Raw genomic sequence first — 72,089 nt, forward strand, 5'->3', positions numbered from 1 at the left:
CTGAGGTCATAGGCTGCCCAGGCCCTTGTGCGCGCCGCGCAAGGGTAAGGGTGCACGTCGCGCACTTGCACTGTTGGCAGATTCCAGCTTTTAAATAAAAGTTTAATGAGGGGCATTATGGTCCTTTCACATGGGGCCGATTTTAGGGCACTTATAGCCAGATTTGTGGTGGTTGAATGATGTGCGTAGAGGTATATACGAAATAGTTATATTTTTATTGCGAAATATTATTAAATACGATACAATTTTACACAAGTTATTTATTTATTTATAGAGTGGATATACTTAAACCTTGCTACAACACTTATAGGCAATGTACCTAATCGTACAGTAGTGTAGTTTTTAGTAAGTCCAGTTCGTTCCACAGGGAGCTAGCCAAATTTAACGCTATATTTTTAAAAGGGGGGTTTACCGTTTAATGACCGGCTTGTCGATTTTAAATAAAGCGTAAAGATAAATGACGATTGTGACAACCCGGAAATTTCCAACCAAATTTAAACTTTAATCTTTATATGTTTCCGACACGATAAGCAATATTTGTTAAGTTAAATTTCAAGAATTTTAAACTATGTTCATACATTCATTCAACCTCGACCAAGTTCCAACGATTCACGAACCATTAAACAAATATGATTATATATGTATATGTGTATATATATTATAACTTGAAACGTAAACAAAATATTAGATTAAATACTTTACATGATTGTATCTGTTTCAAAATGTTTATCAATGGAATTAGAAGATAAGATCAAATGATTGAATTATCAGATATATTAAATTATGATTACAAGTCTCTGTTGAAAGGCCCACATTGATTTGAGAAATCTTTCCATTTTAACAATAAATGGTAAAGTGATTTATAAATAAGAATAAATTGTCAATCATTGAGAACTAGACAAATGATAGTGGAAGATTGAATCTCATAAAGACTCGATTGATCTATTTAGTTTCAAACGTACAAAAACATTTTCAATTTAAAAAGAACTTTATTATTAAAATGTATATAACTTTTATAAATATCTAGAACCACTTTTGACAATTCATTACTTAACTAGAATGATAAAGATAACGATATTTATATTTTATTATATTATATATATATAACGATTTAAATTAATATTATATATATTTATACGCGTATTATACGTACATAGTTTTATACTTTTACTATACTTAAACTTTACCTTTACTTTATTTTTACTTTACTTTAACTTTAATAATTCACTTTAATAATCCATACTTTAATAATTCACTTTAATAATCCATACTTTAATAATTCACTTTAATAATTCATACTTTAATAATTCACTTTAATAATTCAAGAATCTATTATAAATAGAATTCAATAGGTTTCATTATTTCATAGAAACTTGAAAATATTTTTCTCTAAACTCTCTCAATCGATTTACATATATATATTTACTCCGTATTATTTCAAGATATTATTAGTATACATAAAATATTACGACGGAGTGCTGTCCGAGTGATTTCGAAATTGTTTTTCGAGTAAGATAGGATTAAGGAAATTATGGGTTATAGCTATGGAGGTGATTGAGTATGGTTCATGGGTATGGTCGTGAGGTCAATATAGTGTTTATCATTTCCGTTGCGTCTACATACCTTTCCTGCAATATTGAATCTCAATATTGATACGTGAGTACTCATAATTTAACTTTTACATACTAATAGTATATCCCTGACTAGTGCTCGAGTATTTAGGATTATGCATGCTTGTACTTTTGATATTGCTCTTAGACAGGTTAGGTTGAATCTTGAATTAGTTACTCTTGCGGTTGAGATAAGGTATAAGATATGCATGTCCTTGGAAAGCTAGCGAAAAATTAAGAACTTTTCCTTTAGATATCGAATGGTTTCGATGAACGGATTAGAAGTTATAATCAATTGAATTTTCGATATTTTTATTAAAAATGATTATTATTATCGTCGTTTTTATCGTCGTTCCAGTTTTATCTTATTATTATCTTTATTATTATCTTTATCAATAAAAGGGATTTATCATTAAAAATTGTTATTTTTTTATTATTACTATCGTTATTATCGTTAAAGTTATAATTAGTATTATTATTATTATCCAATTATTATTATTATTATTATTATTATTAGTATTATTATTATTATTATTATTATTATTATTATTATCATTATTAATATATATATATCATTATTTAAAAATGGTTATTGTTATTGTTATTATTATTATTACTATATTATCATTAAGATAATTATTAGTATTATCGTTAGTAATGTTATAGTAACTATCATTATTAATATTAGTGTAACTAAAACAAATATTTGTAACACCTAATTATTTTGATTACTATTATTATCATTATTATGAACACGATATAAAAGACGATTAAAAGCTATTAAACGAAACGATTAGGAAATAATGAGTAAGAGTATCATGATGAAATTAAAATATTATAAGATATTGATTTAGATAAAATTATCGTTCTTATTATTTTTTATCATTACTATTATTATTAAAAGTATCGTTAGTATTAAAACTATCATTTTAACAAAAATTATCATTTTAATAGAAATGTCATTGTTACTATAAAATATTATTATTGTTATTATTTTAAATAGAATTATTATTTTAAAGATAATATTAAAAATTATCGTAAATATTAAAGTTATCATAATTAGAATTATCGTTTTATCATAATGTCATCTTAGTAATTATAAATATTGATATTTTTATAATAATAATAATTATTACAAAATAATACAACTTTTACTTACTATCATTATAGATATTATTTTATCAAATAAATATGTGATACCAACATATTTTACTACGTGTAATAACTTACTTTAATAATACCTATCATATTATCTTTATGATATTAAATGAACCCTATAAATTTTATTACTTAATATATATAAAAGTATATTTTATTATATAAATTTAATATAAAATTTTATTTATTAATAAATAAATTATATTATTTACTCTAATAAATCTTTTAAAAATATTTAAAAATATAAAACGACGATATTTAAACTATATATTAATCATGTATAGATTTTTAGAAATTATTTTGAGTCAAATTTACTTTTGTTGACTTTTGCATATTAGTCTCGAGCATTAGGATTGTGGTACACTATGACTTGACCTAATTTGTTAGACAAATATTGACCAACACATAAATATATATAATTAATTTAGGTTCGTGAATCCGAGGCCAACCTTGCACTTGTTCAATGACGTTATATGTATTTTTACTACGAAATACAGTATGGTGAGTTTCATTTGCCTTTTTACCCTTTATATTTTTGGGCTGAGAATACATGCGCAACTTTTATAAATGTTTTACGAAATAGACACAAGTACGTGTAACTACATTCTATGGTTGAATTATCGAAATCGAATATGCCCCTTTTTATTAAGTCTGGTAATCTAAGAATTAGGGAACAGACACCCTAATTGACGCGAATCCTAAAGATAGATCTATTGGGCCTAACAAACCCCATCCAAAGTACCGGATGCTTTAGTACTTCAAAATTTATATCATGTCCGAAGGAGGATCCCAGAATGATAGGGGATATTCTTATATGTATCTAGTTAATGTCGGTTACCAGGTGTTCACCATATGAATGATTATTTTTGTCTCTATACATGGGACGTATATTTATGAGAACTGTAAATGAAATTCTTGTGGTCTATTAAAATGATGGAAATAAATGATTATGATAAACTAATGAACTCACCAACCTTTTGGTTGACACTTTAAAGCATGTTTATTCTCAGGTGTTAAAGAAATCTTCCGCTGTGCATTTGCTCATTTTAAAGATATTACTTGGAGTCTTTCATAGCATATTTCGAAGAACGTTGCATTCGAGTCATTGAGTTCATCAAAGATTATTATTAAATCAATTTATAGTTGGATAGTGGATATTATGAAATGGTATGCATGCCTGTCAATTTTCGATGTAAAGAAAGTTTGTCTTTTAAAAACGAATGCAATGTTTGTAAAATGTATCATATAGAGGTCAAATACCTTGCAATGTAATCAACTATTGTGAATCGTTTATAATGTATATGAACGGGTCCTTTCAACGATAATATAAATGAAGGAATTTAAATTGCGATAAAGTAAATTGCAGTAATTAAAATGACAGTAAATAAAGGTACGATGAAATATGAAATAAAAGTATTATGCTTATTTAAACTTCCGTAATCATGATGTTTGACGTTTTGATTTTAATTTATTACCCTGGGTTAATTGTCTTTTGTCCTGGATTATTTGATACCTATTTGGTTTTTGTCCATAATAGTCCATCGATCATAATTATAAAATGCTCGTCAAATTAACCTTATTCCCGAAGTCAAATATTCCAACTAATTAGGGATTCGAACTGTAACAAGGTTTTAATACTTTGTTTAATGATTACACTAGGTTATCGACTGCGTGTAATCCAAGGTTTTATTACTTTGTTAAAAATTACACCAATTATCCTTGTATGTAATCCACCCCTGTTTTAATGAGATATGAATATTAATTTACCCACTTGATCAGAATGAATAATCAATTACCCAACCCAAATAATTAATTAAATGATCGTAAAAGATGTCGTATAAACGTCACTAAATAGGACATACATAATCATTTTAATAATTATTAGATTAAATAATTTAAAGATAGGTTCAACAGGTTCCAATGAGTTGTCATTCGATTAGACAATACCCCCTATCTATTAATAGTCAATAGTCCAATGTCAACAAGTGTTGGTCTTTTGTCCAAACCTTAATTATGGTACAAAATCTAATAACCCAATCTTAATTTTTAGTCTAACATCACGATTACTTTAGCTCAAATAAGCGTAATAATAACTTAGTTATGAGACATTAATTTAAAAAGGAAGAACATAGCTTACAGTGGTGATTAATCGCGTAGCGTTGCACGGACAGAATTGCGATCGCATGGATTTTGTGCCTTCTGGCCATGCGATCGCATGGCCGCCTGGGACAGCTCACATATTTTTGTTTTCTTATTTGCCGATGTTATTTAATATAATATATAATATATAAATAATTTATATAATTATTTAAATATTATATTATATTCTTGTGCATAGTTGACTTGTAATTTTAGCTCCGTTGCGTCGCGCGTTGAGAGTTGACTCTGGTCCCGGTTTCGGATTTTCGAACGTCCTTGCGTACTATTTAATATCTTGTACTTTACGTTTTGCGGCTTGTACTCTTATCATTTTTGGACGTTTCTCATCAATAATTTGAACCACTTGAATTATATCTTGTACATTTGAGCTTTTTGGTCATTTGCGTCTTCAAATCGTCGTTTTCTTCTTTTGTCTTCGCACTTATTTATTTAAACGAATATTACATAAAAATAGAACAATTACAACTAAAAGCTTTACATATTGGAAAAATATTGTGCCTAAATATATGTTCATTTGGAGCACTATCAAATATCCCCACACTTGAGCGTTGCTTGTCCTCAAGCAATACAGAACTTAAAATAAAATCACACTTCACTCGAATCACTTTTTTTATTCTCACACTTTATACATCAGTGATTTTGATACAACGGTATAAACAATGATAGTAACGATGTGGTTTACAGTCCCACATGACTATGAAAATTTAGATCCTTTAAAGAAATTCGATCTTTATGAAAACATTTGATCTTTTGAAAATTTCAAGCTAGATTTTACCCTAGACAGGTTTTCCGGAATAACCCTTCACCGGTGTTTGCAAATTGTTTTTGTGGGTTTTGTGGGTTTCAGATTTGAAAATTTTAGCTCAAAACTTGCGGTTTTGTGTCACCCACTTGCTAACCTTGTATTGGGAAAGCAACACGTCCAGTTTACTTGCTTCGTATGTTACCTTTCGGTAAACTACCGTCCGGTTGTAAAGGAAAGCGTTGAACAAGCAACTGTTAAGGCAATGTCCCATGACATGCTTTTGATTATGGTCTATATCGTGTCGGATGCAATTACTATCCTTTGTAGGAGCAATAGTAAAGATCACCCTATAGTTTTTCGGTCTGGCACAAGGTCCTGTCTTCGACCATGCTATGCAACCACCGTTCTTACGGTTGACACCCGATTTGGTTCAGGTGACCTAATGAATTCCAGGTGAATTCCTAGGATTTTACGTTCAATGGTAATGAACGCATTGAAAATGGGGTTTTAGAAAACAAATCGGTTTTAATATTGATCAAAATATTTTCTCGTTCAAGCTCGAGTTTAGATATCATTGAATTTCATGAGTTTGTAATTCTCAATCTTTAAAGTCAATCTCAAGGATTGAGTAATATTAGACTTAATAGCTGATTTTTAATCTTTAAGGAGATTATCCTTTCTGGGGGTCTGATTCATTAGTCTTATCAAGCTAATTTGCACGGTGCCCTCCCCATTTTACGAGACAGATCCTCTCATGGATAGGATAAGTCTGACCACTTGGCGACCCTGTTTGATGTTGAGGTCCAAGGATTTCCTGCTGATTTTAGAGATGACTTTTCTAGATTTTTTGTCAACCTACAGCTGGTCTGGACGACAACTTCCTGACCTAAATCAAGAAGCGGGTGTCTTTTTCGAAAGACTTTACTTCCTTTTAATGATGGAATTGATTCATCGTGTAGATCCATCTTTCTTTCAAATATATTACAGTAAATCGGGTAAAACTGATTATTATCATCCAAAACAAAAGTACCTGCAATAATCTTGTACAAATATGTGATATATGCTTTAAAGAACTTGGTAAATTCTTCCCACACTTAGCTTTTATTTATTTTTTTCTTTGCCTTTTTATTCTCCTCTATTCCATTTTAAATGAATTCTAACGTTTTGGGTTGTTTCTCCATTTATGTTCTTTCCGAGGTAACAATAATTTCGGTATTATAACCTTGTTTTATCGTTCATAAATATGTATAAACATGATTTTGAATTCATTTAGTTGAAATTTTTTCAAATTTTCACAAAATTTGTGGCAATTAAACTAAGTGTAAACCCGAGAGAATTTATAACCCTTCCCCACACTTGAGATCATGCAATGCCCTCATTTGCATGAAATCAGACTATAATTATAAATTCATGAGGGTGATTAGTGTAGAAAAGTGATTAAAAATATCGAGTTTGCAAACATATTTTATATCACATTTGATATTTTGCGTCTTGTCGTCAAAATTAGTAGCTTTTGCTGAACTTTAATGCCAGTCTTTGAAAGTGCGTTGTTTTATTGTTTTGTACATAAGATAAACTACAAACATATATATACATACTTTTACATATATATATATATATATATATATATATATATATATATATATATATATATATATATATATATATATATATATATATATTTTTATAAAAACATTTATTTATTAAAACAATTTAAATGAATAATTTTTTAAAATTTTTGTTTCCTTTTACTTTAGGTAGTTTCGGTATGTTTACCTAGTCCGTCCCTCGACAAAATTTAAAATTTGTCGTTTTTAAAGCGATTGTTTTAAAAGCAAAGATTTTTGGGTTTTTTAATATTTTTGGTATACTTTAGATCAATAAAATTAAAAATAATGATAACAAAATTTGTCGCCCCGTCCTCGGGTAAAGCAATTTCGGTTCCATGACCTAGTCTTTAACTTACGACGAACTTTAGAAATCATTTTTTTAAACTTAATTAAATAAAGTAAATTTTTGTTTTTAAATTCATACAAAAAAAATTAATTTTTAAAAGGCGTATTAATTTCATACAAAACCTACAAAACAAAAAAATTCAGAATGGGGGGAGAAAACCAGTTCTTTAGTGTCTGCTAGTTTAAAAGACCAATCGAATTCCATTCTCGGAACTACACGAGAACAGAACAACTAACCCTAGACATCATTATTTCTTAGAACATTTGAATCTCCCCACACTTAGGTAGCTGTGGTGTCGAAATTGTGGTTAACTTCATTGTCAATTTCTCTTGGACCATAATCAACTTGCATATCTGTGACTTTTGCTTTAAGCCATTGGTCGGATTCCTGTGTAATATCCACAAATTCAACTAGTTTCGCCTTTTCTTTAGGCGATAGATTGGATACTAACCGGTTACATAACTTAAAGTTCCCCTTAGTTCTAGCATCGCGAATCCGTTTAATAAGTTTCTTCATTGAACTGTTAATAACGGGATCATTTAATTTCGTACCAACAACGGGGTTCTTTGTTATCAGGTCATCATTAGGTGTTACTTCATTTTCCCCACACTTAGGCGTTTTATTATTGTTAAGCACTACCGTTGGAGTTGGTAAAACAATATGGTTCTTACCAATCGTTTTTGTTGGTTCAACGGTTTTGGTTGGTGGAGATTTAGACTTTCGACTTACAAAGGTGATCGATTTTTCATCATTACTAAGTGTCATTCTACCCTCTCTTACATCAAATAACGCCCCGGTGGACGCTAAGAATGGTCGACCTAAAATTAGAGGAATGTTTGGGTCCTCTTCTATGTCAATGACAATGAATTCGACTAGAAAGGTTAAATTACCCACTTGAACGGGTAGGTTGTCAGCAATTCCAACTGGGTTCCTAATGGTTTGATCAAAGAGTCGAACACTCATTTCACCTACTCCTAATCTCTTATATAATGAGAGAGGCATAACACTTATACTTGCACCTAAATCTGCTAGTGCATCATACATGACACAATCACTAAGTAGACAAGGAACAATAAATTCACCCGGATCACCCAACCTGGGTGGAGGTTTTGGTGAAACTGTCTTCACCTGGTTTACTTTTACGGTTTTTGTTTCTTGTACTTTCTTATTCTTCTTCTTCTTCTTTCCAGAGGTATCACAAACTTTATTACCTATTACTTTCTCATACTCAACTCCTTTTCTTGGAAATGGGATATGTGGTCTGTATGGTGCCACCACTGGCTTTACATACTCGGGTGGTGGTGGTGTTGTAACTTCTTTATTGTTACTTACATCAAAAACCTTCCCATCTTCTGATGCTGATTTTTCAGAATTTGTTGAAACTATATTAACATTCTCATTCCGAGGATTTACTTGAGTATTACTCGGTAGCTTTCCTTGTTCCCTCTCACTCATCATGCTAGCAAGAGTACCTACGAGTTTTTCTAGATTCAAAATGGAAGCTTTTTGAGTTCTTAATGACTGATCAAACCTCTCATTTGTTTGGGTTTGAGATGAAATAAATTGTGTTTGAGATTCCATTAACTTTGCCATCATTTCTTCTAGATTTGACTTTTTCTCTTCGGTTTGTTGTGGTGGTTTATACAAGCCAGGTCTTTGTTGATTGAAAGTGTTGTTTTGAGTTGGTTGGTTATTCGGACCTTGTTAGTTGTACGAGTTATTGTTAGGTCCATTTGGATTGTAAAAAATGTTTTGATTTCGATTGAAGTTTGGCCTTGGCTTTTGATAATTATTTTGATAATTATTTCCCGGCCTTTGGTTCATGTAGGAAACATTCTCACGTTGTTCCATCGTTTGTTCAATGTGACAATCTTTAGTTAAGTGTGGTCCACCGCATTGCTCACAACTGATTCGTATTGCGTGAATATCTTTATTCATCTTTTCCATTCGTCTCTCGAAAGCATCTATTTTTGCGAAAACGGAATCAAAGTCATGGCTAGAATCGGCTCTAGCCACTTTAGATGAACGAAAGATATCTTTTTCTTGGTGCCACTCATGTGAGTGGGAAGCAGTGTTATCAATAATTTTGTAAGCTTCAATTGCGGTTTTCTTCATAATGGAACCACCAGCTGCTATGTCGATGTCTTTTCGTGTAGTGATATCGCATCCTTGGTAGAATATTTGTACTATTTAATAAGTATCTAAACCATGTTGCGAACATCCTCTTAACAACTTTCCAAATCTTGTCCATGCCTCATATAGAGTTTCATTTGGCTTTTGCGTGAACGTAACAATTTCTCCTTGAAGTCTCACGGCTTTAGATGCCGGAAAGAATTGTTTAATAAATTTTTCAACTAAAACATCCCATGTGTCAATCGCCCCTTCAGGTAACGATTCTAACCAATCTTTGGCTTCTCCCTTTAAAGTCCAGGGAAATAACATGAGATAGATCTGTTCATCTCTCAACTTCTCTGATTTTGAATAGAGTACAAATCCTATTAAAGGTTCGAAGATGTTCAGTTGGATCTCCTTTTGGCGTACCACTATATTGGCATTGATTAGTTACCATGTGTAGGATTTATCCTTTGATTTCATAATCTGGTGCATTAATGTCTGGCTTAATAATGGCGTGACATTGGCCCGTGCGTGTGGCTCTCATTCGGTCTTCCATACTTAGAGGTTCTGTTACTTCCATAATTGAATTTGTTGAATACGAATCACTAGAGAATTCTGATTTAACGGTTTGTTCCTCGACAATCTCTGGATGAGTAATTTGTGATTCCGGAGGAATGATTAGTGATTCAGGATCTCTTAATTGTCCTTGAATATCCTCCGGGTTCTCAATTATGAGGTCGTGTTCAAAAAATGGATTATCGGAAATTCGAATTGGAGTACTTGGTCGACTAGATGATGATTCTAAAGAAAAATCAACGGCGACAATGTTGGCTAGATGTCTTGATCGAGTTACAGGTGGTGAACGTATGAAAGGTGGTGAACGTTTTGCTCGGTGCATTCACTGAATATCCTATTAGTTATAAAAATAAAAATTATATAAGTTATCAAATTAATAGACTTTTCTGATTTTGCCTACGTTTCGAATAGCCAATAGATGCAGCAGGTAGCCAGGACCCTTTAAATCAGAAGTCCACAACTCGCCACTAACAAATCCAACTATTACTACGAACCAGAAAATTTTGGATGTCTATCAATTTAACCGCTTAAAATAATTTTTCGTTTTGAAATTTTAGAGAAGAAATAGAAAATTCTATGTCCTAAAAACTAGAGCGTAGAAATGAGAAAGAAAAAGAGTGCATCGAAAAATGTCGAAAAATAAAAATCGAAAAACAAATGTCGAAAAACAAACAGTTGAAAAATAAAAATAAGAAAATAAAGCGTCGAAACTTAGAATTCTAAAAATTAAAACTTACGTCTAAAGGTATTAAAGCTTAAAAGAAATTCTATATCCAAAACGGCAATAACTTAAAAAGTACTAAAATCTTAAAACGGCGTCGCAAAATTCTAAAGTACCTAAATCTTAGTCTAAAGAAAAAGCACTTAAGGGATTTTACGGCAAAGCCTAAAAATCTAGAGCTATTATGGCAAAATACTAAGTATAAAACTAGTTACAAACGATAAATATATACAAATTACGAAATAAACGATTAAAATATACAATTTATAAAAAGATATGAAAAATAATAAAATTACTTATTTTTATAAAAATATTATTTTTATATTATTATTTTATAAAAGTATTAATTTATAATTTAATAAAACTAATAAAACTTAAAATTAAAATTATATTATAAATATATATATATATATATATATATATATATATATATATATATATATATATATATATATATATATATATATATATATATATATATATATATACGTTACATATGAAGGAAAAGAAAAAGGTGTGTTTACTCGTCGAAAAATGCTGAATTTATAGGACCTGGCCAGATTCTGATGCTCATGCGATCGCATGGATTTTGTGCCTTCTGGCCATGCGATCGCATGGCCGCCTGAGACAGCTCACATATTTTTGTTTTCTTATTTGCCGATGTTATTTAATATAATATATAATATATAAATAATTTATATAATTATTTAAATATTATATTATATTCTTGTGCATAGTTGACTTGTAATTTTAGCTCCGTTGCGTCGCGCGTTGAGAGTTGACTCTGGTCCCGATTCCGGATTTTCGAACGTCCTTGCGTACTATTTAATATCTTGTACTTTATGTTTTGCGGCTTGTACTCTTATCATTTTTGGACGTTTCTCATCAATAATTTGAACCACTTGAATTATATCTTGTACATTTGAGCTTTTTGGTCATTTGCGTTTTCAAATCGTGGTTTTCTTCTTTTGTCTTCACACTTATTTATTTAAACGAATATTACATAAAAATAGAACAATTACAACTAAAAGCTTTACATATTTGAAGGATATTGTGCCTAAATATATGTTCATTTGGAGCACTATCATTGAAGCACATTCAACACAACCACCAACTTCATCTTCAATTCCACTTTAATATTAGAGAGAGAAACCCTTTAAGTACCATAGCATGTATATGACGAGTGTCATGATGTGAACCACGAGCCGGTAGCATCAAGTGTGAACCACGAGCCGGTAGCACTACAAAATGAGGCATGGTGTAGTGACCCAAACTTTTCCATGTTTATATATATTAATTGAGATTGATATTTACATGATTAAATGTTTCCAACATGTTAAGCAATCAAACTTGTTAAGACTTGATTAACTGAAATATGTTTCATATAGACAATTGACCACCCAAGTTGACCGGTGATTCACGAACGTTAAAACTTGTAAAAACTATATGATGACATATATATGGATATATATATAGTTAACATGATACTATGATAAGTAAACATATCATTAAGTATATTAACAATGAACTACATATGTAAAAACAAGACTACTAACTTAATGATTTTTAAACAAGACATATATGTAACGATTATCGTTGTAAAGACATTTAATGTAAATATATCATATTAAGAGATATTCATACATAATAATATCATGATAATATAATAATTTAAAATCTCATTTGATATTATAAACATTGGGTTAACAACATTTAACAAGATCGTTAACCTAAAGGTTTCAAAACAACACTTACATGTAACGACTAACGATGACTTAACGACTCAGTTAAAATGTATATACATGTAGTGTTTTAATATGTATTTATACACTTTTGAAAGACTTCAATACACTTATCAAAATACTTCTACTTAACAAAAATGCTTACAATTACATCCTCGTTCAGTTTCATCAACAATTCTACTCGTATGCACCCGTATTCGTACTCGTACAATACACAGCTTTTAGATGTATGTACTATTGGTATATACACTCCAATGATCAGCTCTTAGCAGCCCATGAAACTATGACAAACTTTGACAAACTTTGATTTAATTAAAAACTATGACAAACTTTGATTTAAAATTTGTTATTCTGAGAAAATGATTTTTATTATGAACATGAAACTATATCCAAAAATTATGGTTAAACTCAAAGTGGAAGTATGTTTTCTAAAATGGTCATCTAGACGTCGTTCTTTCGACTGAAATGACTACCTTTACAAAACCGACTTGTAACTTATTTTTCTGACTATAAACCTATACTTTTTATGTTTAGATTCATAAAATAGAGTTCAATAAGAAACCATAGCAATTTGATTCACTCAAAACGGATTTAAAATGAAGAAGTTATGGGTAAAACAAGATTGGATAATTTTTCTCATTTTAGCTACGTGAAAATTGGTAACAAATCTATTCCAACCATAACTTAATCAACTTGTATTGTATATTATGTAATCTTGAGATACCATAGACACGTATACAATGTTTCGACCTATCATGTCGACACATCTATATATATTTCGGAACAACCATAGACACTCTATATGTGAATGTTGGAGTTAGCTATACAGGGTTGAGGTTGATTCCAAAATATATATAGTTTGAGTTGTGATCAATACTGAGATACGTATACACTGGGTCGTGGATTGATTCAAGATAATATTTATCGATTTATTTCTGTACATCTAACTGTGGACAACTAGTTGTAGGTTACTAACGAGGACAGCTGACTTAATAAACTTAAAACATCAAAATATATTAAAAGTGTTGTAAATATATTTTGAATATACTTTGATATATATGTATATATTGTTATAGGTTCGTGAATCAACCAGTGGCCAAGTCTTACTTCCCGACGAAGTAAAAATCTGTGAAAGTGAGTTATAGTCCCACTTTTAAAATCTAATATTTTTGGGATGAGAATACATGCAGGTTTTATAAATGATTTACAAAATAGACATAAGTACGTGAAACTACATTCTATGGTTGAATTATCGAAATCGAATATGCCCCTTTTTATTAAGTCTGGTAATCTAAGAATTAGGGAACAGACACCCTAATTGACGCGAATCCTAAAGATAGATCTATTGGGCCTAACAAGCCCCATCCAAAGTACCGGATGCTTTAGTACTTCGAAATTTATATCATATCCGAAGGGTGTCCCGGAATGATGGGGATATTCTTATATATGCATCTTGTTAATGTCGGTTACCAGGTGTTCACCATATGAATGATTTTTATCTCTATGTATGGGATGTGTATTGAAATATGAAATCTTGTGGTCTATTATTATGATTTGATATATATAGGTTAAACCTATAACTCACCAACATTTTTGTTGACGTTTTAAGCATGTTTATTCTCAGGTGATTATTAAGAGCTTCCGCTGTCGCATACTTAAATAAGGACGAGATTTGGAGTCCATGCTTGTATGATATTGTGTAAAAACTGCATTCAAGAAACTTATTTTGTTGTAACATATTTGTATTGTAAACCATTATGTAATGGTCGTGTGTAAACAGGATATTTTAGATTATCATTATTTGATAATCTACGTAAAGCTTTTTAAACCTTTATTGATGAAATAAAGGTTATGGTTTGTTTTAAAATGAATGCAGTCTTTGAAAAACGTCTCATATAGAGGTCAAAACCTCGCAACGAAATCAATTAATATGGAACGTTTTTAATCAATAAGAACGGGACATTTCAGTTGGTATCCGAGCGTTGGTCTTAGAGAACCAGAATTTTGCATTAGTGTGTCTTATCGAGTTTGTTAGGATGCATTAGTGAGTCTGGACTTCGACCGTGTTTACTTGAAAAATGATTGCTTAACAAATTTTGTTAGAAACTATATATTTTTAACATGTGAATATTATGTGATATATTAATCTCTTAACGCGTTTGATATTATGTGATAGATGTCTACCTCTAGAACAAGTTCCATTGACTCACCTAATAATAATGAAGAGTCAAATGTAAATTGGAATGATTCGTGGACTGATTCACAAGTTCCCGAAGAGGAACCGGAAGAAGAGTCGGAACAGGAAGAAGAATCGGAACCGGAAGAAGAATCAGAACCGGATGAAGAAATAGAACCGGTGGGGGAAATAATAAAACGGTTAAGTAAAAGAAAATCCTCAACCAACCGACCAAGGTTAATTATGGTCAATGGTGTTTCCGCCAAGGAAGCAAAATATTGGGAGGATTACCAATTCTCCGATGAATCGGATTCCGACGAGAATTCCGATGATGTTATAGAAATTACCCCAACTGAATTTAAAAAGGCAAAAGAAAATAATAAGGGAAAGGGCATAAAAATAGAGAAATCTAATTCCAACCCCGATGAACTTTATATGTATCGTCAACCCCCGAAGTCCTTAAGTTGTAACAATGACCCGGGAACCTCTAAACCACCAGGTTTTTCTAAACCAATGTGGATCACGACGGCTCGTATTAGGGGAACATCATATATCCCTAGAAACTTGGCAAAACGAACCAAAACCGAAGAAGAAGAAACAAGCGAGTCGGAATAAGATAGTTGTATTCGTGTGGTGTAATATATGTAATATAGTGTGCTTATGCTTTATGATATATGTAAAAATTGCTTGTATTAATAAGTATATTTTTTTTTATGAATCTAACTCTTGTCTATTTTACAGTATAAAAACACAAAATGGATAGACAACCCAATATTTTAAGAGACCTACCCGGAGACATGATTGATGAAATCTTGTCTAGAGTCGGTCAGAATTCTTCGGCACAACTATTTAAGGCGAGATCAGTTTGTAAGACATTTGAAGAACGTTCCAAGAATGCCTTGGTTTATAAAAGGCTTTCGTTTGAAAGATGGGGGATATCACATTAGGAAATCCATAAGTTACGATGTGTTTACTTTGACGCATATATTGCGGGGAACCCAAATGCTATTTTACGCAATGGGTTAAGAAATTATTTTGACTCAATATATCCGAATATTGGACTTCGTGATTTAGAAAAAGCGGCTAACATGCAACATAAAGAAGCATGTTATGCTTACGGATTAGTAATGTTCGCTTCTCACCAAAGTGAGAACAAGAACATCGGGCTATAACTATTAAACAAAACGTTCCCACAAGTGACGGAGTCGGTAATTGGGGTAAGAAATGAGGTTTTTAGATTGTTACGGGACTGTTGGACATTACGTAACCCTCGTCCCTTTGACGACGTTACAACACGATGTCTTATCAACGACCATAACGGTTATGTTCCACAAGACCAAGGATGGGAAGTAATCCTAGTAAAACCAGAATGCATGACTTGTTTCTGGACGTATGAATTACGTGTCTTTATTGCCTTTGCTGAACGACTTGTGTACTAGCTAGAATTATCTTCACAACCATCTTGTATCAAATTTATTGTGTGCTATATTTCATGCTATATGTAAAATAAGCGGTATTGTAAGTTTGTAAAATGTTGTGTAAAAGTTTGAACGAGAAATATTATTATAATCAGTTTTTCATATAGAATTGTAGTAGTTGAATTGTATATTAGCTACTAAGTATGAACTTAACGGGTAGGTACTACCCGAATTTAAACTTATAAAACGCTAATATGAAGAAAAAGCTTTTATAAATGAGTTCATATTATGCTACGAAATACTATTAACTACTCTTAATATTCTGTATGATTAACTTGTTCCATTTAACTATTTTGAAGGAAATGGCACCGACTACTCGACACACCGTGAATATGAATGAAGAGGAATTTCGTACTTTTCTAGCTTCAAACATAGCCGCAGTACAGGCTGCGCTACATACCAACAATAACCTTGGATCTAGCAGTACAGGAAATCGTGTAGGATGCACCTACAAAGAATTCACTGCCTGCAAACCTTTGGAATTTGATGGAACCGAAGGACCGATCGGATTGAAACGGTGGACCGAGAAGGTCGAATCGGTGTTTGCCATAAGTAAGTGTACTGAAGAGGACAAAGTAAAGTACGCTACGCATACCTTCACAGGTTCTGCGTTAACATGGTGGAATACATATCTAGAGCAAGTGGGACAAGACGATGCGTACGCACTACCGTGGTCAGCATTCAAGCACTTGATGAACGAGAAGTACCGTCCCAGAACCGAGGTCAATAAGCTCAAGACAGAACTTAGAGGGTTACGAACCCAAGGATTTGATATTACCACGTACGAAAGACGATTCACAGAATTGTGCCTATTGTGTCCGGGAGCATTCGAAGATGAGGAAGAGAAGATCGACGCGTTTGTGAAAGGATTACCGGAAAGAATCCAAGAAGATATAAGTTCACACGAGCCCGCCTCCATACAACAGGCATGTAGAATGGCTCACAAACTCGTGAACCAGATTGAAGAAAGAATTAAAGAACAGACTGCTGAAGAGGCCAATGTGAAGCAAGTCAAAAGAAAGTGGGAGGAAAACGGTGATAAGAATCACCAATACAACAACAACAGCAATTACAACAATAATCGCAACAATTATCCCAACAATCGCAACATCAATCGTAACTACAACAAACGGCCCAACAACAACAACAATAATAACAACAGCAACTACAACAATCATCCCAACAACAATAATAACCGTAACAACAACAACAATCAGAAGCAGCTATGCCAAAGGTGTGAAAAGAATCACTCGGGGTTCTGCACCAAATTTTGCAACAAGTGTAAAAGAAATGGTCATAGTGCGGCGAAGTGTGAGGTCTACGGACCAGGGGTTAATAGAACGAAAGGAACAAATGGTGTCGGAACGAGTAATGGCGGAGCAAGTAGTGTCGGAGCAAGTTATGCCAATGTAGTTTGTTATAAATGTGGAAAACCGGGCCACATTATTAGAAATTGCCCGAACCAGGAGAACACGAATGGACAAGGCCGTGGAAGAGTTTTCAATATTAATGCGGCAGAGGCACAGGAAGACCCGGAGCTTGTTACGGGTACGTTTCTTATTGACAATAAATCTGCTTACGTTTTATTTGATTCGGGTACGGATAGAAGCTATATGAGTAGAGATTTTTGTGCTAAATTAAGTTGTCCATTGACGCCTTTGGATAGTAAATTTTTACTCGAATTAGCAAATGGTAAATTAATTTCAGCAGATAATATATGTCGGAATCGAGAAATTAAACTGGTTAGCGAAACATTTTAGATTGATTTGATACCAGTAGAGTTAGGGAGTTTTGATGTGATAATCGGTATGGACTGGTTGTAAGAAGTGAAAGCGGAGATCGTTTGTTACAAAAATGCAATTCGCATTATACGAGAAAAAGGAAAACCCTTAATGGTGTACGGAGAAAAGGGCAACACGAAGCTACATCTTATTAGTAATTTGAAGGCACAAAAACTAATAAGAAAAGGTTGCTATGCTGTTCTAGCACACGTCGAGAAAGTACAAACTGAAGAAAAGAGCATCAATGATGTTCCCGTCGCAAAAGAATTTCCTGATGTATTTCCGAAAGAATTACCGGGATTACCCCCACATCGATCCGTTGAATTTCAAATAGATCTTGTACCAGGAGCTGCACCAATAGCTCGTGCTCCTTACAGACTCGCACCCAGCGAGATGAAAGAACTACAAAGCCAATTACAAGAACTTTTAGAGCGTGGTTTCATTCGACCAAGCACATCACCGTGGGGAGCTCCTGTTTTGTTTGTCAAGAAGAAAGATGGTACATTCAGGTTGTGTATCGACTACCTAGAGTTGAACAAACTTACCATCAAGAACCGCTACCCACTACCGAGAATCGATGACTTATTTGATCAACTACAAGGCTCGTCTGTTTATTCAAAGATTGACTTACGTTCCGGGTATCATCAAATGCGGGTGAAAGAAGATGATATTCCAAAGACTGCTTTCAGAACACGTTACGGTCATTACGAGTTTATGGTCATGCCGTTTGGTTTAACTAATGCACCAGCTGTGTTCATGGACCTTATGAACCGAGTGTGTGGACCATACCTTGACAAGTTTGTCATTGTTTTCATTGATGACATACTTATTTACTCAAAGAATGACCAAGAACACGGTGAACATTTGAGAAAGGTGTTAGAAGTATTGAGGAAGGAAGAATTGTACGCTAAGTTTTCAAAGTGTGCATTTTGGTTGGAAGAAGTTCAATTCCTCGGTCACATAGTGAACAAAGAAGGTATTAAGGTGGATCCGGCAAAGATAGAAACTGTTGAAAAGTGGGAAACCCCGAAAACTCCGAAACACATACGCCAGTTTTTAGGACTAGCTGGTTACTACAGAAGGTTCATCCAAGACTTTTCCAGAATAGCAAAACCCTTGACTGCATTAACGCATAAAGGGAAGAAATTTGAATGGAATGATGAACAAGAGAAAGCGTTTCAGTTATTGAAGAAAAAGCTAACTACGGCACCTATATTGTCATTGCCTGAAGGGAATGATGATTTTGTGATTTATTGTGATGCATCAAAGCAAGGTCTCGGTTGTGTATTAATGCAACGAACGAAGGTGATTGCTTATGCATCTATACAATTGAAGATTCACGAACAAAATTATACGACGCATGATTTGGAATTAGGCGCGGTTGTTTTTGCATTAAAGACTTGGAGGCACTACTTATATGGGGTCAAAAGTATTATATATACCGACCACAAAAGTCTTCAACACATATTTAATCAGAAACAACTGAATATGAGGCAGCGTAGGTGGATTGAATTATTGAATGATTACGACTTTGAGATTCGTTACCATCCGGGGAAGGCAAATGTGGTAGCCGATGCCTTGAGCAGGAAGGACAGAGAACCCATTCGAGTAAAATCTATGAATATAATGATTCATAATAACATTACTACTCAAATAAAGGAGGCGCAACAAGGAGTTTTAAAAGAGGGAAATTTAAAGGATGAAATACCCAAAGGATCGAAGAAGCATCTTAATATTCGGGAAGACGGAACCCGGTATAGGGCTGAAAGAATTTGGGTACCAAAATTTGGAGATATGAGAGAAATGGTACTTAGAGAAGCTCATAAAACCAGATACTCAATACATCCTGGAACGGGGAAGATGTACAAGGATCTCAAGAAACATTTTTGGTGGCCGGGTATAAAAGCCGATGTTGCTAAATACGTAGGAGAATGTTTGACGTGTTCTAAGGTCAAAGCTGAGCATCAGAAACCATCAGGTCTACTTCAACAACCCGAAATCCCGGAATGGAAATGGGAAAACATTACCATGGATTTCATCACTAAATTGCCAAGGACTGCAAGTGGTTTTGATACTATTTGGGTAATAGTTGATCGTCTCACCAAATCAGCACACTTCCTGCCAATAAGAGAAGATGACAAGATGGAGAAGTTAGCACGACTGTATTTAAAGGAAGTCGTCTCCAGACATGGAATACCAATCTCTATTATCTCTGATAGGGATGGTAGATTTATTTCAAGATTCTGGCAGACATTACAGCAAGCATTAGGAACTCGTCTAGACATGAGTACTGCCTATCATCCACAAACTGATGGGCAGAGCGAAAGGATGATACAAACGCTTGAAGACATGCTACGAGCATGTGTTATTGATTTCGGAAACAGTTGGGATCGACATCTACCGTTAGAAGAATTTTCCTACAACAACAGCTACCATTCAAGCATTGAGATGGCGCCGTTTGAAGCACTTTATGGTAGAAAGTGCAGGTCTCCGATTTGTTGGAGTGAAGTGGGGGATAGACAGATTACGGGTCCAGAGATTATACAAGAAACTACCGAGAAGATCATCCAAATTCAACAACGGTTGAAAACCGCCCAAAGTCGACAAAAGAGCTACGCTGACATTAAAATAAAAGATATAGAATTTGAAATTGGAGAGATGGTCATGCTTAAAGTTGCACCTTGGAAAGGCGTTGTTCGATTTGGTAAACGAGGGAAATTAAATCCAAGGTATATTGGACCATTCAAGATTATTGATCGTGTCGGACCAGTAGCTTACCGACTAGAGTTACCTCAACAACTCGCGGCTGTACATAACACTTTCCATGTCTCGAATTTGAAGAAATGTTTTGCTAAAGAAGATCTCACTATTCCGTTAGATGAAATCCAAATCAACGAAAAACTTCAATTCATCGAAGAACCCGTCGAAATAATGGATCGTGAGGTTAAAAGACTTAAGCAAAACAAGATACCAATTGTTAAGGTTCGATGGAATGCTCATAGAGGACCTGAGTTCACCTGGGAGCGTGAAGATTAGATGAAGAAGAAATACCCGCATCTATTTCCAGAAGATTCGTCAACACCTTCAACAGCTTAAAATTTCGGGACGAAATTTATTTAACGGGTAGGTACTGTAGTGACCCGAACTTTTCCATGTTTATATATATTAATTGAGATTGATATTTACATGATTAAATGTTTCTAACATGTTAAGCAATCAAACTTGTTAAGACTTGATTAACTGAAATATGTTTCATATAGACAATTGACCACCCAAGTTGACCGGTGATTCACGAACGTTAAAACTTGTAAAAACTATATGATGACATATATATGGATATATATATATAGTTAACATGATACTATGATAAGTAAACATATCATTAAGTATATTAACAATGAACTACATATGTAAAAACAAGACTACTAACTTAATGATTTTTAAACGAGACATATATGTAACGATTATCGTTGTAAAGACATTTAATGTAAATATATCATATTAAGAGATATTCATACATAATAATATCATGATAATATAATAATTTAAAATCTCATTTGATATTATAAACATTGGGTTAACAACATTTAACAAGATCGTTAACCTAAAGGTTTCAAAACAACACTTACATGTAACGACTAACGATGACTTAACGACTCAGTTAAAATGTATATACATGTAGTGTTTTAATATGTATTTATACACTTTTGAAAGACTTCAATACACTTATCAAAATACTTCTACTTAACAAAAATGCTTACAATTACATCCTCGTTCAGTTTCATCAACAATTCTACTCGTATGCACCCGTATTCGTACTCGTACAATACACAGCTTTTAGATGTATGTACTATTGGTATATACACTCCAATGATCAGCTCTTAGCAGCCCATGTGAGTCACCTAACACATGTGGGAACCATCATTTGGCAACTAGCATGAAATATCTCATAAAATTACAAAAATATGAGTAATCATTCATGACTTATTTACATGAAAACAAAATTACATATCCTTTATATCTAATCCATACACCAACGACCAAAAACACCTACAAACACTTTCATTCTTCAATTTTATTCATCTAATTGATCTCTCTCAAGTTCTATCTTCAAGTTCTAAGTGTTCTTCATAAATTCCAAAAGTTCTAGCTTCATAAAATCAAGAATACTTTCAAGTTTGCTAGCTCACTTCCAATCTTGTAAGGTGATCATCCAACCTCAAGAAATCTTTGTTTCTTACAGTAGGTTATCATTCTAATACAAGGTAATAATCATATTCAAACTTTGGTTCAATTTCTATAACTATAACAATCTTATTTCAAGTGATGATCTTACTTGAACTTGTTTTTCGTGTCATGATTCTGCTTCAAGAACTTCGAGCCATCCAAGGATCCATTGAAGCTAGATCCATTTTTCTCTTTTCCAGTAGGTTTATCCAAGGAACTTAAGGTAGTAATGATGTTCATAACATCATTCGATTCATACATATAAAGCTATCTTATTCGAAGGTTTAAACTTGTAATCACTAGAACATAGTTTAGTTAATTCTAAACTTGTTCGCAAACAAAAGTTAATCCTTCTAACTTGACTTTTAAAATCAACTAAACACATGTTCTATATCTATATGATATGCTAACTTAATGATTTAAAACCTGGAAACACGAAAAACACCGTAAAACCGGATTTACGCCGTCGTAGTAACACCGCGGGCTGTTTTGGGTTGTTTAATTAAAAACTATGATAAACTTTGATTTAAAATTTGTTATTCTGAGAAAATGATTTTTATTATGAACATGAAACTATATCCAAAAATTATGGTTAAACTCAAAGTGGAAGTATGTTTTCTAAAATGGTCATCTAGACGTCGTTCTTTCGACTGAAATGACTACCTTTACAAAAACGACTTGTAACTTATTTTTCCGACTATAAACCTATACTTTTTCTGTTTAGATTCATAAAATAGAGTTCAATAAGAAACCATAGCAATTTGATTCACTCAAAACGGATTTAAAATGAAGAAGTTATGGGTAAAACAAGATTGGATAATTTTTCTCATTTTAGCTACGTGAAAATTGGTAACAAATCTATTCCAACCATAACTTAATCAACTTGTATTGTATATTATGTAATCTTGAGATACCATAGACACGTATACAATGTTTCGACCTATCATGTCGACACATCTATATATATTTCGGAACAACCATAGACACTCTATATGTGAATGTTGGAGTTAGCTATACAGGGTTGAGGTTGATTCCAAAATATATATAGTTTGAGTTGTGATCAATACTGAGATACGTATACACTGGGTCGTGGATTGATTCAAGATAATATTTATCGATTTATTTCTGTACATCTAACTGTGGACAACTAGTTGTAGGTTACTAACGAGGACAACTGACTTAATAAACTTAAAACATCAAAATATATTAAAAGTGTTGTAAATATATTTTGAATATACTTTGATATATATGTATATATTGTTATAGGTTCGTGAATCAACCAGTGGCCAAGTCTTACTTCCCGACGAAGTAAAAATCTGTGAAAGTGAGTTATAGTCCCACTTTTAAAATCTAATATTTTTGGGATGAGAATACATGCAGGTTTTATAAATGATTTACAAAATAGACACAAGTACGTGAAACTACATTCTATGGTTGAATTATCGAAATCGAATATGCCCCTTTTTATTAAGTCTGGTAATCTAAGAATTAGGGAACAGACACCCTAAATGACGCGAATCCTAAAGATAGATCTATTGGGCCCAACAAGCCCCATCCAAAGTACCGGATGCTTTAGTACTTCGAAATTTATATCATATCTGAAGGGTGTCCCGGAATGATGGGGATATTCTTATATATGCATCTTGTTAATGTCGGTTACCAGGTGTTCACCATATGAATGATTTTTATCTCTATGTATGGGATGTGTATTGAAATATGAAATCTTGTGGTCTATTATTATGATTTGATATATATAGGTTAAACCTATAACTCACCAACATTTTTGTTGACGTTTTAAGCATGTTTATTCTCAGGTGATTATTAAGAGCTTCCGCTGTCGCATACTTAAATAAGGACGAGATTTGGAGTCCATGCTTGTATGATATTGTGTAAAAACTGCATTCAAGAAACTTATTTTGTTGTAACATATTTGTATTGTAAACCATTATGTAATGGTCGTGTATAAACAGGATATTTTAGATTATCATTATTTGATAATCTACGTAAAGCTTTTTAAACCTTTATTGATGAAATAAAGGTTATGGTTTGTTTTAAAATGAATGCAGTCTTTGAAAAATGTCTCATATAGAGGTCAAAACCTCGCAACGAAATCAATTAATATGGAACGTTTTTAATCAATAAGAACGGGACATTTCACATGGACCACGAGCTGGTAGCGCCAAAGTGTGAACCACGAGCCGGTAGAACTATAAAAGAGTGAGACTCAAATGCGTATGGTGTGAACCACGAGCCGGTAGCACCATAGCGTTATGGTTAACCATATTATGTTGTTGGATATTGTTTAGCATGCTATATATATATATATATATATATATATATATATATATATATATATATATATATATATATATATATATATATATACATATATATATATATATATACATATATATATATATATATACATATATATATATATATATATATATATATATATATATACATATATATATATATATATATACATATATATATATATATATATATACTGTGTTGAGTATATACTAATGTGGTGTTGTGATAGTGTACGAGTCGTTCGCATTATGAGTATGACGGCATGCTATTTGAGTTATATTTTCGTATGAAGTATTTGGTGGGTGCGATTGCAAATAGATGGGTTATATATGTGCATGTATAATTGTTGCACTCACTAAGCTTTGCTTACCCTCTCGTTGTTTACCTTTTTATAGGCTCCGGCGTGGATAAGGGTAAGGGCGTTCGTTTGGATTAGAGATCCCGCTTTGTTTTGATAGGGGACGCTTTTTGGATGTGTTAGCTTTTGAAGTTTGACCGAGATTTGGGTAGTTTAACCCCCAAACATCATGCTCTAGTGTCGTTTGGAATTTAAACTAGTGTGGTCGAAACTTACATTTTGTATGAAACTTGTATTTCGGCCATATGTGGGCCCGGTCCGTAAAACTTGTTTTATTATTGAAACGTGTTAGTTTTACATATTAGAACATGTTGTGAAAAGCGTTTCGTCTAAATATGTCGGAAAGTGGGAGATCTTTATTTGAAAATTGACAAAACCGGACAAAAGCTGAATTGGCCTATGCGCGCCGCGCACTACACTGTATATAAAAAAAATTTATTTCGCGTGTTCGAGTGTATAACGGGTTGGGTTGTTACAACAAATATAATGAAAACTACCTTAGAGACCCCTTTTAAAAAAATGCTCCAAGCCGGGCTCGAACCCGAGACCTCTCGCACACACACACACAAACGTCCTTAACCATTGACCCATCTCCTGTTTTACTGATTTAATTCATACCCACAAATATATATACCAACGTCCACTGTTTCATCTTCTTCTTCGTAATTTAAATCGACCAACACCCATTTACTCTTACTAACAATTGTTAAATCGAACTTAGGACTTAATGAACAACATAGAAACAATTATATGTGATTAAAAGGATTGGGAAAAAAAATTAAAAGAAACAGCTTCCTGCTGTCACTGTTTGTAAGGAAAAAAAAATTTGATTTTCGATTTCAAGAGCATATTAGACCAAGAGTGTAATACGAAATAGATTGTAATTCACTTCCAGAAACTATCTGTATCGGTAATTTAACTTAAATCATAACATAATCTTCGAATTTTATCAAGAACAAATGTTTGCTTTTAAAATTAAAAACATTGACTCAAAAATTCGTAATCGTTTTTAGGAATCGAAGGCTGGAATTTTGGAGAAAGTTTGATTACAACGTTCCTAACAAAACTACATTAAAGGATTTTGAAATGGGATTCAAATTCGATTTTTGGCTGAAAAGTTATAGAACAGAGGTAACGGTTTTATATATCTTTATAAAATTTTGTTTAATTTTTGAAAAAAATCACAGAGATGGTGCTGCGTAATTGATAATGGCAGTGGAAGGTTAAAATGGATTACCTATCATTCTGTATTGCTTGATTTATGTAGATTGAAGGGTCGACATGAAATATACGCTCCAGGAAGAAGAAGATAAAAAAATAAAAAGCAGAATGTGACTGCTAACAAAATCGTACGTATGATGTCGATAGATAACAAATTTTTGGACAAGAAACAAAATTTATAAAAGCTGAAAGTGATCTGTACGCGTTAATCCTAATTTATCTGATTTCATATTTATATAATTAATACTAAAAATTAGTAATAATTAGTAATTATAAATATATTTATAATATTTATAATAATAATAATAATAATATTAATATTAATAATAATATTAATAATAATATTATTGATAAGGATATTAATAAAAATAAATAAATAATGTTAATATTAGTAATAATAATAATAATAATAATAATAATAATAATAATAATAATAATAACAATAATAATAATAATAATAATAATAATATTAGGAATATAATATTTAATAATTATACACCAAAATAATACTAAAATAATACTAATAATGATGATATTTAATGATAATAAAAATGATAATAATTAATGATAATAATCATAATACTATACTAATAATTTATATCATTAACGATAATAATATTATTAGTAATATAACTGTAACACCCTCGAAGCGGGCCTAGCTGTTAGATTACTATTTTGCCCTCGGGTTGTGTGATGTTATTATATGCTTTTATTCTAATTTTATATTTTGTATTATTTAATGTTGTGGATAGGACCAGTTTGTGACAAGGGTCACAGAACAGGTTTGTTTATTTAATTTGGACTTCGTTTGGGTCACCAAATGATGTACGAAAGATATCAGCTAACTGATAAATACCCGTGTGTCACACAGTGTGGGAATTATTTACAATTAAGTGACTAGAAGGCTGTGTTCTTACCATTTCTAGACCCTTCTTCTCAAAACACTCCCGTACCTTCCTTTCACCTAAAATCAAACCCTAATTTCTAATCCTTATTTTAGAGCTCGAATCATTTACATCTTTGTGTTCCTTATGATTTACTGATTCTAACAAGGTAAGATTCATAGCTTTTCATGCTTTAATCTTCAAGAAAATGGAGTTTTTGTGTTAGTTTTTATAAAGTGTGTATTTTGGGTCAAAATGGTTAGATTTGATGTTGTTTGAGTCCAAATCTTGTGGGTTTATGTTTCTACATGTTTAGTGTCTTTGATTTGATCAGTTTTAAGGTCGTAATCGAGCTCTAAAGCAAGAATTGGTCGATTTTAGGTGAAACCCGTCACTTTGTTCTTCAACTTCTGCAGAAAAACACAGTCGGCCGACTGTCTCTTGACAATCGACCGACTGACTCGACCATCGGCCGAGTGTGTCTGTGAGAGACCATCGACCGAGTGTTTAGACACTCGGCTGAGTGAGTGTAGACAGTCGGCCGACTGTCTCTGACAGTCGATCGAGTGTCTTTGGCAGTGTAAAATTTTACTAATGTTGATTTTTAGCCGTTATGCTGCCCGTTTGTATTTTGATGATCATAATATTATAACTAACTTGTGAGTATTGTTTTCAGGTGATACAGACGAAGAGAAGACTCGGTGACATTAGTCTACCGAGTGATGTCGGTATCGGTGAGTGGGACTAACTGGAAAATATAGTATATAGTAGCATGTTATATTGTGATTGCCATGCTTGTTAGATATACTTATTGTTGTGGTTAGTTAGTACGTTGTGATGACTGCATGTTAGTTGATGCTTGTCTGCTGGAGCTCAGTGCGTCCCTAATGTGTGGTAGCCTCGGTAGGAGAGATCAACCTGCGGGATGGGTTCCTCATGTGGTAGCCTATACAATTGAGGTGTATATATATGTGAATGACGCATTCGTCGCGTGCGGATTATATATATACATACGGTGGTGGAGGACCTTCTGGTAAGCCCCAGTCCGATCAGCTGGTGGTTAATGGTTTGGCCGAGTCGCCAGAGTCTCTGTAGACGGTACTTGGGTGATGTTTATGTGTTAGACTATGTGACATGATTAGTATGACGGTTCCTGTATACTATTGCCTGTAGTTAGTTGCACTCACTTAGCTTCGTGCTAATCCCGCACATCTTCCCTGCAGGTTATGGATTTGTTGTATGCTAGTTATCAGGGCGAAGATGGGATGTTGGAAGATATGTTTCACAAGCCGGAAACTCTGATGTCGCGTCTTTCTATTAAAGTTGTATTTACGTTTTAATATAACACCCACCGGGTTTTAAATCATTAAGTTAGCATATCATATAGATATAGATCATGTGTATAGTTGGTTTTAAAAGTGTAGTTAGAAGGATTAACTTTATTTGCGAGCAAGTTTAGAATTAACTAAACTATGTTCTAGTGATTACTAGTTTACCACTTCGAATATGATAGCTTTTTATGTATGAATTGAATGATGTTATGAACATAATTACTACCTTAAGTTCCTTGGATAAACCTACTGGAAAATAGAAAAATGGATCTAGCTTCAACGGATCCTTGGATGGCTCGAAGTTCTTGAAGCAGAATCATGACACGAAAACAAGTTCAAGTAAGATCATCACTTGAAATAAGATTGTTATAGTTATAGAAATTGAACCAAAGTTTGTCGTTTATTTATTAACGTGTTATCATTAAGTGGATTATATATGTATATATACATTTTTAACTTATGTATTAGTTAAATTGGTCTTCCGTTGTATAAAAAAAAACTGGGGTGTTATAAGTTGGTATCAGAGCGTAGGTTTGGCAGCATGTGAAATGTCCCGTTCTTATTGATTAAAAACGTTCCATATTAATTGATTTCGTTGCGAGGTTTTAACCTCTATATGAGACGTTTTTCAAAGACTGCATTCATTTTAAAACAAACCATAACCTTTATTTCATAAATAAAGGTTTAAAAAGCTTTACGTAGATTATCAAATAATGATAATCTAAAATATCCTGTTTACACACGACCATTACATAATGGTTTACAATACAAATATGTTACATCGAAATCAGTTTCTTGAATGCAGTTTTTACACAATATCATACAAACATGGACTCCAAATCTTGTCCTTATTTTAGTATGCAACAGCAGAAGCTCTTAGTATTCACCTGAGAATAAACATGCTTTAAACGTCAATAAAAATGTTGGTGAGTTATAGGTTTAACCTATATATATCAAATCGTAACAATAGACCACAAGATTTCATATTTCAATACACATCCCATACATAGAGATAAAAATCATTCATATGGTGAACACATGGTAACCGACGTTAACAAGATGCATATATAAGAATATTCCCATCATTCCGGGACACCCTTCAGATATGATATAAATTTCGAAGTACTAAAGCATCCGGTACTTTGGATGGGGCTTGTTGGGCCCAATAGATCTATCTTTAGGATTCGCGTCAATTAGGGTGTCTGTTCCCTAATTCTTAGATTACCAGACTTAATAAAAAGTGGCATATTCGATTTCAATAATTCAACCATAGAATGTAGTTTCACGTACTTGTGTCTATTTTGTAAATCATTTATAAAACCTGCATGTATTCTCATCCCAAAAATATTAGATTTTAAAAGTGGGACTATAACTCACTTTCACAGATTTTTACTTCGTCGGGAAGTAAGACTTGGCCACTGGTTGATTCACGAACCTATAACAATATATACATATATATCAAAGTATGTTCAAAATATATTTACAACACTTTTAATATATTTTGATGTTTTAAGTTTATTAAGTCAGCTGTCCTCGTTAGTAACCTACAACTAGTTGTCCACAGTTAGATGTACATAAATAAATTGATAAATATTATCTTGAATCAATCCACGACCCAGTGTATACGTATCTCAGTATTGATCACAACTCAAACTATATATATTTTGGAATCAACCTCAACCCTGTATAGCTAACTCCAACATTCACATATAGAGTGTCTATGGTTGTTCCGAAATATATATAGATGTGTCGACATGATAGGTCGAAACATTATATACGTGCCTATGGTATCTCAAGATTACATAATATACAATACAAGTTGATTAAGTTATGGTTGGAATAGATTTGTTACCAATTTTTACGTAGCTAAAATGAGAAAAATTATCCAATCTTGTTTTACCCATAACTTCTTCATTTTAAATCCGTTTTGAGTGAATCAAATTGCTATGGTTTCATATTGAACTCTATTTTATGAATATAAACAGAAAAGGTATAGGTTTATAGTCAGAAAAATAAGTTACAAGTCGTTTTTGTAAAGGTAGTCATTTCAGTCGAAAGAACGACGTGTAGATGACCATTTTAGAAAACATACTTCCACTTTGAGTTTAACCATAATTTTTGGATATAGTTTCATGTTCATAATAAAAATCATTTTCCCAGAATAACAACTTTTAAATCAAAGTTTGTCATAGTTTTTAATTAACTAACCCAAAACAACCCGCGGTGTTACTACGACGGCGCAAATCCAGTTTTACGGTGTTTTTCGTGTTTCCAGGTTTTAAATCATTAAGTTAGCATATCATATAGATATAGAACATGTGTTTAGTTGATTTTAAAAGTCAAGTTAGAAGGATTAACTTTTATTTGCGAACAAGTTTAGAATTAACTAAACTATGTTATAGTGATTACAAGTTTAAACCTTCGAATAAGATAGCTTTATATGTATGAATCGATTGATGTTATGAACATCATTACTACCTTAAGTTCCTTGGATAAGCCTTCTGGAAATGAGAAAAATAGATCTAGCTTCAAAGGATCCTTGGATGGCTTGAAAGTTCTTGAAGCAGAATCATGACACGAAAACAATTTCAAGTAAGATTTCCACTCGAAATAAGATTGTTATAGTTATAGAAATTGAATTAAAGTTTTATTATGATTATTACCTTGTATTAGAAAGATAACCTACTGTAAGTAACAAAGGTTTCTTGATCTTGGATGATTACTTGAAATGGATTTAGAAAACTTGGAAGTAAACTTGCAATCTTGGAAGTATTCTTGATTTTATGAAACTAGAACTTTTGGAATTTATTAAGAACACTTAGAACTTGAAGATAGAACTTGAGAGAGATCAATTAGATGAAGAAAATTGAAGAATGAAAGTGTTTATAGGTATTTTTGGTCGTTGGTGTATGAATTAGATATAAAGGATATGTAATTTTGTTTTCATGTAAATAAGTCATGAATGATTACTCATATTTTTGTAATTTTATGAGATATTTCATGCTAGTTGCCAAATTATGGTTCCTACATGTGTTAGGTGACTCACATGGGCTGCTAAGAGCTGATCATTGGAGTGTATATACCAATAGTACATACATCTAAAAGCTGTGTATTGTACGAGTACGAATACGGTTGCATACGAGTAGAATTGTTGATGAAACTGAACGAGGATGTAATTGTAAGCATTTTTGTTAAGTAGAAGTATTTTGATAAGTGTCTTGAAGTCTTTCAAAAGTGTATGAATACATATTAAAACACTACATGTATATACATTTTAACTGAGTCGTTAAGTCATCGTTAGTCGTTACATGTAAGTGTTGTTTTGAAACCTTTAGGTTAACGATCTTGTTAAATGTTGTTAACCCAATATTTATAATATCAAAAGAGATTTTAAATTATTATATTATCATGATATTATGATGTACGAATATCTCTTAATATGATATATATACATTAAATGTCGTTACAACGATAATCGTTACATATATGTCTCGTTTCAAAATCATTAAGTTAGTAGTATTGTTTTTACATATGTAGTTCATTGTTAATATACTTAATGATATGTTTGCTTATCATAATATCATGTTAACTATATATATAACCATATATATGTCATCATATAGTTTTTACAAGTTTCAACATTCGTGAATCACCGGTCAACTTGGGTGGTCAATTGTCTATATGAAACCTATTTCAATTAATCAAGTCTTAACAAGTTTGATTGCTTAACATGTTGGAAACACTTAATCATGTAAATAACAATTTCATTTAATATATATATAAACATGGAAAAGTTCGGGTCACTACAGCATGTGCACGGAAGTGACATGTTCCCAAACTGTGTGTCGAGTTAAACATATCTTGGGGTGGGTTAAGTGAGTGAAGTAGGTATTGATGAGTTAGTTGGCGGAAACTAACAGATTATCTATTAAGCTTTGTGTGTGAGATGTTGTGTTAAGATAGGTATGAAGATCGATTCCACCCTGCTGGTGCCCTGTTGACCCTCAGTACTGACAGAACTTCGGTGGATGCGTTTGATGCCGATTTGGATGAAGGACTTGACGCGTATTAGTTGACATGGCTCCAATGATGAGGATTCAGTTGCAGAGTTGATGAGGGTTAAGGGTGCGGGTGCGATCGAGGTGTTGATAGATACAGAAGATGTCTTCTTATTCATAAAAGTACATTCTTGTCACATTGCTGTAATTGTTATTATTGTACTTGTAGATTGTGTTCCTGTCTTTGTCAAATTTGGTGTTTGTTGTAATAATAATCTTTGACGATTAGTGTTTCAAGTTACGATTGATTAATTGTACTTGTAAGATAGAAGTAGATGATAGTTGACGGACACAGTTACGGCGACTGTGTCTAGAGCTACCCTGCCACTATCGGGATTTTATTCCCTTAGACTGATTGTTATATTCTATGAGACTTTATAGATATGACCTTTGTGATATGGTGTCATGCTATTGTGAATTATTTATTATATGGCCTGTTGTACTATATGTGAGATTACTGTTGGCCTAGACTAGAAGAATTGAAGTGAATGATTTGTAGTATTTACAAAAGATGAATATGAAGTCATTTCCTGACCGTTGACTGATGGGACACATGTAGTGACCCATAAAGACTGATTAGGGTAGTGACCCCTTGATGAGTAGTGAAAGCCTCAAACCCTATTGTGTAACTATGTGAAGTGTAGTCTTCATGCTTGGTGACCGTGACTGAACCAGTAGATGACGGACCCTATGATATTATAGTATGATGGGACTTGTTGTGTTGGAATTAGGTGAAATGTAATTCTTTCCCATGGATCGACGGGACACACGTAGTGGCCCTTAAGGATTGAAATAGAGTAGTAGTTTCCTTGTCTTCTCATAAGAGGATTCGGACCCTGTTTGTTGTTGTCATATGTAGGTGGTTTGCGTGTCACGTATGATGTTGACTTTTAATTTAGATGATTGTGGCCGTAGTAAGACTTTGAAGAATCGTTTTCCTACCATAGACTAATGTGAGTTAGTGGTGACCTTTTGGAAGTAAGTTTGAATGGAGTGGAGTTTCCATGTAGTCTTGACTGAAAATAGGAAAACCATGTTTTGTCGTTATGTGAGGAGTATTATTAGCCTGGATGTACTGTTGCAGGATTTGACTAGCTAAGTAGGACCTGTAGAGTTGTCCTGAGAAGTTGTTGATTTTTTTTTTTGTGAATTGATATGACTCATTAGATGTCAGTATATAAGACGTTCGTTTAGTGACTTTCTTGGAAGTAGAGCAGACCTTAACGGGAATAGAAATTCAGTTCAAGCTGAATTATGATGAATCTTGACTAGATTGGGAGACGTGATTAGAACATTGATCATATTACTGTTAAGATAGAAGCATTGATCTGGTAGTTCGATAGTGACCGTTGTGAATATTTTGTCTTTTGAAGATTTGAATATAAGGTCGAGGACGGACAATAATAGCATTTGCAAATAAGATGAAGTAAGTAGGTATAGTTTATTGGATATTGGATCAGAGTTACTAATGTGGTTACTAAAGAGGACTTAGTAGAATTAAGATCGAATTAGAACCGAGTTAGGTGTTTTCTTTCAAGACTTTTGAGGTTTTGATAGCCTTAGATTGTAAAATCTATTAGTTTGGGGATATAGTGGAGATTTATAACTACCGGTGACTTAAGAAGATAGGCCGTGTTGTTTTGATGAACTCGACTAAGATCTTGTTCTGAAATACTCGAAATGAAAGTGTGATTTAGAATGATGTACTACGTCTGGCCAACGGAAATACATTATAGTAAATCATACAGTAGTTTTGAGAGTCGGAAGAGATGTAACGAGTGTAGATCGGGTGTTATTTAACGATGAATGTGATTTTCGATGAACTGTTGACCGAGTGTAGACTTTTTTGACATAGTAATGTTAGTTGAACAATATTTGGACCTAGGCTATTGATGATCGAATAAGCCTTAGTTTTGAATTTTGATAAAGTTCGAAGCAAAATAAAGTCCATGTAGAGATAGTTTTAGTGGTGTTAAACGCGTGTATTGATATCATTTGACGGACTTAATTGTTAGATGGATGTTTATTGCTCGTGGTAGTAGATATTGTTGACCTGAAATCCATGTTCGAATGATTAATGTTGGGTTAATATTGCATTTGTAAGTGTTCCTTTTAAGGATGATATGAATAAAGTCATACTTTAAGTGATGAATTTTGGGTAAGTATCAACCTAGATAAGTGATTTATGACGAAACCCTTAAATATCGAATTTGAATTAGGTATTTAATTGTGTATTCTGGTAGCACTTTAACCAAGTGAAGATCTTTCTGATGTAACTGTAGTAGTGTTGGGCATGTGTATTGATGTTACTTGAGGAAAATTAATACTTAGATATCTACTTTTAAAATGTGTGGACGATTATTCTTTACTCAAGATTTGTGATGTAATGATTGAATTGATTTGAAATTGGGTTGGTAATCATTTCTACTATGATTGAGTAGACCAGAATCACGATTTAGTCGTTGAATAATTGGGTGAATATTGAATCAGATAAGCGAATTTCAATGAAATTCTTGAATATCGGGATTGAAACAAGTATTAAATTACGGAGTTTGGGAAAATTAGTGTAATCCGAGTTGATTTGGCTATGTTGTAGTAATGAAACTAGCTAAGTTTGTGTATTCTAAGGTAAATGATAACCATTGTTCAGTGTTTTAGAGTAAGTTGATCTAGGAGATTCGATGATGGTGACTCGGGGATAACCTCAAATCATGATTGACAGATTTCAGGCAGTGGGTCATTAGTAGTGACTCTAGAGTTAGTGTGTAAAATCTAGACATGAGATGGAATTTTTGTGGTATTTTGTAAGATTAATGATAGACCAAGTTTGGAATTTAGACGAAATTAGACTTGTTCAGTTATTAGATAGCGGCAGGTTGTCAGCATTGAATTTCTTTAGCTAGTGGTAAAGACTATTTTCTAAGATCAGAATGTGAAGAACGATTCGGATATCGTGTAGTGTAAGTAAGTAAGTTTGCAGATCGGCATATAGCGGGTCTTGACCCTTGGGTAGTAGACTAGCAGATGGTGTGTTTGGCCTTAGACCAATAAGATAACTTTTGACCTACGAGAATGAACAAAGCTTTGTAAGGCGTATGATGGTAGGACATGATTTGTCTTAGTTCACGTTGTGGCCCGTTGTGGCGGTTTGTAATACCCATGACCTATGTTGGTTTGGTGATGTAGAATTGTGGGCTTAACTAAGTTGCGACTTCATGTGACACGTTGACAACAGACTGATGACTTAGAATAAACTGAATATAAGAGTTGATGGGTTAACTTTATGGGAAATCTCGAAATTTGATGGATTAGTCCGATTCAATGAACTTGACAGTGTATAACCGTTGGTATCTTCAGAAAGTGGGGTGTAGTGACAGTTTGACGTGAAACTTTTTGTGGAAGTCAATTAAGTTGATGATGGGTCTATATAATACTTTTGGGTTGTCATGTATTTGAATGAATGTTGATTGCATCTAGTGTTGAATTATTTAAATCGTTAACCTCATAGCATAGCGCTAAGATAAAAGATGACGTGCACGGCCCTTGTTAAACAGTTGATTGTTGGTACTTGGTTACCCCTTCAAGCGATAATTGTGATGCTATAGACAATTGCGGGATAAATTATTTGAATGTTGTGTTGCATGATTGGAGTTGGTCGTAACAGGAAGGGTTAGCATTGACTTAGTGACGGTGAGTTTTTAAATTAATGATTTTCGCTTATAGGTTGGCAGATGAGAAAACTAGTGAACCTTGGTAATGCTTGTTATCTTAGGATGTGTTTTGGTGTAGCTACCAGTGTGACCAATTGTGTTGGTATTTATTACATGTGACCCCTGTTGGCTATGACTTAGTAGATTCATAGGACGGAATCTCTTTAAGGGGGTAGATTTGTAACATCCTCGAAGCGGGCCTAGCAGTTAGATTACTATTTTGCCCTCAGGTTGTGTGGTGTTATTATATGCTTTTATTCTAATTTTATATTTTGTATTATTTAATGTTGTGGATAGGACCAGTTTGTGACAAGGGTAACAGAACATGTTTGTTTATTTAATTTGGACTTCGTTTGGGTCACCAAATGATGTACGAAAGATATTAGATAACTGATAAATACCCGTGTGTCACATAGTGTGGGAATTATTTACAATTAAGTGACTAGAGGGATGTGTTCTTACCATTTCTAGACCTTTCCTCTCAAAACACTCCCGTACCTTCCTTTCACCTACAATCAAACCCTAATTTCTAATCCTTGTTTTAGAGGTCGAATCATTTACATCTTTGTGTTCCTTATGATTTACTGATTCTAACAAGGTAAGATTCATAGCTTTTCATGCTTTAATCTTCAAGAAAATGGAGTTTTTGTGTTAGTTTTTATAAAGTGTGTATTTTAGGTCAAAATGGTTAGATTTGATGTTGTTTGAGTCCAAATCTCGTGGGTTTATGTTTCTACATGTTTAGTGTCTTTGATTTGGTCAGTTTTGAGATCGTAATCGAGCTCTAGAGCAAGAATTTGTCGATTTTAGGTGAAACCCGTCACTTTGTTCTTCAGCTTCTGCAAATAAACACAGTCGGCCGACTGTCTCTTGACAATCGACCGACTGACTCGACCATCGGCCGAGTGTGTCTGTGAGAGACCATCGACCGAGTGTCTAGACACTCGGCTGAGTGAGTGTAGACAGTCGGCCGACTGTCTCTGACAGTCGACCGAGTGTCTTTGGCAGTGTAAAATTTTACTAAGTGTTGATTTTTAGCCGTTATGCTGCCCGTTTGTATTTTGATGATCATAATATTATAACTTGTGAGTATTGTTTTCAGGTGATACAGACGAAGAGAAGACTCGGTGACATTAGACTACCGAGTGATGTCGGTATCGGTGAGTGGGACTAACTGGAGAATATAGTATATAGTAGCATGTTATATTATGATTGCCATGCTTGTTAGATATACTTATTGTTGTGGTTAGTTAGTACATTGTGATGACTGCATGTTAGTTGATGCTTGTCTGCTGGAGCCCAGTGCGTCCCTATTGTGTGGTAGCCTCGGTATGAGAGATCAACCTGCGGGATGGGTTCATCATGTGGTAGCCTAGACAATCGAGGTGTATATATATGTGAATGACGAGTTCGTCGCGTGTGGATTATATATATACATATGGTGGTGGAGGAACTTCTGGTAAGCCTCAGTCCGATCAGCTGGTGGTTAATGGTTTGGCCGAGCCGCTAGAGTCTCTGTAGACGGTACTTGGGTGATGTTTATGTGTTAGACTATGTGACATGATTAGTATGACGGTTCCTGTATACTATTGCCTGTAGGTAGTTGCACTCACTTAGCTTCGTGCTAATCCCCCACATCTTCCCTGCAGGTTATGGATTTGTTGTATGCTAGTTATCAGGGCGAAGATGGGATGTTGGAAGATATGTTTGACAAGCCGAAAACTCTGATGTCGCGTCTTTTCTATTAAAGTTGTATTTACGTTTTAATATAACACCCGGTCGTTTATTTATTAACGTGTTATCATTAAGTGGATTATATATGTATATATACATTTTTAACTTATGTATTAGTTAAATTGGTCTTCCGCTGTATAAAAAAAAAACCTGGGGTGTTATAATAACAATTTATATATATCAAGTTTCATATTAGTATGTTATATTTATAATACCAATTTTTGATATTAATATTGAAAGTAATATTACTATAACAATTATTTTAACTTATAATTTTAATTTAATATGTTACTATTACATGCTATCAACTATGTGATATTTAATAACTTATATTCAATATTTAATATTATCCATTTCATATATATATATATATATATATATATATATATATATATATATATATATATATATATATATATACAATGTACATATAATGTTAATTATGTTTAAGAATCATTTATATTCATAAATGTATATATATATATATATATATATATGTATATATATATTGGCATAGATCTTAATTATCTAATATATTATTCTATTTAATTCTAATGTTTCAATTATATTTATTATTTTAATTTATTATACACACTTATATATATATTTAGTTATTTACAAACAATTGTTCGTGAATCGTCGGAAATAGTCAAAGGGTAACGAATCCATGTAAATAGTTCAAAATTTTGAGACTCAACATTACAGATTTTGCTTATCGTGTCGGAATCATATAAGATTAAGTTTAAATTTGGTTGAAAATTTTCGGGTCGTCACACCCGAGCAGGGGCATTTATTTTTTTAAAGGGCTAATACATTAAGGTAGCCTCTCCAACATTATTATTATTATTATTATTATTATTATTATTATTATTATTATTATTATTATTATTATTATTATTATTATTATTATTATTATTATTATTATTACTATTATTATTATTATTATTATTGTTGTTGTTGTTATTAATTATTGTTATTATTATGTTAATTAATATTATTACAAAAAATTAATAAAATGATTATTATTATCATTAATCTAATTAATAATATTATCGTTATTGTTATTATTAGTATTATTATTTAGTATTATAATTATTATTATTGTTACCAAAATAAGTATTAGTTATCAGTTATTATTATTATTATCATTATTATAATTACAATTATGATTATTATTATTATTATTATTATTATTATTATTATTATTATTATTATTATTATTATTATTATTGTTATTACTAATATTATTATCATAACTATCACTAGCTGTAAAATTATTATTTTAGTTATTATTATTATAAGTACTATTATTATTATTATTATTATTAATTATTATTAGTATTATTATTAGTATTACCATTAAAGTTAAAATATAATACAATTATGATTATATCATTATTTTAGTATTATTATAATTATTATTAAGATTATTGTTATTATCAAAATTTTCATTAATAATTAGTATTGTTATTAAAAGTAACATTTTTATTAGAAATTATCATTGTCAGTTTTATTAAAAACCTATCAATCTAAAAATTTTCATTTTATAAAATTTTCATTTTTATTATTATTATTAATATTACTATTATCATTATCAATATCACTACTAACAAAGTGACTAATGATATTATCAAAATAATTATTTTCAATTTTATTATTAAATCTAATTAATAGTATTATTATCATTATTTTGGTATTATCATTAATTTAACAAATAAATGATATTTGTATATAAGTATATTTAATACGCATAACTTAACTATATTAATATCCATATATACGAAATGAAAATATGTAAATAAATAATAAAACTTATAAAATATTAAATATATAATTACATCATTAATAATAATATATAAATTTGTTCGATTACGATTATATGTTTTAATATATATATGAATGATCTAGGTTCGTGAATCCGAGGCCAACCCTGCATTGTTCAGTTCCGTCGTATGCATATTTTTACTACAAAATATCGTATCGTGAGTTTCATTTGCTCCCTTTTTAAATGCTTTTGCAATATATATTTTTGGGACTGAGAATACATGCGCTGCTTTTATAACTGTTTTACGAAATAGACACAAGTAATTGAAACTTCATTCTATGGTTGGATTACTATACCGAATATTGCCCCTTAACTTGGTAACCTAAGAATTAGGGAAATGACCCCTAATTGACGCGAATCTAAAGGTAGATCTACGGGCACTGACCAGCCCCAGTCAGAGAATTTGAACTGCTTTAGTACTTCGATTTAAAAGGTGATTGTGATCGCCGGTATATAGCATACTTGCGAGTATACGGGGAATATTCTATATGCATTATGTTAATGTCGGTTACTAGGTGTTCATCATACGAATGATTTTTATACACTTGCGAGTGTAATGTTATTTATGAAAAATGAAATCTTGTGGTCTATTAAAATTATGGAAATGAATGATTATGATAAACCTATGAACTCACTAACCTTTTGGTTGACACTTTTAAGCATGTTTATTCTCAGGTACGAAAGAAATCTTCCACTGTGCATTTGCTCAATTTAGAGATATTACTTGGAGTCATTCATGGCATATAGAGGTCAGCACCTAGCATTGGGACCAAATGTTGATGACTTCGTCCAGGTGGATTAGGACGGGTCGTCTCATCAACCCTGTCTCGCGTCTTTTTCAACCTTGCTACTATATACTCTGTATAAATATAAGCCCAAAGCCGATCACAAACTCGAAATAAACAAATCGACTTGTAACTTTGGATTCATAGTTTTTATATTGTCTTGACCGTCTCGACCTCATCTCGAAGTCTTTTGTTGGTAAAAAAAAATTAACTGCTAAATAAGCTCACTCCCCAAATCTTTTTGAGTGAATTTATGTATATTTTTTAATGATGAGAGCAAATTGTTTAGGCATTTATTTTTGAAAAGGAAATAATTTTATTACTAACCGAAAGAATACAAAGAGTGTGCAAGCCCAATATTACGCTGCGACATTACAAGATCTCGAATATAAACAACACGAAATACAAAATAAATAGACACGAAAGGAATAGATGTAGAGTTTGAATCAAATGTCATGAAAACTAACCACTGGCGATTTCAGAATAATAATTCAATGGAGTTTCGAATTATTTTTTTTCAATACTAATTATATTTAAATGCTATTTTACTGGTTGTTTATCTTAAAAAAAACTACAAATTCAAAAAATATATGGGGTCTGAGTAGTTACATTTAGTGGTGTCCCAAACAATTCAAAGAAAAACTGTAGATTCGAAAAATATATGAGGTCCTACATTTAAATTTAGTGGTTTCATATACAATTTAAAGAGTATTTTCTATCAAAAAATTTCAAACTAGGGATGTCCCGTGACTCCACGGAGTATTAACTATTTCACCAGTGAAACTAACTAAGAAATGTATAGTTTCGGGTTGGTTAACCAAATGTTCCAATCTATTTTATGGCCTTTAATCCTCCGCAAAATCCAATCCAAAGAGCAAATTTGAATCTCATTGAGCGCAACCGGAGCATTCTAACATTTTTCTTGAAAGACTTTGTTGTTTCGATTCTTCCAAATTAAGTAGGATGTAATCCAAGTAACTGCTTGCCAAATATTTGAGTCTCCACGAAGAACCTCATTTGTGCTAAAATTCGTGAAGTTGCCCCGATGCCACCACTTGTAAACTCGAGTCCAAATCTCTTGCTCATGTTTGCAAAAGATAAAAGTATGATCCATCGACTCAAGGTCATCATCACAAAGTGGACATCGAACGCTATGCAAGTTGATCTCTCTTTTATCAAGTTCAATTCGCACGGGAAGTCCTCTTCAAAGCACGCCATACAAATAATTCGATCTTTTTTTGGGACTAAGGAGTTTTGAAGTGTTTCATCCCAATGATTACCAATGACGAGCAGTTTTTCATCAGTTAAAGAGAATAACTTTGTTACCGTGAATCTGCCATTTGGAGATAAGTTCCAACTCCATGATTCAGCTACATTTAGGTTGAATGAGAACGAACACAACATGTTCCAACTCATCCTGGGTTCGTCCAGAAGGTGTCCTAACCCATTCCCAACAGAAAGAAATAGAAGTAGCAGCACTTGTATTAAATGTTTCTCGAAAATCAGTAGCAGTAACAGAACTTGCAGGAGCTTTAGCATTATTAGTAGTAGCGACATCAGAACCCAAATTAATAGCAACAACCACACGATCTGAAACAGTAGCGTTGACTCTCGATTCCAACCAGAAAAGTCTTGGAAAAGAACCCCCAAACAGTTGTTCCCGATCCAATGATCTTTTCAGAAGGAAGTGTTATCACCGTTACCAATATTTTTCACAAACGAAGTAAATCTTTTATTTGTTTTCCTGTACGAATAACGTTATTTCAAACCCCTAGTGTCGAGGTATGGAAGGATCCCGAATCCGAAACTAGGTTACCACAAGAACCATAAATGCTACGAATGACTTTTACCCAAAGAGAATTGGTTTCGGTCTTAAACCTCCATCACCATTTCTCCAATAAAGATAAGTTTTTACTTTTTCAAACTCCTCATATTTAACCACCCACCCCACACATTTGAGCTTATTTATATGTATTTTAGTTACTCCGTATTAGATCACTCTGTATGATTACCCGTCCATTTCTCCACCTTCTCTAGAACGGACCGAACTACCTATATTCATCAGTAATGAGTGCTAGGATAAGTAACGTTCAATCCTAGATAATTCAACAGTTTTAGTATTAACGCGATGATAATTGATAAGTTAAGAGTTACAGTTCATTCTTCATTTGGTAGATTTTTTTTTCTTTCGAAAGGCAATAATATTATAAATAAAATAGGACTAGCAAGTAGTTACAACGCTAAACGATAACTCGACAAACACGACCAACACAACCTCGAAAAAGTACAAGACTGCAATCTAACAATCTAATAATCTACTCTATATCCAAATCAACAATTCACAAAACCACGTTAAGGGCAAACACTCGGTAGAAAGCATGAAAATGGGGAGAAACAAACCACCTCACGAACAACCAACATCAAACCAAATAGTCTCGATCACACAGACTAACCAATGGTGGAATCGTGAATGTAGAAATGTGAAAAGAGAGATCATAACCGTTAAATCACAACCGACATCTACGTTTTATACCCTCGAAATACCAAGAAACCACGAACGAGAAACCATCTCATGAAACAAACAATGAAATAACCCGAAACCACCTATCTAATTTCACAAACATAGATCTCCAAACACCACCCCTAACACCACGATCTAGAAATCACCCGAAACAACCCGAAAATACCAACACGAACCACCATTAATCACCCGAAACAACTAATCAGTTTCACCCGAAACAACTGATCAGTTTCACATCAACGATATGTAATTTACGACATTCAAGTAGTATGCATAATAATTAAAGAAAGAAGTCTAGATATAAAACGAGCCAGGAGCAATCCATGCTCCCGATGGCCAACACACGAACCACCATTAAGACCCACGGTATTCCGGTATCCTCCTCAGATCATAAACACAACCCGATACAACACGAAAACAACCCCGAAACCGCCCGAAATCACTCGACTAATACATACGAAATCTGAAAGAAAACACGGTATACCAACTCGAATTCGAAAGGAGCTACTCGTTCGTTCTTTTATTTTTTGTAGAATACATACCTGAAAATCGAGTCATGAAAAGAACCCAACTTCCGGTAGATGAGAAGATTCCGATCTGCCTGAATACCAGCTTGATCTGAAGCGACCCGAAAACAACTCGAAAACAACCGACTCACGAAAAGCAAGCAACACGAATATATCATCAATAGAAGAGCCACGACTTGAAAAAACAACAACGAAAGGGGCGAAGACAGAGATCCGACTTGCAAAACGAAAATAGGGGCAAAAACCGACCGGCAATGAAAGGAAGAGCAACCCACCACACTACAAACTTTTTACGTCCTCAGAATCCGGTGAGATCCAACCGGATTTGTCTCCTGAAAAACGACAAGGGTTGTTGAAAGGAGCCGTATTCTTCATTTGGTAGATTAGATAGTTGTCTCATAGATAATAGGTATAGTAGCTTTTTTAACCACACATACATATAAGCATATTTACTAAACTGTCACATTTATACCAACTAAGATAGATATAACAAAATGGCATATACCTCTAAACCATTCTAACAACATCAAAACAATCCAAATTATAGACAAAATTTCATTCCTCGTCCCTGAACTTTACATCAACTTTGACTCTCTGTCCTTTTTCTTTTTTTGTGTGCATCCCTCGTACCTAATGTATCAGAAATCTACATCTCTCGTCCTTCCGTCTATTTTCTGTCTATTTTGCCGTTACCCTCCTATCACGTGCAGAGCATGTGAGGGTAATTTTGGAAAAAGGATGAGGAATATAATTTTTGTATTTTATTTATTTCTTTTAATAATTAATAACACCTGCTCCCCACCTCTTCTTTGTTCATCATTATAGCTGCATATGATTCCAACACCATCATCACCCATCAATACTCATCATCGCCCATCGTTATCATTTTTTTTTTCTTCCAAAAATATAAACTTGATTGTTGTGCTTGTTACTTGATCATTGCTGTTGTTTTTAATCACATAAACACACCAAAATAGTTATAGTAGCTTGTTCATCCCATAGTTCATCATCTTCAAGCTAAGAAACCAAAACCGAATCTGAACACGAAATCGAAGCTAGAAATTGCACCAACAAGTGGTATCATAGCGTAAGAGGTCTTCCTCATCGATCCAAGCTTTGATTTCGTTGTTTATTTTGCTGAAAATCCATTCTTAGATCCGGTTTGACTTTCTTTGACTTTTTGGTGGGTTTTGATTCCGAAGTGTTTTAATTAAATCTGAAATAGTAGAAACGTTTACAATCATCTAGTGGTCATTTCCCTAAAATTTCAGGAATTAATTCGTCCATTGGATGGGGTATTCTTAATTTTTTGTCCCAAAAATATTGACACAAAAACCAAATTTGTTTGTGATCTTGGTGATGTTTTTGGAAAAACTGAAAATGGAGATTCGTTGATATGACTAAACCGCATATTTCTGCAGGTTTTTGTGACTTAATTTGATGTTTTGAGCCACTCCCGCTTGTGATAAAATTTTAACAACTCACCAACAGCCTTTAAGTTCTCAAGCAATTTGTTTTACCATCAACAATTTCTTTATTGGAAGCCTTCTTCAAAAATGTTAGTGGGGTTTATACAGATGATTTTCCGAATCAACCCCCGTTGGTATTTAATTATACCAATGTTAGCAATAGTTTCAATCCGGGTCTTTTAATGACACCAAAGTCAACAAGTGTTAAGAAAGTAAAGTTTAATTCAACGGTTCAGGCGGTGTTTCAAAACACTGCGTTTGTGCATGGTATAAAATTTCTTTAATTAGTTTGATTTTAGATATTAATTTGAATTTTACATTTTTCATTTGTGTAAAGTTAGGGTTTATGTTGATTAGGTAAAAATGAAGAAGATGAATGCAAGATGGAAAAAGAAAGAGGTTATTTGGAAAGAGAATGAAAATGGAGAAGAAATCCGTAAAATGACAAAAGTACCCTCACATGCTTGGCACATGACTGTGGAAATTGACAGAAAATAAACGAAAGGACGAGGAATGTAGAACATTTAAATATTAGAGACGCGGGATGCACAAAAAAAAGAAAAAGGACATGAAGTCAAAGTTGATATAAAATTCAAGGACGAGGAATGAAATTTTGTCCAAATTATATCCTAAACAAAACTCGGCAATTGAAGCGAAGGCATTCATTTCCTACCCTCAATCAACGGCTCTGATCATCTCACCTACCTCATCCAACGCTCCATCTTTCCCCATTTCACCTCATCCACCCAATCCAATCTCTCAATTTTTCATCCAAATATTTTTTTCCTTAATCTTAAATAAAAACCCACAACTTCATCTTTATTAAACCCAACATCACTCTCTCTCTACCACTTTCTCTCTCTAAAAAACAGGGCCATGGCTGCTTCAACATCTCTCACTCTTTCCCAAGCCGCCCTTTACACCACCGTCCCCCGCCATGGCTCTACCACCGCCACCTCCGCCGCCGTCCAACAATCCACACTCTCAATCCCAACTTTCTCCGGTCTCAAAACCACCGCAAGCTCATCAACACGTGCAGTCACGCGCCAACGTGTGAATTCCACGCGCCTCCGTGTGATCAGAAACGCAGCTGTAGAGACGTTAGATAAGACTGATACTGCTTTGGTTGATAAGTCTGTGAATACAATTAGGTTTTTGGCGATTGATGCTGTTGAAAAAGCTAATTCCGGCCATCCTGGTCTGCCCATGGGTTGTGCGCCCATGGGTCATATCTTGTACGATGAGGTTATGCGGTATAACCCGAAGAACCCGTATTGGTTTAACAGGGATCGCTTTGTTTTATCCGCCGGACATGGATGTATGCTTCAGTATGCTCTGTTACATCTTGCTGGTTATGATTCAGTTCAAGTAAGTTACTTTCTATAATTTCTATGTGCTTTGATTGTAATTGTTGACTAGTTTATGTTGTTTTTTAATCTTAATGCTATTATAAGTTGAAAGAATTTGTGTACTTATGGAAAAGTTTTAAGCTTTTGTTCATTTTTGTTTAGTTCCAATGTTTTTGCCTACTATGTGTTTGATGAAATGTCTCAATGAGATGGAATCTGTAATTGGATCTGGTTTAGGCATAAAGATTGTGTCTTATGGCATAAAGATTGTAATTGGATCTGTTTGCAACATGATAGTTTGGTCTATGAATCAATCAAAGTCAGAAATGGTGTCCCTTATGTTTATAAAATACTAAAAAGACTGATTAGTCAACATAGTTGCACTATGGTTTTATACTAATCTGTCGCGTACAATTATATCAGGAAGAGGACTTAAAGCAATTCCGGCAATGGGGAAGCAAAACACCGGGCCATCCTGAGAACTTCGAAACTCCCGGAATTGAAGTTACTACCGGTTAGTGCTCGTATATGTATAAATGATAAAGTTCTATAAGAAATCGATTTCGTTTCTAAGCGTTTTTCAATTATTATATTAATATTATTATTATTATTGTTATCAGGTCCTCTTGGTCAAGGTATCGCCAATGCTGTTGGTCTTGCTCTTGCCGAGAAGCATTTAGCCGCCCGATACAACAAAACCGACGCTGAGATCGTTGACCACTACACGTAAGATTTCAAATTTCTTATTTGGGTATTTTACAAATCCAACGATATGAATAATATAAAGTTTGTGTTTTTATTCAGATACTGTATTCTTGGAGACGGTTGTCAAATGGAAGGAATTGCAAATGAAGCTTGTTCACTTGCTGGTCATTGGGGACTTGGAAAGTTGATTGCTTTTTACGATGACAACCATATCTCCATTGACGGTGACACCGAGATTGCGTTCACCGAAAATGTCGACAAACGTTTCGAGGCTCTTGGATGGCATATCATCTGGGTGAAGAATGGTAACACCGGTTATGATGAGATTCGTGCTGCCATTAAGGAAGCTAAAGCTGTGACTGATAAGCCCACTTTAATTAAGGTTAGGAGTTATTTAATCTTGCTATACTTGATTGAAATTTGGTGTCTTTATGGAGGTTTCTGAGAGTTTGTGTTAACTTGCAGGTGACAACAACTATTGGTTTCGGATCACCGAACAAGGCTAATTCATACAGTGTCCATGGAGCGGCTTTGGGTGCCAAAGAAGTAGATGCAACCAGACAAAACCTTGGGTGGCCTTATGAGCCATTCCATGTTCCAGAGGATGTGAAAAAGTTAGTGAAACAACATAAAGATTATACCTTTTATTTTCTTTGACTAATCTTATACGTGGTAAATTGGGCGGGGTGGGTTACAAGAATACATGTGTTTTTGTTTGGTACAGTTCAAGACAGTTTGGGCTTATGTGGTGAATTGACCTGGATAGTTTTATTTATTTCAAATACTTTAAGGGGAAGCGTTCAACCTGTTTTGTGTTTTGACCCGTTTTCTTCTAAGCTATTTCTTTAGATTCTACCCGTTTTCCATTAGAAATAAAAAAAATTTGCAAACTGGCCAGTTTATCTGTTAGATTCTATCTCTGTTCATCTGAAATTCTCAATTCGGGTTTTTATTTTTATTTTTATGATTCTGATTATATAATTTTTCAGGCACTGGAGCCGCCATACCCCCGAGGGCGCTGCTCTTGAAGCTGAATGGAATGCTAAATTCGCAGAGTATGAGAAGAGGTACGCTGCAGATGCTGCGGAATTGAAGTCTATTGCTGATGGTGTATTACCTGCTGGATGGGAGAAGGCTCTTCCTGTAAGTATTCTCGAGCTAGTATTTTTATATATCCAATTTACATAATCACTTCAAAATTCACATCCAAAACCTGGTTTTCATAAATCGATTTAATATTTGTTTATGCAGACATACACCCCAGAAGTCCCGGGGGATGCAACGAGAAATCTCTCACAGACAATGCTCAACGCATTAGCATCGGTCCTCCCCGGTCTTGTTGGTGGAAGTGCTGATCTGGCATCATCAAACATGACCCTAATGAAAATGTTCGGTGACTTCCAAAAAGCCACCCCCGAAGAACGCAACATCCGTTTCGGTGTTCGTGAACACGGTATGGGCGCCATTTGTAACGGTATCGCCCTCCACAGCCCCGGTTTCGTCCCATACTGTGCAACCTTCTTTGTTTTCACCGATTACATGAGAGGTGCAATGAGAATCTCGGCTTTATCAGAAGCCGGAGTCATCTACGTCATGACCCATGACTCCATTGGTCTAGGAGAAGACGGGCCCACCCATCAACCCATCGAACATTTAGCCAGTTTCCGTGCCATGCCCAACATCTTAATGTTCCGTCCAGCTGACGGAAACGAAACAGCTGGAGCTTACAAAGTTGCAGTCGAAAGCAGAAAACGACCCTCGATTCTCGCTTTGTCTAGGCAAAAGCTACCCAACCTGGCCGGAACCTCGATTGAAGGAACCGCAAAGGGTGGGTACACGATAAGCGACAATTCAACAGGTAACAAGCCTGATGTCATCTTGATCGGTACTGGTTCTGAGCTCGAAATTGCAGCTAAAGCTGCTGATGAACTTAGAAAGGAAGGGAAAACGGTTAGGGTCGTTTCGTTTGTTTCGTGGGAACTTTTTGAGGAACAATCTGATGATTACAAGGAAGGTGTTCTTCCATCATCTGTAACGGCTCGTGTTAGCATTGAAGCTGGATCGACTTTCGGTTGGGGTAAAATTGTGGGAAGCAAAGGAAAGGCTATCGGGATCGATAAATGGGGTTCGAGTGCACCTGCATCAAAGATTTACAAAGAGTATGGGATCACCTCTGAAGCTGTGATCGCAGCGGCTAAGTCAGTACTTTAGGTTGGTTGGAACCCGACATTGGTATCTTGATTTATAATGCTCGGATAAACTAATAAGAGGTCGGTTTTAGTCTTTGATGCTTTTCATCGAACACCTTACCTGCAAATTGAACAAAGATCAGAACAAGAGTTGAATGATTGAATTTGTACCATTATTGACTGAAACATATTTTTCATCTAAGTTTTGTGATTCTTGTATGTTTGGTTTTCATTGAGGTGTTCTTTTGAGTAATGTACAATTTTTAAACCGCATAATGACACTATTATAACATTCTTGTTCTGTATTTCTGTCAGAAATTCACACTTTTATATGTTTGAGTTCCATTATTATGGTTAAGGCAACTTAAATCAGTATCACCCTATTGTGTTAATATTAAAATTGTGGGTATACTATTTTCGAACCGTATCAAATACATGTTACTATGATAATTATAAGATTGTTACAATATTATCCGCGAACTTTGATGTTATGTTAGATATAGGTTCGTCCCCATCTCTTAAACGTAGTAGTGTTATGTGTTGAATTTTAAATGGATTGGGTGATCAACATAAGCCATTGAAAATGGGTAAGGTTATCTAATCTTCTTATGGTTCATGTGACAAAGTGGGTGACACACAAAAAGGTACCAAAATCCATACTAGTGTTTTAGATATATTAAATTAAAATGTAAACAATAAACGGATAAAGTTTTTCATCTTCAGACTACAAATAAGACGAGTACTTTTACACACATGTAAGCGTTCTAATCGGTTATAGTGTGCCAATGCATCGAGTATATGTATTAACCAGGGGCGGGAGGTAGTGAGGCCCAAGAGGGCCTTGGCCATCCAATTGTTTTGGACTCTAATGTAATTTTTGTACTTTTTTATGGCCCATTCAACTATTGGGCTATCTTATTTGTCACTACTCAGCCTTTTATTTCTTTGGGCCCTCCTAATAGTTAGTCTCACGTTTCACGTTCGGCCACTGGTATTAACACATGTGTGCAAGATGTGAAGACAAAAAAGGAAGGACGGGTCTCAGATGATAACTGATGATAATTTAAGTATGTGGATGTTGAAGCATCGGCAGTTCTTGAGCTGTACTACATCCACACTTGTCCTTTACAAATGAAAATCCTATTTTACAAGTAAATTATGTATAATTCTATATCTAGCTTTGTTACACACTCAGGTCTCAATTTGAGACGACCCGTCCTAATCAATAAGGACGAATACAATAACATATGGTTACATTGCGAGGTATTTGACCTCTAAATGATATGTTTTACAAACATTGTATTCGTTTTTAAAAGACAAACTTTCATTTCATCGAACGTTGACAAATATGCATACCATTTCACAATATATCCAAACTATAAATGACTTAATCTGTCATTTACTTAACAATAATCTTTTTGAACTCGATCGACTCGAATGCAACGTCTTTTAAAATATGTCGTGAATGACTCCAAGTAATATCTTTAAAATGAGCAAATGCACAGCGGAAGATTTCTTTCAAACATGAGAATAAACATGCTTTAAAGTATCAACCAAAAGGTTGGTGAGTTCATTAGTTTATCATCAATATTCATTTCCATCATTTTTAATAGACCAAAAGATTTTCATTTCTATTTCTCGTAAATATACATCTCATACATAGAGATAAAAATCATTCATATGGATTGAACACCTGGTAATCGACATTCACAAGATGCATATAGAATATCCCCATCATTCCGGGACATCCTTCAGACATGATAAATTTTGAAGTACTAAAGTGATGTGTCAAGACGTAACCTTTAAAATGTAGACAATATGCTCAATAATTAACACATAATACAGGCAACTAAACCCGATCATGTAGTAACTAGCAAGTAAATTGACCAGTTCGATCCACAGGGAGAAGTTTGTTTTAATGACTTTACCACGATTAATTATTCTAAAAGGGGGGGTTTGTATTTGTAGTTGTATTTTTGTTTAACGAAACAATAAATAAATATAATGAATAACAAGAATGAGAATGCGGTGTTTACTTCTATGCTTGATAAACGACAAGGATTGTTCTTTTATAATTAAATCCGCTATGTGATAGTTACAATAGAGGAGTTTATATTAATTTCACAATTTCTATAAACTTAAGAACTATGTTTAATCAACAGGATTCTTTCTTGGTTAAATTCACATAAAATCTAGTTTACTAAGATCACTCTAAGTTGACTACACGATTGTAAAACCTAAATATCATTCAATTATCATCCTATACTCACATATAGGTGACTAGATCACTAGGTGTTGAAGTACAAGTTATAGCCAATGATAAACTCACATAAATCAAGTCACAACTCGTATAATTGAACTAGGATATAAAGATGGTTACAACAATGGATTTCTCGAAAGAACATGGTGATTTAGATTGATTTAACTAACTAGACCCAACCCGGTTAAACTCATGTAAAACCTAAACTACAACAATCACTTGAGGTAATTTCATGACTATGTTGCTTTGAAACTTGTTCAATTACCGGTTTAAACACATAACGAAATCACTTAAGCTTATGTATCTAACCATCTATATTACTAGGTGTATTGAAGAATAAATTGTTCACCAAGTTAACTCACATTAATTGGTTTACTATTTACGTAATTGAAGTGAGAAACTAACAATCATAACTATGGTTCTTTTAGTTGGACTAGGTAATTTAATCAATCAAACATATATGTAACTATCATAACATCGAAATATAGAACAATCCCAAGCCAGAAATCTTACATTGAAGTAAACACACAAGGCTTTTAGCCAAACATAATCATAGTAGAACTAATGAAACATTAAATACAATTTGAATTCATGTATAAAAGATATAAAATGATAATACCGATTGCGATGAATAATCCTAGCTTAATCTCGATGTTGAAAGAATGGAGATTGACCCTATAACTTTCCTTGAGCCTTGAAATTCGTACTAGAACTGAGAGAAATGTAATAGTGAAGGTGTATCAAGTATGTAACCAAAACCTTCCTTAAATAGGCTCAAAAGTTAGGTATTTTGGCTAGAAAGTGACCAGATGCACCACATTTACTTTGGATGCGCCGCATCCCTTTAAGGCTAGTGTAATCCAGCTCGTTTTAGCACTCAGAACTGTCGACAGGGGGACAGATGCGCCGCATCTGGTACAGATACGCCGCATCTGGCTAGCGTTGCATCTGGCTCAGATGCGCCGCATCTGTTGCTGTTTTGGACCAGAATTCCTAATGCTCCGCATCTGAAACTGTCGGGATTTATTGTGTGCATAGATGCGTCGCATCTAAGATAGATGCGCCGCATTTGGACCTGTTTCAGTAGTTTTGGGCTGTTTTACGCGTTCAATCTTCGTTTTAACTTTGTTTTCGCTGTTGGTCTTCATTTATTCAATCACAATGGACTTTTACAAATGTACATGAATTACAATGCTTAAGTACAACAAATACATACAAATAGATACAGAATTAGATCGCAATAACGACAATAAACATGTATGATTTTGGCGTTATCAAAATCCCCACACTTAAACCTTGCTTGTCCTCAAGCAAGACTTACAAGAAATCGAAATTTACTACAGTAAACACACTTATTTAATTGAGAACACAAAAATGGGAATCACACTCACACAATATAGTACACAAGTTATTTTGGCACACAAAAACTCCTGCTATATGAAACACACACTTGGATCACACTTACATTTTTATTTATTTATTTCACAAAGTAACACACGCACTCTTTTTGAGTATACACACGCCTTTGGAGTACACACGCGAATTGAAATCACACCAAAGTCGAAAGGTGGGTTTTAAAGTCCACATTTCTTGAAAATTTGGATCCTTAGGAAAATTAGGATCTTTGCGGAAAACCTTTTATGTTTTGAAAATTAGTCATGTTAGTTTTTACACTAATCAAGTTTTCCAGTTTTAACCTCAAAGTCCGGTTGAGGGTAACTGAAAACCGAAGCCTCAGTTGGCGCTTAGCAAGCTACTCGCCCCTATGATTGAAGTATCATGGAACTTGAAACCGGATGTCCTAAAAATGATATTACACAATATAGTTCATAAAATAGTATAAGTTTTAGAAGAAACTATATCATGTCCAAATATCATCGGTGAGCCATGAGTTTGTACACCTCAATTTGTTATGGCATATGTATGTTGACTGCGGTTAACATAGATGCAGTTGATCTTTGAGGAGATCATCCATCTGGGGATTAGATTTATTAGTCTTAAAAGCTAATTTGCAATATGCCCCCCATTGTGCGAGACAGATCCATCTCATGGTTAGGATAAGTCTGACCACTAAAAACCCTGTTTGATGTTGAGGTTAGGTGGATTTCCAGCCGATTATAGGGATGACTTTTCAAGATTTTTTCGTCAACCTACAGCTGTTCTGGACTACATCTTCTAACATAAGTTAGTAAGTGTGTCATTTTGGAAGACTTAACTTCCTTCACAATCATTACATAGATGAGCATTGGATTAGATTGTTAGAACAACAAAGTACTTGATGATTATTTCCATTAAAATGTGGTATAGCATGATGATTATCTCTTTTATATGACTACTAGTTTTATGATTTTTAACAAAATAAACTCAATTATTTGGTTGTTTCTTAATTTGTTTTGTGATAATAATTTCGGTTTATACACCTAGTTTTAAAATCTACAAATTTTAAACAAAATTTTGAATTTATGAGGATAAAAGTTCAAAAATTTTCACCATTTTAAGCCAATTTAACCAAAATCAAAACCCGAAAGAATTTATAACTTCCTTCCCACACTTGAGTTCATGTATCGCCCTCGTTACATGAAATCAGAAAAATTAAATTCAAGAGGGTTAAATAGTGTATAAGAGAGTTATTACTTTCTAGGTTTAAAACCGAAGTGTACGGGATGATGGCGCTGAACTGAATGCCAGCATAAGAACATCATCCTCTTCTTGCTACCACAATTCATTCATTAATCAAGTATGTGCTGAACTTACTGCCAGTCTTTGAAAATTTGCAGCAATTAGCACAATGCTCACCTGTCACAAACCAAACAAATATCTCACACAAACACATGGGGTGGTACTCCATGTACCAAAAACCCCACATTTAATTAACGAAATTATTCAAATTACAAGCATCCAAAATATCATCAAGTTATTACACACCAAACATGAAATAAATTGTTTTTAAAACAAACCCACATCAATCAAACCTTTAACAACTTCGTGAATCATCCCGTCAACTAGAGAAAAATCCCCAAAAAGAGTTGCTCGGCCCAACTTCTTCCTGGTTTTGGTCTGCCGAGTCATCATGTGAAAAAACTGAGGTATGTACTCCTGATAAGTCGGATTGGCAGGGATGATAGCAGTTTCTTGATTAGGAGGGGGGTATGCTGGAGGATACGGAGGAGGATATGGATCACCCATTCAAACCCATGGGTCGTATGCAGGCCAAGGAGAGGGGGAGTAGTTAGCGAGATCTACAGCGTATGACACGGTCTATTCATGCATCCAGTTAAGCTGATTTTGCTGCCCGGCTTGAGTGTACCAAGTTCTATCATTCCCCACATCAATGTGATGTCGTATATCCCTGTTACCTGTATCATAATAGTCCATTACCTTCTGAGCATTTTGATCTTGATGGAGATGCAATGCTGAAAATTGGCGCTCCATGTATGCTTCCCAATCGTTTCCCGGACCCGAACTACTACCAACTTGGGGCTGTGGATCTGATTGCGGTTGTGGTTGTTGCGGTTGCCTGTACTCGGGATCCACATACCTAGTTAGAAGGCCGTTCGACCCCCTCATCAAGATATTTGCCCTTGTATAACTTACTTTATCAAAGGCAATCATGCGTTTCTCTTCTAACCCACTTGTATTTACACGAAAATGTTCAGAAATTTTGGTTACATAGTGCCCTCCCATAATTGGTGTAATATTTTTCCTCTCTTCGAGAAGGAAAGCTAGAATCATTCGTGGAATATGAACATGGGTGTGATTCATTATCATGTAACCAGATATCCAAGTTTGTAACTTTTTCGCTACTGTCTTTTCGACAGTTTATCCTGCTTGAAATGAATCTGTGGACGCATCGATGCTCGTAAGTAAGTAGCTTACTACAAATCTGCTTGCAGGCATTATATGCACTATGGCTCATGTTCACCCACGCTTCTTGATGATTAAAAGAGGAAACATAGACTATACATTGATTAAAGTAAGTTTGCATCAATTGGTTTGACAAATCTTCGTAGATATCCAGTGCCTTTACAAATTGTAGCAGTGTTAATGTCCGATCTTTCCCACCAAGCCGAAATCTCATAAAGGTATTTGATGTTGGCGAAGAATAATCAACTCTTAGTGAACCAATGAATTCCTTGGTTAAGAGTGGGTACACTTTTTCTTCCATTCTGAACAAGTTTTCCCATGCATGTATTCGATGGCCTTGATATGTAACCCGGAAAAGGTTACGAAAATTTTGCAATTCACCGGCTTCTTCCAACGGTGACCAATCAATATATTTACCCGAATATACGTCTTTGTGCAAACGTGTCTTCATCCGTTCATGATATTCCGGATGCCTCAGAACCGCGTTGATCCATGGATCCGGAGTGGTTAATCCACGGACATTTAGTTGTTGGTTGTCTATGTCCATTTCTTCTTCTTCAACATCATTTTCTTCCTCACTTGTGTCCGGATCTATAACTGCCGGGCCCTTTTGTTTTTTTGATCTTGGGTTTGATGATGATGCTCTAGTCTACATAAAAACATAACAAAACCAAACAAACAAAACAACAAACCAAGTTGATTAGCGTTAAAGAAATTCAAAACAGATTTCATATTGCACAAGCGAAAAACATGTAGATATGTTAAGTTCAAATTAAATCTCAAAGTTTATGTTAAACAATATCCTAACATGGTATGAACTAGTTTCATTCTCAACAAATATTTCTAGCATGACTCTATATCACTTCATAAGTTCAATAATATCTAGCATAATTAGTTTCACCAAAACAAATATATGGAACCATTAGCATTCATCAATAAGCATGTCAAACAATATGCAATCAATGGTTTTCATTCATTTAGCACATTAAAGCCAACTCAAGTCAACAATTTCATCAAAAATCCTAAGCATACAATCCTTAACTTTCACAAATAATACTTTCAATTCGAACAAACACTAAGTTAAGGCATATATGAGTTTAGCATAATCAATGAATTGCTTTAATTCCACTTAGAACACTTACGAGTCAACAAAAGTCAAAATCCCCAATTCAAGAACCCTAATTCTCAATTTATTCAAAATCATGTGTTTCAACAAGGGTTCAAGGCAAATTGCTAGTGTATGCTAGTAATTAAACTTCAAAACATCTCAATTTAATCAATTAATGGTCAAAAATTCGAAACCCCTAAATTCATGAAGAATCCTAATTTCTAAAGTAAAGATTTGAGCAATTAATCATGAAATTCGAGCATGAATAAGGATTAGTAACAACAATATAAGCATATAATGACCAAAAACATGAAGATTCAAACATCCCCACACTTAGAACAAGCTAAATTCGAATTTTGAGAATGAAGAACACAAGAATCATGAAGAAATGAAGATTAATCTTACCTTTCTCATGTTGATAGACGGATTAGATGCACAAAGATGGGATTAATCGGTTGATTAAGTGTTTAGAGATGGAATCCTTGAGAGAAAATGAGATGAGAGTCAGAGTTGTAGGTGAAAAAAATGAGAATAATTGATAAACTCCCGTATTTGTGCAAAACAAATAGAAAGGCAGCAACATTCAGACACAGATGCGGCGCATCTAGCTCAGATGCAGCGCATCTAGCTCAGATGCGGTGCATCTGGTGGCCAAAAGAGGCGCATGACCCATTCTCGGCACATTTAAAACTGTCGAGCTTTTTCTTGTCTACAGATGCGGCGCATCCATCACAGATGCGGCGCATCTGGCCCTGTTTCACCAGTTTTCGATGTTTTTCTGTGTTTTAAACATTGCAGAAGGTCCCTTAACAACTTGGTTCGTACGAAAACTCGAAAAATCACTCAAAACAATCAATCCTAAGAAACGAGACACTCGAATGGGACTATTTACAATTTGTGAAGTTTATTAGCGAGTCGTTCACGCGACTCCTTCCCAAGCTAATTAGCCTTAGGGAAGAAAGTGATGTCATCTTGAACCGTGGTGTCAACTCTATTAAAATAGAGTTTCAATCGATGACCATTCACTTTAAAAGTGTTCCCGTTTCCAAACAATTCAACATATCCCGATGGGAATGCTTATTTCACCAAATAAGGTCCCGTCCATCGGAATTTCAACTTTCCTGGAGAAAATTTAAATCGTGAGTTAAAAACCAAAACCTTATCACCGGTTTCAAACTCTTTCACTCCTTTTAGTCGGGCATCATGCCATCTTTTTGTTTTCTCCTTATACGAGCTTGAATTCTCGTATGCTTCCAATCTTAATTCTTCCAATTCATGCATTTGCATGAATCGGTTTTCACCAGCCTTTTCCATATCCAAATTACAAAGCTTTAACGCCTAGTATGCTCTATGTTCCACTTCAACCGGAAGATGGCACGCTTTACCATATACAAGTCTGAATGGTGTGGTACCGATTGGTGTTTTAAAGGCAGTCCTAAAAGCTCACAACGCATCATCTAACTTGCATTGCCAAATCTTAGGGTTGTTATCAACCGTCTTCTCAAGTATACGTTTTAAGGCACGATTCGTGTTCTCCACTTGACCACTCGTTTGCGGGTGGTACGGAGTAGAGAAATGGTGTGTTACGCCATACTTCTTCAACGCTTTTTCAAGAAGGTTGTTGGCAAAATGTGTTCCTCGATCGGATATGAGCGCCTTTGGAATTCCAAATCGCTAGAAGAGATTTTTCAAGAAGTTTACCATGTGACGACCCGGCAATTTCTGACCAAATTTAAACTTAATCTTTACATAGATCTGACACGATAAGCAAAGCCTGTTAAGTTGAGTCTTAAAATTTTGAACTGTTTTATATATTTAATTGACCTTTGACCATTCCCGACGATTCACGAACAACTATTTGTAAATAGATATGCGTATATATATAAATAATAATTAAAAATATAATTTTAAATATTATATGTTGTTGATATTAAAATTTAATTATGCAAAATAAAAAAAATAAGATATTATAATAATTATTATTTACAGCATAACTATATAAATAAAGTATATTAAAAAAAATAAAAATAAATATTAAATGATTGTAATACTCGTTGGACGTTTCGATTATTAATTGGAGAAGTTTAATTCAAGCTTATGTGATTTTAAAATAAACGGTGATCCGAAAATGAGTTATATAAGTTATAGGCTTATTAAAAGTATATTTAGGATCTAATTATTTAATTTTTACACTTTTTATATTTTACCCATAAATGAGAGGGACAGTTGATGTAATTTTTATTTAATAAATTAATGATCAAAGTTTATACCATAAAGACCAAAATAAATAAATATAGTTAATTTAAAAACATGAGATTTTTCTGAACACTTTTATTCGTCACTAATGATCCACGGTACACGCTATACTATCCATGACAAAGAATCGACACATAAATTCTAAATAGAAGGGCTGCATTACTATTGAGCACTATTCTTAATTGATTATCACTGTAGTTAATTGATACTCATTTGTCTTCAATTGTTTGTCATTTGAATCAATCAACATATACACCATATTATTAAAGTTAATAATGTGTTTGTTATTTCATCTATCTATCTATTTCCTTATGTATACAAACACATGGATGTACTGTGCTTGACCTTTTATTCCATTTAGTGATTATAATTGTATATATATAAAACATACACATGTGACATGAGGATCAAACACCAAACCTTCTTATTTGGTTTTCACAGTCTAAAAATCATGAGTCATCATCTCAACCGCCATCTCCACCACTCCACCCACAAGCCTAACCGCCATCACCATTTAAAACCGGCCACCATCTCCGAGAACTACCACCATGAACTTCGTAACTTTTCATCACCATCGGCTCACCCTTATATTCACCACCACCGTACACCATCAATCGTGACCACCTTCTCCATAAAACACCCACCATCGCCACTCCACACCCATCACCTTTCGAACCACTAAAACACCACCATGGTCTCCTCCATCAACCATGACAACCATTGAACCACCACCACGAGACCACCGTCGACCACCCATATCAACCACCTATCACCCTTGTCACCTTACAACTACCCATCTCTCCCTCTCTCGTATACGTAACAACCTCTATCATTACCTACTGCTGCAGTTTCTGATCACCATCACTCCAACCGCCATCATAATTCAACCACTGCTGCAGTCCTTTTGTTGTTGTTTCCTTTTTTTTTCAAAGAACCCAGTAGATGAACAGAAAATTAAGTCTTGCCTATTCTATATCTTTCTCTGATCAACGTATAAGTAATATGGTGATGATGACAGTGTTAATAAAACAGAAATGATAGGATAAGATGATTACTCGATGAAGATATTTAGGATATGAAGTGTTGCGATTTTATGTAAATAATGGTATATCGATAATATTATGATTTTATGGTTATGATGATAAGAACAATGAAGTATGATGATGAAGTTCATGTTAGGAATGATAATGATGGGTACGGTTTGTATGAGGATGAAGATGATAATATAAAGAAGAAGATGGAAACAGATTACAAGATAAAAACATTTAAAATCTTAACTAAATCAGAAAGTAATAGATAGAGGAATGGATTAGGGACGTTTGCGTTAACCAATAGGTCCTGGGTTCGAACCCAGGCCACTACGTTTTTTTTTAATTTATTTATCAAGAAAAGCTGCTGTTGGGCCGTGAATTGATACTTGGGTTGAGAACAAGTAGATACATGGTTGGGCTTGATTTAAATTGATTGGGTCTAAGGGAAAATTTACGGGTTAACTAAATTAGGATGGGATTATATTCAGAAAATTAAAAATGGACAAGTGGTTGTGTGTTATTTGGGTAATCGAGAGGTCTTAGGTTCGATTCCTGCTGGTGCCATTCCTTTTCTTTTTAAAGCCTGCTATATATGAGGTAGTCTTTCTTTTATTATTATTATTATTATTATTATTATTATTATTATTATTATTATTATTATTATTATTATTATTATTATTATTATTATTATTATTATTATTATTATTATTATTATTATTATTATTATTATTATTATTATTATTATTATTACTAGTATTGTTATTGTTATTATGATTATTATTGTTATTATTACACATATCATGATTGTTATTACTAATATTACTATGAAGTATTATTGTTATTATTATTATTATTATTATTATTATTATTATTATTATTATTATTATTATTATTATTATTATTATTATTATTATTATTATTATTATTATTATTATTATTATTATTATTATTATTTAGAAATTATTAGTATTAACATTATTAATACTATAAGTATTATTAATATGTTGATTATTGTTAAATTGTATCATTTATGAAATATAGATATTGTTACTAATATATGTATTAATATTATTATGATTAGGGTTATTATTATTATTATGGAATATAATACAAGTTATCATTTTTCTCATTAATATTAGCACTAGTATCACTTTTGTAACTTTTAGTAGTATTATTATTATTATTAAACAAAGGTATCATTATTAACAATATCTTTATTAATATTATCATTTTTAACAAAGTTATTATTATTATTATTAAATAATTAATATCATAACTACCATAAATAGTAACATTAATATTGTTACAAGTATTATTATTAATATCATTGTTATTATCACTAATAGGGTTATTATTAACATATGCATATTATTAATGTTATTATCATTATGTATTTTTACTAATATTAACTTAGTATAATAGAACTACTGTTTTGATAAACAAATTAATACATACATAAATATATATATTTAACACATATAACATAACAAAATTTAATATATTTATATATATACAAAATGAACATATAAAATATATATAAATATATATATATTATTAACATAAAAATGATATAACTAATACATTTATATATATATATATATATATATATATATATATATATATATATATATATATGTGTTCAATTACAACTGTGAATATTAATAAATATACAAATGATATATGTTCGTGAATCCAAGGCCAACCCTGCATTGTTCAAAGTCGTCATATGTATTTTTACTACAAAATACAGTATTGTGAGTTTCATTTGCCTTTTTACCCTTTATATTTTTTGGGCTGAGAATACATGCGAAATTTTTATAAATGTTTTACGCAATAGACACAAGTAACCGAAACTACATTATATGGTTGAATGATCGAAGCCGAATATGCCCCTTTTTGCTTGGTAACCTAAGAATTAGTAAACCGATCTACTAATTGACGCGAATCCTAAAGATAGATCTATTGGGCCTAACGAACCCCATCCGTTGTAGCGGATGCTTTAGTACTTTGATGTTGTTTTTATCATGTCCGAAGGATTTCCCGGAATGATAGGGGATATTCTTATATGCATCTTGTTAATGTCGGTTACCAGGTGTTCAATCCATATGAATGATATTTTTGTCTCTATGCATGGGACGTATATTTATGAGAATTGGAAATGAAAATCTTGTGGTCTATTAAAATGTTGGAAATGATTATTTATGTTAAACTAATGAACTCACCAACCTTTTGGTTGACACTTTAAAGCATGTTTATTCTTAGGTATTAAAGAAATCTTCTGCTGTGCATTTGCTCATCTTAGAGATATTACTTGGAGTCATTTATGACATATTTCAAAAGACGTTGCATTCGAGTCGTTGCGTTCATCAAGATTATAATTAAGTCAATTATAGTTAGATATATTATGAAATGATATGCCTGCCGTCAACTTTCGATGTAATGAAAGATTGTCTTTTCAAAAACGAATGCAATGTTTGTAAAATGTATCATATAGAGGTCAAGTACCTCTCGATGTAATCAACTGCTGTGAATCGTTTATAATCAATATGGACTTCGTCCGGATGGATTAGGACGGGTCCTTTCATACCACCACCCTAGCATCATTTGTAGGCAAAGCTTTCGCTTCAGCCCATTTGGACACATAGTCAACGGCTACTAAGATGTACTTGCACTTATGAGAACTTGGAAATGGTCCCATAAAATAGATTCCCCAAATATCAAAGATTTCACAAACCTGGATGCCGGTTTGAGGGATCTCATCCTTTTTCGTGATGTTGCCCGTTTGTTGGCATGCATTACAAGTCCGAACGAAGTTATGGGCATCTTTAAAGATCGTGGGCCAATAAAAGGCCAAGTCAAGAATTTTTCTTGCGGTGTGGTTTGGTCCGAAATGACCGCCGGTGGGCCCTTGATGGCAATGCTCAAGAATTTATTGAGCCTCTTTTCCGTACACACAACAGCAAATCACTTGATCCACACCAACACGAAATAGGTCAGGATGTTCCCAGAAATAGGACTTCAAATCTGCAAAGAATTTTTTCTTTTGTTGATAAAAAGGTCCTTTTTGAAGAATGCCTGAAGCAAGATAGTTTACAAAATGGGCAAACCATGGGATTTCAGATTCCTTGTCAACCCTCATTAGAGATTCGTCGGGAAATGTGTCCTTGATGATTGTATCATCAAGTTTATCTAATTCAGGGTTTTCAAGTCGGGATAAATGATCGGCAGCTAGATTCTCGGCTCCTTTCTTGTCACGTATCTTAATGTCAAATTCTTGAAGTAAAAGAACCCAACGTATGAGACGATTCTTTGCATCTAGTTTCAAGAATAAGTACCTAAGGGCCGAATGGTCCATGTAAACAATGGTTTTGGACAACACCAAATATGATCGAAATTAATCAAACGCATAAACAACCACCAGGAGCTCCTTTTCCGTGGTGGTATAATTAATTTGAGCTCCCGTTAGAGTTTTGCTCGCGTAATAAATTGGACGAAAATGATTATCGGGGCGTTGTCCTAAAACAGCACCTAAGGCATAGTCGCTCGCGGCACACATTAGCTCAAATGGCATACTCCAATTTGGAGATACGATAATGGGAGCTTGTGTGAGTTTTAACTTTAGAACGGAGAATGTGTTCTCGCAATTAGAATCAAAGTCAAATGGAGCATCCTTTTCAAGAAGTTTGGTCATTGGGCGGGCGATTTTAGAAAAATCTTTGATAAATCGTCTATAGAATCCCGCGTGACCAAGAAAGCTTCTAATGGCCTTAACATTCGACGGTATAGGTAGCTTAGAAATAACTTCAATTTTAGCTTTATCTACCTCTATTCCCCCACGAGATATCTTGTGGCCAAGTACAATGCCCTCCTTCACCATGAAGTGGCATTTTTCCCAATTTAGGATCAAGTTTGCTTTCTCACATCAGATAAGCATACGTTCAAGGTTAAAAAGACACGATTCAAAGGAGTCTCCAAATATGAAAAAGTCATCCATGAAGACTTCCATACAATCCTCTACCATATCATCAAAAATTGCCATCATGCACCTTTGAAAGGTTCCGGGTGCATTGCATAAACCAAATGGCATGCGGTGATAGGCAAAGGTACCGAAAGGACAAGTGAATGTGGTCTTTTCTTGGTCGTTGGGATCAATTGGAATTTGGATGTAACCGAAGACAACCATCTAGAAAGCAATAATATTCTTTCCCCGCTAATCGTTCAATCATTTGATCAATAAAAGGCAACGGGAAATGATCCTTTCTAGTGGCATCATTGAGACGTCTGTAATCAATACAGACTCTCCAGCTGGTAACCATTCTAGTTGGAACGAGTTCGTCCTTTTCATTTACAATAACGGTTGTACCCCCTTTTTGGGTACTACTTGTACTGGACTAACCCAAGGACTATCGGAGATGGGGTAGATTAACCCGGCGTCAAGAAGCTTGACGACCTCCTTTTTAACAACCTCTTTTATGTTGGGATTTAGCCTACGTTGTCTTTGTACTACTGGTTTGAAGTCATTCCCAAAGAGAATTTTATGTGTACAATAATACGGGTTTATCCCTGGAATGTCGGTCGTTTTCCAGGCTATAGCCTTTTTATGGGTTTTCAAAACAGAGATTAACCTATCCTTCTCGTTACCGGAAAGATGTGAAGCAATAATTACCGGTAATTGAGATGTACCTTTGAGATAAGCATACTCCAAGTGTTTGGGTAGCTCCTTAAGCTCTAGTACGGGTGGTTCTTCCAAGGAATTCTTTATACAGAATCTATATTTATTTTCGATATCTTCAAATGATTCCTCTTCCTTGGGAATTCCTTCTTCTATGGTCTCATCATCCGTGACCACCTTCATCAACTCATCAAAATCTTCATCAAATTCACTTTCACTTACCGGGGCAAACCCCGAGGTATCAATTTCAAGTAGCTCCTGTAATTCATCCTCAACACAAAGATTTATAACATCAATTTGAAAACAAGAGTCATCGGTGGAAGTGGGTCATTTCATGGCTTTGTCAATGTGACAAATTATTCTATCGTTTCCCACACCTAGACTTAATTGTTCTTTTTGGACATTAATGATAGCATCTGCGGTGTTAAGGAAAGGACGTCCTAAAATGATAGGAACTTTTGTATCCTCTTGCATTTCTAGAATAATAAAGTCGACGGGAAAGATAAGTGAGCCAACTTTTACAAGAATATCCTCGGCTATACCTATGGGAGTATCAAATGATTGGTTTGCTAATTGAATACCCATCCGGGTTGGTTTCAAGTCTCCTTAGTCAAGTTTTAAATATAACGAGTAAGGAATTAGGTTAACACTTGTACCTAGGTCGGCTAGTGCATCGTACACTACCGAATCACCCATCATACATGGTATGATAAAACTACCCGGATCTCCCAATTTTGGAGGTACATTTTGCTTTTTCAAGATGGCCGAACACTCTTCATGGAGGAATGTGGCAGAAACTTTGTGGTATTTACACTTCGAGGATATTAGATCTTTCAAAAACTTCCTGTAATGGGGCATACCCTTAAGAACCTTCGCGAGTGGCATGTTAATGCTGATTTGCTTGATCATATCCGCAAATTTCTGATATTGGCTCGCGAGTCTGTCTTTCTTCAATGCTTTTGGGTATGGAATAGGTGCCTTGTACACCTTTACTGGTGGTTCTTCACTTTTCTTTGATATGATCTCTGGTGGATCATCTTTCTCTTGTTCTTTTTCAACATGCTCATCTACATCAAAGGGTACCGGCAAAACAGAAGGAGAAAAAGGAACTTTCGGGGACTTGCGGGTCTCCGGGTTAATAGTTAAACCACTTTTAGTAGTTATAGCATTTACATGCTCATTCCTTGGTTGATTGTTGTTGGGATTCACTTGAGTATTTGAGAGGAGAGCACCCGGCGGCCTCTCTGCTAATAACCGTGACATCCTTCCAACATCTCTTTCTAAATTATGAATCGTAGCTTGTTGATTTCGAATTTGCTGAGTTTGAAGTTCTGCATTTTTCTCGTGTTTAACCATAAAATCTCTCAAAAGATCTTCTAAACCGGATTTCTTCTCGGGTTGTGGTTGTACATGTGCTTGTGGTTGATTGTGTTGGAAATTATTTTGGTAATTTCGTGGAGGTTGATTACAGTTGTTTAGGTGATTGTAACCTGGTGGTGCATTTCTCTGATTTTGATTTGAGAATTTCCGGCTATTTTGGTAACCTGAATTTCCTCCTTGGTAATTATTGTTTGAACCTGAAGGTCCTCCTATTTGATAACTGTTGATAGGAGGATATTTTCGGTTCATTGCTTCAACCACCGAAAAGTCGTCAAAATTCATTTCACCTTTACGTAAGTAACCTAAGAAATTTGCTTGCTCTTCCATTGTAGTTTGATCACAATCTATAGTAAGATGGGGACCTTGGCATAATTCACACCCTACCTTGATAGCATGCATTTCTTTTATCATCTTCTCAATTTGCCTTCCTTGATTTTCCAATTTAACTTTTAAAGCAGCGATTTCATCGTTGCTTTCAATACTAGCAACTGTGGTTGATCTAGAGAACTCCATCTCTTGATGCCAATTATGAGAATGTGCTACTATATCGGCAATGATTGTGTGAGCTTCTTCGGGTATTTTTTTCATGATTGAACCTCCTGCTGCAACATCAATATCTTTTCGAGTAGCCACATTCACTCCTTTGTAGAATATTTGGACCTTTTGGAATGTATTCAACCCGTGTTGAGGACATACTCTAAGCATTTTATTGAATCGGGTCCAAGCTTCATAAAGAGTCTCATTAGGTTTTTGCTTAAAGTGATTTATGTCACTTTGTAATTTTGCCGCTTTTGAAGCAGGGAAGAACTCTGACAAAAACTTGTCCATCATATCATTCCAATCTTCGATATAACCTTCTGGTAACGAGTCTAACCAATCTCTTGCATAATCCTTTAATGACCATGGAAAGATTTTTAAACATGCGACATCATCGGTGACATCCTTGATCTTGAATAGCTTGCAAATGCTTACAAACTTACGAAGATACTCGTTAGCATCCTCATTCGGAGCTCCACTGAATTGGCATGTATTAGTTGTAGTGACCCGAACTTTCCTATGTTTATATATATTAATTGAGATTGATATTTACATGATTAAATGTTTCCAACATGTTAAGCAATCAAACTTGTTAAGACTTGATTAATTGAAATAGGTTTCATATAGACAATTGACCACCCAAGTTGACCGGTGATTCACGAACGTTAAAACTTGTAAAAAAACTATATGATTACATATATATGGTTATATGTATAGTTAACATGATATTATGATAAGTAAACATATCATTAATTATATTAACAATGAACTACATATGTAAAAACAAGACTACTAACTTAATGATTTTGAAACGAGACATATATGTAACGTTTATCGTTGTAACGACATTTAATGTATATATATCATATTAAGAGATATTTGTACATCATAATATCATGATAATATAATAATTTAAAATCTCTTTTGATATTATAAACATTGGGTTAACAACATTTAACAAGATCGTCAACCTAAAGGTTTCAAAACAACACTTACATGTAACGACTAACGATGACTTAACGACTCAGTTAAAATGTATATACATGTAGTGTTTTAATATGTATTTATACACTTTTGAAAGACTTCAATACACTTATCAAAATACTTCTACTTAACAAAAATGCTTAGAATTACATTCTCGTTCAGTTTCATCAACAATTCTACTCGTATGCACCCGTATTCGTACTCGTACAATACACAGCTTTTAGATGTATGTACTATTGGTATATACACTCCAATGATCAGCTCTTAGCAGCCCATGTGAGTCACCTAACACATGTGGGAACCATCATTTGGCAACTAGCATGAAATATCTCATAAGATTACAAAAATATGAGTAATCATTCATGACTTATTTACATGAAAACAAAATTACATATCCTTTATATCTAATCCATACACCAACGACCAAAAACACCTACAAACACTTTCATTCTTCAATTTTCTTCATCTAATTGAACTCTCTCAAGTTCTATCTTCAAGTTCTAAGTGTTCTTCATAAATTCCAAAAGTTCTAGTTTCATAAAATCAAGAATACTTTCAAGTTTGCTAGCTCACTTCCAATCTTGTAAGGTGATCATCCAACCTCAAGAAATCTTTGTTTCTTACAGTAGGTTATCATTCTAATACAAGGTAATAATCATATTCAAACTTTGGTTCAATTTCTATAACTATAACAATCTTATTTCAAGTGATGATCTTACTTGAACTTGTTTTCGTGTCATGATTTTGCTTCAAGAACTTTGAGCCATCCAAGGATCCATTGAAGCTAGATCCATTTTTCTCTTTTCCAGTAGGTTCATCCAAGGAACTTAAGGTAGTAATGATGTTCATAACATCATTCGATTCATACATATAAAGCTATCTTATTCGAAGGTTTAAACTTGTAATCACTAGAACATAGTTTAGTTAATTCTAAACTTGTTCGCAAACAAAAGTTAATCCTTCTAACTTGACTTTTAAAATCAACTAAACACATGTTCTATATCTATATGATATGCTAACTTAATGATTTAAAACCTGGAAACACGAAAAACACCGTAAAACCGGATTTACGCCGTCGTAGTAACACCGCGGGCTGTTTTGGGTTAGTTAATTAAAAACTATGATAAACTTTGATTTAAAAGTTGTTATTCTGAGAAAATGATTTTTATTATGAACATGAAACTATATCCAAAAATTATGGTTAAACTCAAAGTGGAAGTATGTTTTCTAAAATGGTCATCTAGACGTCGTTCTTTCGACTGAAATGACTACCTTTACAAAAACGACTTGTAACTTATTTTTCTGACTAGAAACCTATACTTTTTTTGTTTAGATTCATAAAATAGAGTTCAATATGAAACCATAGCAATTTGATTCACTCAAAACGGATTTAAAATGAAGAAGTTATGGGTAAAACAAGATTGGATAATTTTTCTCATTTTAGCTACGTGAAAATTGGTAACAAATCTATTCCAACCATAACTTAATCAACTTGTATTGTATATTATGTAATCTTGAGATACCATAGACACGTATACAATGTTTCGACCTATCATGTCGACACATCTATATATATTTCGGAACAACCATAGACACTCTATATGTGAAGGTTGGAATTAGCTATACAGGGTTGAGGTTGATTCCAAAATATATATAGTTTGAGTTGTGATCAATACTGAGATACGTATACACTGGGTCGTGGATTGATTCAAGATAATATTTATCGATTTATTTCTGTACATCTAACTGTGGACAACTAGTTATAGGTTACTAACGAGGACAGCTGACTTAATAAACTTAAAACATCAAAATATATTAAAAGTGTTGTAAATATATTTTGAACATACTTTAATATATATGTATATATTGTTATAGGTTCGTGAATCAACAGTGGCCAAGTCTTACTTCCCGACGAAGTAAAAATCTGTGAAAGTGAGTTATAGTCCCACTTTTAAAATCTAATATTTTTGGGATGAGAATACATGCAGGTTTTATAAATGATTTACAAAATAGACACAAGTACGTGAAACTACATTCTATGGTTGAATTATCGAAATCGAATATGCCCCTTTTTATTAAGTCTGGTAATCTAAGAATTAGGGAACAGACACCCTAATTGACGCGAATCCTAAAGATAGATCTATTGGGCCTAACAAACCCCATCCAAAGTACCGGATGCTTTAGTACTTCGAAATTTATATCATATCCGAAGGGTGTCCCGGAATGATGGGGATATTCTTATATATGCATCTTGTTATTGTCGGTTACCAGGTGTTCACCATATGAATGATTTTTATCTCTATGTATGGGATGTGTATTGAAATATGAAATCTTGTGGTCTATTGTTACGATTTGATATATATAGGTTAAACCTATAACTCACCAACATTTTTGTTGACGTTTTAAGCATGTTTATTCTCAGGTGATTATTAAGAGCTTCCGCTGTCGCATACTTAAATAAGGACAAGATTTGGAGTCCATGCTTGTATGATATTGTGTAAAAACTGCATTCAAGGAACTTATTTTGTTGTAACATATTTGTATTGTAAACCATTATGTAATGGTCGTGTGTAAACAGGATATTTTAGATTATCATTATTTGATAATCTACGTAAAGCTTTTTAAACCTTTATTGATGAAATAAAGGTTATGGTTTGTTTAAAAATGAATGCAGTCTTTGAAAAACGTCTCATATAGAGGTCAAAACCTCGCAACGAAATCAATTAATATGGAACGTTTTTAATCAATAAGAACGGGACATTTCAGTTGGTATCCGAGCGTTGGTCTTAGAGAACCAGAATTTTGCATTAGTGTGTCTTATCGAGTTTGTTAGGATGCATTAGTGAGTCTGGACTTCGACCGTGTTTACTTGAAAAATGATTGCTTAACAAATTTTGTTGGAAACTATATATTTTTAACATGTGAATATTATGTGATATATTAATCTCTTAACGTGTTTGATATTATGTGATAGATGTCTACCTCTAGAACAAGTCCCATTGACTCACCTAATAATAATGAAGAGTCAAATGTAAATTGGAATGATTTGTGGACTGATTCACAAGTTCCCGAAGAGGAACCGGAAGAAGAATCGGAACCAGAAGAAGAATCGGAACCGGATGAAGAAATAGAACCGGTGGGGGAAATAATAAAACGGTTAAGTAAAAGAAAATCCTCAACCAACCGACCAAAGTTAATTATGGTCAATGGTGTTTCCGCCAAGGAAGCAAAATATTGGGAGGATTACCAATTCTCCGATGAATCGGATTCCGACGAGAATTCCGATGATGTTATAGAAATTACCCCAACTGAATTTAAAAAGGCAAAAGAAAATAATAAGGGAAAGGGCATAAAAATAGAGAAATCTAATTCCAACCCCGATGAACTTTATATGTATCGTCAACCCCCGAAGTCCTTAAGTTGTAACAATGACCCGGGAACCTCTAAACCACCAGGTTTTTCTAAACCAATGTGGACAACGACGGCTCGTATTAGGGGAACATCATATATCCCTAGAAACTTGGCAAAACGAACTAAAACCGAAGAAGAAGAAACGAGCGAGTCGGAATAAGATAGTTGTATTCGTGTGGTGTAATATATGGAATATAGTGTTCTTATGCTTTATGATATATGTAAAAATTGCTTGTATTAATAAGTATTTTTTTATGAATCTAACTCTTGTCTATTTTACAGTTTAAAAACACAAAATGGATAGACAACCCAATATTTTAAGAGACCTACCCGGAGACATGATTGATGAAATCTTGTCTAGAGTCGGCCAGAATTCTTCGGCACAACTATTTAAGGCGAGATCAGTTTGTAAGACATTCGAAGAACGTTCCAAGAATGTCTTGGTTTATAAGAGACTTTCGTTTGAAAGATGGGGGATATCACATTGGGAAACCCATAAGTTACGATGTGTTTACTTTGACGCATATATTGCGGGGAACCCAAATGCTATTTTACGCAACGGGTTAAGAAATTATTTTGACTCAATATATCCGAATATTGGACTTCGTGATTTAGAAAAAGCGGCTAACATGCAACATAAAGAAGCATGTTATGCTTACGGATTAGTAATGTTCGCTTCTCACCAAAGTGAGAACAAGAACATCGGGCTACAACTATTAAACAAAACGTTTCCACAAGTGACGGAGTCGGTAATTGGGGTAAGAAATGAGGTTTTTAGATTATTACGGGACTGTTGGACATTACGTAACCCTCGTCCCTTTGATGACGTTACAACACGCTGTCTTATCAACGGCCATAACGGTTATGTTGCACAAGACCAAGGATGGGAAGTAGTCCTAGTAAAACCAGAATGCATGACTTGTTTCTGGACGTATGAATTACGTGTCTTTATTGCCTTTGCTGAACGACTTGTGTACTAGCTAGAATTGTCTTCACAACTATCTTGTATCAAAGTTATTGTGTGCTATATTTCATTCTTTATGTAAAATAAGCGGTATTGTAAGTTTGTAAAATATTGTATAAAAGTTTGAACGCGAAATATTATTATAATCAGTTTTTCATATAGAATTGTAGTAGTTGAATTGTATATTAGCTACTA

At 33.7% G+C, this 72,089-nt stretch overlaps 1 protein-coding gene across 1 annotated transcript; it reads left to right on the forward strand.

Annotated features, from left to right (window-relative positions):
* The first annotated feature begins 46,006 nt into the window (after positions 1-46,006).
* Positions 46,007-49,732, forward strand: LOC139853281 (transketolase, chloroplastic). Its single transcript, XM_071842653.1, has 7 exons — positions 46,007-46,552; positions 46,957-47,047; positions 47,154-47,259; positions 47,338-47,620; positions 47,704-47,852; positions 48,228-48,381; positions 48,490-49,732. Exons 1-7 carry the CDS (start codon positions 46,061-46,063, stop codon positions 49,447-49,449), a joined length of 2,235 nt encoding a protein of 744 aa, XP_071698754.1. The 5' UTR covers positions 46,007-46,060; the 3' UTR covers positions 49,450-49,732.
* Positions 49,733-72,089: the final 22,357 nt, after the last annotated feature.

This window comes from Rutidosis leptorrhynchoides, chromosome 6 (genome assembly GCF_046630445.1).
Source record: "Rutidosis leptorrhynchoides isolate AG116_Rl617_1_P2 chromosome 6, CSIRO_AGI_Rlap_v1, whole genome shotgun sequence".
In the NCBI taxonomy this organism is placed as follows: Eukaryota; Viridiplantae; Streptophyta; class Magnoliopsida; order Asterales; family Asteraceae; genus Rutidosis; species Rutidosis leptorrhynchoides.

Coding starts and splice junctions, on each gene's coding strand:
- LOC139853281 (XM_071842653.1), top strand. CDS start 46,061: ATGGCTGCTTCAACATCTCTCACTCTTTCCCAAGCCGCCCTTTACACC. Junction 46,553..46,956: donor CTGGTTATGATTCAGTTCAA/GTAAGTTACTTT, acceptor CAATTATATCAG/GAAGAGGACTTAAAGCAATT. Junction 47,048..47,153: donor CGGAATTGAAGTTACTACCG/GTTAGTGCTCGT, acceptor TATTGTTATCAG/GTCCTCTTGGTCAAGGTATC.